Source organism: Myotis yumanensis, unplaced genomic scaffold (assembly GCF_028538775.1).
Source record: "Myotis yumanensis isolate MYYU_CA2020_CCGP unplaced genomic scaffold, mMyoYum1.0.hap1 SCAF_14, whole genome shotgun sequence".
NCBI lineage: Eukaryota > Metazoa > Chordata > Mammalia > Chiroptera > Vespertilionidae > Myotis > Myotis yumanensis.
The window spans coordinates 817,130-885,250 of record NW_027223765.1 but is presented as its reverse complement, the minus strand read 5'-3'; the positions used below and the strand labels follow the sequence as shown (position 1 = coordinate 885,250).

The window sequence follows — 68,121 nt, the reverse complement described above, 5'->3', positions numbered from 1 at the left end:
CCTTCTGGAAGGTGGCTGCATGCCCCCTGCTGGGCCTCACCCGGAGTCTGAGGCTGCAGGTCGGGGGGGGGGGGGGGGGGGCGGGCGGGGTGGGGGCCTTTCTAACAGGCTCCTGGGCAGGGACCCCACTCAGATCCAGGCCTGGGCTGAGGGAGGACAGGGAGGGGGATCCCTGGGCCCAGGACGCTCCAGGGCCACACCCATCGGCCCCCAGGTCTCAGAAGGGGCTGCTCACCTCCTCGCAGACAACGTCATTGTAGCCGGTGCCCTGGTCCAGGGTGACGGTCCCCGCGCACACCTTCACCAGCTGCAAGGGCGCAGGTCACACCTCCACCCGGAGCTGAGCCCTCCCAGCCGCCCCGTCCCTGGGAATGGGCCCCGACGCCTCCTGTCCAGCATCTCGGGGCGCCCCAGCCTCCAGCTCACCCCGTTCCTCTTGAAGGCACACTGCTCGGGGGGCTGCCGTGTCGTCCTGGGGCACACGGTCTCCTTCAGGGTGAAGCTCACGGGCTTCGGGGTGTCTGGGTTCAGGTCCTGGCCGGAGAGAAAGTGGGGAGACCAGGGCTGGGCCTCTGCTTGCTCCCCTGGTCTCACCCGCCCCGCCCCCTCCAAAGAGAACAGCCTTCAGCAGCCCCTGCCCTGTCCCTGGCGCTGGTTTGGTGCTGGGTGTGGGCAGGGGGAGAGGGCAGAGCCCGCCCAGCTCCAAGGGGACCCGGGGCGCAGGGCCTCCTGGGGCCTCCTGTGTGGGAGGCAGATGAGCACAGGACACTCAGAGCAGGGCCGTGTCCTGGTCCGTTTGGCTCAGGGCACCTTCAGTCCTGGGTTCAATTCCTGGTCAAGGGCACAGGCCCGGGTTGCTAGCTGGATCCCCAGGAGGGGGCTTGCAGGAGGCAGCCGATCAATGAATCTCATCATGTATGTTGCTATCTCCCTCCCTCTCCCTTCCTCCCTGAAATCAATAAAAGTCTATTTATCCCTGGCCGGGGTGGCTCAGTGGGTTTGCTCGTGCATGAGGCAACCATAGATGTGTCTCTCACATCGATATTTCTCTCCGTCTTTCCCTTTCTCTTCCACTGTCACTAAAAATCAATGGAGAAATATCCTCGGGTGAGGATTTTAAAGTAATAATAATAATAAAACTAAAAAATAGATTTTAAAAAATAAAAAAATAAATAAAGCAGGCAGCCACACCCCAGCCCCATGACCTGCTCTCCCCTGGGACCCCAGAAACCTGAAGCCTGAGTGGCGGGAGGACCTCATTGCTCAGAATAGATTGGCAGGCGGGAGCGGCCTCTGGGAGGGGACACAGCCCTGGGAGGTGCCCTGGAGGAGAGGGGACCCCTGGAGGGAGCAGCCTCCCTGAGGGCAGACAAGCAGAAGCCCAGGGAGTGGCAGGAGGCCAGAGCAGAGCCCCTCCCGCCCCCCACTCACGCCCTGGGGCTGCGGGTCCTGCTGCAGGAGGCGGTAGAGGCTGGCCTCCCGGGAGCGCTGGTTGAAGCCCTGCACAGCCAGGCGCACGGCCTCCTGGTAGCTCAGGGCCCGGGCGGCGGCCAGAGGCCAGGGCATGGCCAGGCCCAGCAGCAGCAGCAGCAGCGGCCAGCGCCCCCAGCACAGGCGGCTCCTCTGGGTCTCCATGTCTCCGAGTGGAGTCCCCCCAACACGCAGGGCCCCCTTTATGCAGCCCGGCCAGGCCCCCCCTGCCCGGGCCCCGGCTGCTGGGCTTGCCTCAGCTCCCTGTTGCCTCACAGGCTGCTGCTCGGTGGGCGAGGTCGCTCCTGGGCAACGTGAAGAAATGGTTTCCCCATGTCCCCACCTGCTCCTTCTTCCTCCTGGGACACTTCCCCCTTCTCCCCACACCATTCCCCGCCTGGTTCCTGCACCCGCTCCCTTGTTCCCCTCTGAATGCAGCCTCAACCTCCAGACACCACCGCCTCCAAGCTCCAAGCTGCCCCAGACCACAGTCGCCTTCCTCACCATCGTCACCATCCTCACCATCCTCACTATCCTCACCATCGTCACCATCCTCACCACCCTCACCATTGTCACCATCGTCACCATCCTCACCATCCTCACCATCCTCACCACCCTCACCGTCTTCACCGTCCTCACCACCCTCACCATCCTCACCACCCTCACCATCCTCACCATCCTCACCACCCTCACCACCCTCACCCTCCTCACCATCCTCACCATCCTCACCACCCTCACCCTCCTCACCATCCTCACCACCCTCACCATCCTCACCATCCTCACCATCCTCATCACCCTCACCACCCTCACCATCTTCACCATCATCACCATCCTCACCGTCCTCACCATTCTCACTATCCTCACCATCCTCACTATCCTCACCATCCTCACCATCCTCATCATCATCACCATCCTCACCATCATCACCATCCTCACCATCCTCACCATCCTCACCATGGTTACCATTGTCATGGGGCTTCTTTGGCTGCTGATGACCCATTTCACACACACACCCCCGCCATCAGGAGCCCCCCTACTCTCCGCTGGCATCAGGACCTGGAATCTTTTTTTTTTTATTATTGATTTCAGAGAGGAAGGGTGAGGAGAGAGAGAAACATCAGTGATGAGAGAGAATCATGGATAGGCTGCCTCCTGCACGCCTCACTCTGGGGATCGAGGCCTGAACTTGGGCATGTGCCCTGACCAGGAATGGAACTGTGACCTCCTGGTTCATAGGTCAACGCTCAACCACCGAGCAACACCAGCCAGGCATGGGCTGGAGTCTCCTTGCTCCCATTGCCCTCCCCCAGCCCTGCAGGCCCGAGGCGCCAGACTGCCCCATACACCCCTTCACTCGGCATGGACCCTCCTGCTCCCTCCCCTCTGCCTGACATGCCCGGCCACCAACCAACCCTCCCTGACCTCCAGCCGGACGGGGCCACCGTCTCCTCTTTGCTCCCAGCCTTCGGGACGTCTCTTCCCATTTGATCCCAGATGAGCCCGGTCAGTGCTCTAGTGGAGACAGGCCCGGGCGGCTGCAGGGAGAGAGCACCTGGGAGAGGAGAGGCCAGCGTGCCAGGGGCCCAGCGGCAGCATGGACATGCAGGCCAGCTCCCCTGGAGTGGCCGTGCGGCCAGGAGGCCCGGGGTCGCTGCTGGCCTCTCGGCCTGGGGGCCTCTTGGGTTTGGACATCTGGGGTGCAGGGTGCTGTTGCGCACTCGGCCTGGGGAGAAGGAAGGAGAAATGGGCTTGTGTGCAACCTGGTTTCACAGCCGGGATTGCCCCAGGGGCTCTGGACCAGCCGGGCCTGCACACGGGCCCTGGAGAGAGGCCGGGAGGAAGTCAGCCCAGGACACCGGCCCCTCAGCTCTCTCCTGGATCCCTCAGCTTTAGTTCTGGCTTCCGGTTCCCCAAGGAGCCAAACCAGGAGCGGAGAAGGCATCAGTGCTGGGCCTTAGCCCAGGGCAGGGCCCGCCCAGGCCTGCCTCCTCTAGGGCAGACCCCACCCCTCAGAGCGCCTTTCCCACTGGCCACAGGGACCTCTGCCTGGGCCAGCCCCGCACACGCCTCCCGCTCAGAATCAGCAGAGCCAGGGGCTTCCCCAGGTTCTCCAACGCCTGCAAGTCAGGATGGGGTCCGGGGGTGCCGTCCCGCTCTGGGCCACAGCACAGGGTCCAGGCTTCCCAGCCTCCAGGGCTGAGCCCCAGCCAGGCCGGTGGGTGCGGGTGGGCGTCCACCACACAGGAGGGAGGCTGACCAGACCCTCAGAAGCCATGGCCGCCCTCTCTCCTGGGGAGCGAGGGGCTCTCCCCAGCCTGCCTTTTTCATAAGTTCTCTCTCGTGAACCAGGTGATCAGAAGATTCCAGAGGAGACCAGCCAGTGTGGCTCAGGGGTTGAGCATGGACTTATGAACCAGGAGGTCAGGGTTCGATTCCCACTCAGAACACATGCACGAGTTGTGGGCTCCATCCGTGTGGGGCCTGCAGGGGGCAGCCGATCAATGATTCTCTCTCATCACTGATGTTTCTGGGGAGAGCGGCTACAGCGTTTGGACAGGTTCAAGCCTCGGACTAATGAGAGGGCTCGGTCCTCTCGTGGCAAAGCCCTCCCAGCACCATGACAGCCAAAGGCTATGGTTGTGAGCTTGGCCTGATGGTCTGAGCCTGTGGCCACGTGGCTGAGTGATGTGGGCTGCGGGAGGTGCAGTAACAAAGCTTGATCAGGTGCCTGTAACTGAGTGGAATCGAATCCCGTGAGAACGTTGTCACCACGCCCTTACTTTGCCTCGTGGAATCTGCGATAAAATAAGGACTCGGCGCTGAAACCGGTTTGGCTCGGTGGATAGAGCGTCGGCCTGCGGACTGAAAGGTCCCAGGTTCGATTCCGGTCAAGGGCATGTACCTGGGTTGTGGGCACATCCCCTGTAGGAGATGTGCAGGAGGCAGCTGATTGATGTTTCTCTCTCATTGATGTTTCTAACTCTCTATCCCTCTCCCCTCCTCTCTGTAAAAAAATCAATAAAATATATTTTAAAAAAATAATAATAAGGACTCGGCTTGCAGGCCGTGGCGCTGTCGCTAGCTCTCCATCAGAGAGGACAGCGTCCCACCCAGACCCAGCTTTCTTCTCTTGTCTGTCTTTTCTCCATCCTTCACCGCCCCCTCTCAGGCTCCTGAACCTGGCTGAGCTGCTGGGCACAGTTTCTATCTCCCTCTCCCTTCCTCTCTGAAATCAATAAAAAAATTTTTTTAAAGAAGATTCTAGGGGAGTCCAGATCAAAAAGGGGAAAATCCCTCAGCTCCCAGGAAGCTTTAACAGCGGTTCTCAAAGTGAGGGCCCCAGACCATTAGTGTCACAGCTCCTGGGAACTTGTTGGAAATGGAAATTCAACAGACACTCACACACACTCACACACACACACACACACACACTCACACACTCACACACACACACACTCACACACACACACACACACACACACACACTCACACACACACCCTTTTCATCAACCCAGAATCACACCCTGCGCCCATGAAGTCATCTCTCCCTTCCTCCCTCCTTCCATCCCCTGTGAACACTGATCTGCTTTCTCTTTCTAAGGATCTGTCTGTTCTGGATCTAGCTTCTCAGAGGAATCAAGCCCAGCTGGAGAGGCTCAGGGGTTGAGCATTGACCTGTGAACCAGGAGGTCATGGTTGGGTTCCCAGCAGGGCACGTGCCTGAGTTGCTGGCTCCATCCCCAGTGTGGGGCCTGCAGGAGGCAGCTGATCCATAATTCTCTCTCATCACTGAAGTTTGTCTCTCTCTCTCTGTCCTTCTCCCATTGTGCTGGGCTGCATGTCTGGCGCTCGGCCAGGCGGGGCTCGCTGTCCTAGAACACATAGATCGGATGGTACTGACATCAGGCCCGGCCTCGAGATATGGGCTCATGGCCCCTTCCCAGCTCGCAGGCCTTCTTTCTCAGAAGGCCCGGAAGTCTCATTCCAAATTTGGGAGACAAAGGACTGGAAAAGGTATAAATAAAGAGAGTTTCCTCCATATTGGGGGCCCAGAATTTGAAAGACCCTTTTTTCTCTGGGCCTCCACAGAATTTAATAATAAAATGTAACTCCTGTAGTGGGCACTGCAGTTCAGCCTCTGCTCCGGCTGGATGCTGTAACTGTAGTCGCTGGACAGCTTAATAAAGGCTCCTAAATTTTGATCTGAGTCCCTGGTGGTCGTCTCCGTGGGTCACCCCATTACACCATCCTCTCTGAAATCAATTTAAAAAAATATATTTAAGAAATAAAAGGAATCAGCCCTGTCCAGTTTGGCTCAGTGGAGAGAGCGTCGGCCTGCGACTGAAGGGTCCCGGGTTCTTTTTCGGTCAAGGGCATGTACCCTGGTTGCAGGCACATCCCCAGTTGAGAGTGTGCAGAAGGCAGCTGATCGATGTTTCTCTTTCATCGATGTTTCTAAATCTCTATGCCTGTCCCTTCCTCTCTGTAAAAAATCAATAAATTTTTTTTTAAAAAAAGAAATAAAAGGAATCGAGGTGTGACTTTGGTGTTAGTCGGTTGAGAGGGACTGGTTGACAATCAATGAAATGTGTGACACGAATAGGACGTTCCTGAGAGGCAGGAGGCACTAGGAGCTCAGGAAACAGGAGCGGAAAGACCCTGAGGATGAAACGGGGAAGGGAAAGCCGACCCAACAGTGGGTGCAGCGCTGGTCCCCGGGGACACCTGGCCCAGCCTGGAGGCCACGGGCTGGGCCTTGGCCTGCTGGACTCCACCGCCCAGTGTCCGCCTTCCAGGGAGCCCACTCCTGGGCGGGTCCACATTTGCCTTTGGCTGCAGGGCTTCCTGCTCTTGTCAGGAGGGCTCCTGGGAGGAGCCTGGAGGAAAGGAATCCTGATGCTCTCTCCTCCCCGCTGGTCGCAGCCACCCCGAGGGGGGACCTGGGGTCTGACAGTGTCCAAGGCTGCCCTCCCTCCGGTCATGCTTGGGGGGCACATGCTCTGCATGGAGCTCAGCACGTCGATCACAGAGCCAGGGACTGGCTCAGCCACAGCCTCTATCCAGGACTCAACATCCGCCCCGGCCGGTGTGGCTCAGTGGATACAGTGTCGGCCTCCAGACCAGAGGGTCCCGGGTTCTGTTCCTTCAAGGGCACATGCCTGGTTGCAGGCTCCTGCGTGGCCCAGGCCCTGGTTGGGGCTCGTGCAGGAGACAACCAATCAGTGTGTTTCTTTGACATCGATGTTTCTGTCTTTCCCTCTCTCTGCCACTCTCTCTAAAAATCAATGGGGAAAATAAATAAATAAAATAATATAAAGAGAGCGAGAGAGAGAGAAGAGAAAAATCAATGGAAAAATATCCTTGGATGAGGATTAAAAAACAAACAAACAAACAAAAGACTCAAGCACAGTATTGGGGAGAAACTCATTCTGCCTGAACTAGACCCGAGGCTATAATGGATTCTTTTTTATTTTAGGAAGAGTTATTTTATTTTTTAATATATTTATTGATTTCAGAGAGGAAGGGAGAGGAAGAGTAACATCAGTGAAGAGAGAATCATTGATTGGCTGCCTCCTGCACGCCCCCTACTGGGCATCGAGTCTGCAACCTGGGCATGTGCCCTTGACTGGTTTCGAATCTGGGCTTCTTCAGTCCGCAGGCTGACGCTCTAGCCACTGAGCCAAACCAGCCAGGGCTTGATTCTTTTTTTAAATAAATCCTTTATTATTGAAAGTTACCTATGTCTCCTTCCCCATCGACCTGTCCCAGCCCCTGCGGTCTGTGTCCACTGGTTCTGCCCATGTGCAGGCACACAGTCCTTGGGTTGCTCTCTGCAATGGATTCTCAGCTCCATCCTTTACCGATTCCAACCCCTTCCCCAGGAGCAGCCCCTGCAGGTCTAAGAGGCTCCCCTGCTGGGGCTGCGCAGCCCCTTCCCTCTCAGCACCGGGCTCTGGTGCTCCCTGGGCCCTGGTGCTCCCTGGGCACTGGTGCTCCCTGGGCTCTGGTGCTCCCTGGGCCCTGGTGCTCCCTGGGCTCTGGTGCTCCCTGGGCACTGGTGCTCCCTGGGCCCTGGTGCTCCCTGGGCTCTGGTGCTCCCTGCGCTCTGGTGCTCCCTGGGCTCTGGTGCTCCCTGCGCTCTGGTGCTCCCTGCGCTCTGGTGCTCCCTGGGCACTGGTGCTCCCTGGGCCCTGGTGCTCCCTGGGCTCTGGTGCTCCCTGCGCTCTGGTGCTCCCTGGGCACTCATGGTCCCTGGGCACTGGTGCTCCCTGGGCTCTGGTGCTCCCTGGGCACTGGTGGTCCCTGGGCTCTGGTGCTCCCTGGGCACTGGTGGTCCCTGGGCTCTGGTGCTCCCTGGGCTCTGGTGCTCCCTGGGCACTGGTGCTCCCTGGGCTCTGGTGCTCCCTGGGCACTGGTGGTCCCTGGGCTCTGGTGGTCCCTGGGCACTGGTGCTCCCTGGGCCCTGGTGCTCCCTGGGCCCTGGTGCTCCCTGGGCTCTGGTGCTCCCTGTGCTCTGGTGCTCCCTGGGCACTGGTGCTCCCTGGGCTCTGGTGCTCCCTGCGCTCTGGTGCTCCCTGGGCTCTGGTGCTCCCTGGGCTCTGGTGCTCCCTGGGCACTGGTGCTCCCTGGGCACTGGTGGTCCCTGGGCTCTGGTGCTCCCTGGGCTCTGGTGCTCCCTGGGCACTGGTGGTCCCTGGGCTCTGGTGCTCCCTGGGCTCTGGTGCTCCCTGCGCTCTGGTGGTCCCTGGGCTCTGGTGCTCCCTGCGCTCTGGTGGTCCCTGGGCCCTGGTGCTCCCTGGGCTCTGGTGCTCCCTGTGCTCTGGTGCTCCCTGGGCACTGGTGCTCCCTGGGCTCTGGTGCTCCCTGGGCTCTGGTGCTCCCTGCGCTCTGGTGGTCCCTGGGCTCTGGTGCTCCCTGGGCACTGGTGCTCCCTGGGCTCTGGTGCTCCCTGGGCTCTGGTGGTCCCTGGGCTCTGGTGCTCCCTGGGCTCTGGTGCTCCCTGGGCACTGGTGCTCCCTGGGCTCTGGTGCTCCCTGCGCTCTGGTGGTCCCTGGGCTCTGGTGCTCCCTGGGCACTGGTGCTCCCTGGGCTCTGGTGCTCCCTGGGCTCTGGTGGTCCCTGGGCTCTGGTGCTCCCTGGGCTCTGGTGCTCCCTGGGCACTGGTGCTCCCTGGGCTCTGGTGCTCCCTGGGCACTGGTGCTCCCTGGGCACTGGTGGTCCCTGGGCACTGGTGGTCCCTGGGCTCTGGTGCTCCCTGGGCTCTGGTGGTCCCTGGGCTCTGGTGGTCCCTGGGCTCTGGTGCTCCCTGGGCTCTGGTGGTCCGTGGGCTCTGGTGGTCCCTGGGCTCTGCTGCTCCCTGGGCTCTGGTGGTCCGTGGGCTCTGGTGCTCCCTGGGCTCTGGTGGTCCCTGGGCTCTGGTGGTCCGTGAGGCCGGAAGGCGGGCGCCCTCGGGACTCAGCGGTGTGGCCCTGGGCCGCTCCTCCCGGGGAGGCTGGTTGCTGAGCACAGGTTGCAGGTGATCCGCGTGGGATGCCCTGAGGGCTCTCCCTGGTGGGGGGCGCGGCACGGAGTCCCCGGTTCAGGGTGTCCCCCCTGCTCCTCAGGGAGCAGCGATGTCAGCGCCTCCCGGTCGTGGGCCGGAGGGCCTGCGGGAGTCTGATGGCTCCTCCCTGGCGGTTCCCCATCGTGAGAAGCCCCACAGGCCCCTTAGCGGGTGCTTCTGGGTTGCCCCCTGCACTCCTTCATCCCCCCTCTCCCATACCCCCCCCCCCCACACACATGAGTAACAGGAACCTCAGCAGAAGGGACTCTCTAGGCCGGGAAGCCAGGCTCGGGTGGGACCTGGTTCTGCAGGATGGTCTCCTAGAGGCGCCCAGAGGCGGATGGGGGCGGTGGGGTGGGAGCTCCATGGGAGCCGCCGGGTTTCATCCTCACATGAGGAGATGTGCTTATTGCTTTTATTTATTTGTTCTAATATATTTGTATTGATTTCAGAGAGAAGGAGGGAGAGAGATAGAAACATCAGTGATGAGGGAATCATTGATCGGCTGCCTCCTGCACGCCCCCCACTGGGGATCGAGCCCACCACCCGGGCCTGTGCCCTGAGCAGGAATCCAACGGCCACCTCCTGGTTCACAGGTTAGTGCTCAACCACTGAGCCACCGCGGCCTTAACCCTCACCCAGGAATTTCTTGTTTTTATTCATTTTGAGAGAGAGAGAGAGAGAGAGGAATATCAATGATCGCGAGAAACATTGACCAGTTGCCTCCCAAATGCTCCCCAACCAGGGATGGGGCCTGAGAGCAGGGACGTGCCTGACGGGGAAGGAACCGAACCCTTTGGGTCCAGGACGATGCTCCAATCACCTGAGCCACCGCCCAAGGCTCCCCTCCCCCCCCACCCCCCACCCCTCCCATTCTCCCCCCCCCCCCCCCCCCGGCCAATTTACTGATTTTCAGGAAAAGAGAGACAGGCGCATGGACTCACGGCGGTGAGCGAGACAAGGTGACACAAGTGACAGTGATGCCTGAGGAGGTGGCTTTCCCAGATTTTATTGGTCAGAGCGCAGAGGCCGGGGCCAGGGCCAAACAGAACTCAGGGCTCTTCTTAAGGCGAGAGGTTCTCGAAAACGTCCCTGGGTCTCCTGATTCGATTCCTGATCCTATCCCAAAGGCGCCCTAAGGCGCCCGGAGGCCTCACCCCCCAGGGGTTCAATAGAACGTCCTTGATCTGTGCACGGGGAGAAAACGGGCTCCATGTGGCGCTGGGCCAGGGTCAGGAGCCCCCGCCTGCACCCCCTTCCCGGGCCATTGAGGCGCCTTGGGGCCCGGCTCCCCCTCTGCCTGTGACCTTGGAGCCTGTGGTGGAGCCCCCACCCCTTAAACAGATGGGGAAACTGAGGCCCAGAGATGGCTAGTGGCTTCCCCAGGTCCCAGGGCCCATCCAGCAAAGCCGAGGGGAGCCGGGCTGAAAGCTCATCAGCACAGTGAGCAGCCCCCCAGCCTCAGCAGGAACCTTCTGGAAGGTGGCTGCATGCCCCCTGCTGGGCCTCATCCGGACTCTGAGGCTGCAGGTTGGTGGGGGGGGGGGGGGGGGGGCGGGGGGGGGGGAGCTGGGAGGGGGCCTTTCTAACAGGCTCCTGGGCAGGGACCCCACTCAGATCCAGGCTGGGGCTGGGGGAGGAGGGGGAGGGGGATCCCTGGGCCCAGGACGCTCCAGGGCCACACCCATCAGCCCCCAGGTCTCAGAAGGGGCCGCTCACCTCCTCGCAGACGACGTCATTGTAGCCGGTGTCCTGGTCCAGGGTGACGGTCCCCGCGCACTCCTTCACCAGCTGCAAGGGCGCAGGTCACACCTCCACCCGGAGCTGAGCCCTCCCGGCCGCCCCGTCCCTGGGAATGGGCCCCGACGCCTCCTGTCCAGCATCTGGGGCGCCCCAGCCCCCAGCTCACCCCGTTCTCCTTGAAGTCACACTCCTCGGGGGGCTGCTGCGTCGTCCTGGGGCACACAGTCTCCTTCAGGGTGAAGCTCACGGGCTTCGGGGTGTCTGGGTTCAGGTCCTGGCCGGAGAGAAAGTGGGGAGACCAGGGCTGGGCCTCTGCTTGCTCCCCTGGTCTCACCCGCCCCGCCCCCTCCAAAGAGAACAGCCTTCAGCAGCCCCTGCCCTGTCCCTGGCGCTGGTTTGGTGCTGGGTGTGGGCAGGGGGAGAGGGCAGAGCCTGCCCAGCTCCAAGGGGACCCGGGGCGCAGGGCCTCCTGGGGCCTCCTGTGTGGGAGGCAGATGAGCACAGGACACTGGTCCGTTTGGCTCAGGGCACCTTCAGTCCTGGGTTCAATTCCTGGTCAAGGGCACAGGCCCGGGTTGCTAGCTGGATCCCCAGGAGGGGGCTTGCAGGAGGCAGCTGATCCATGAATCTCATCATGGATGTTTCTCTGTCTCCCTCCCTCTCCCTTCCTCCCTGAAATCAATAAAAGTCTATTTCAGCCTTGGCCGGGGTGGCTCAGTGGGTTTGCTCGTGCATGAGGCAACCATAGATGTGTCTCTCACATCGATATTTCTCTCCGTCTTTCCCTCTCTCTTCCACTGTCACTAAAAATCAATGGAGAAATATCCTTGGGTGAGGATTTTAAAGTAATAATAATAATAAAACTAAAAAATAGATTTAAAAAAATAAATAAATAAATAAAGCAGGCAGCCACACCCCAGCCCCATGACCTGCTCTCCCCTGGGACCCCAGAAGCCTGAAGCCTGAGTGGCGGGGGGACCTCATTGCTCAGAATAGATTGGCAGGCGGGAGCGGCCTCTGGGAGGGGACACAGCCCTGGAGGAGGGGGGACCCCTGGAGGGAGCAGCCTCCCTGAGGGCGGCCAGGCAGAAGCCAAGGGAGTGGCCAGAGGCCAGAGCAGAGCCCCTCCCGCCCCCCCACTCACGCCCTGGGGCTGCGGGTCCTGCTGCAGGAGGCGGTAGAGGCTGGCCTCCCGGGAGCGCTGGTTGAAGCCCTGCACAGCCAGGCGCAGGGCCTCCTCGTAGCTCAGGGCCCGGGCGGCGGCCAGAGGCCAGGGCATGGCCAGGCCCAGCAGCAGCAGCAGCAGCGGCCAGCGCCCCCAGCACAGGCGGCTCCTCTGGGTCTCCATGTCTCCGAGTGGAGTCCCCCCAACACGCAGGGCCCCCTTTATGCAGCCCGGCCAGGCCCCCCCTGCCCGGGCCCCGGCTGCTGGGCTTGCCTCAGCTCCCTGTTGCCTCACAGGCTGCTGCTCGGTGGGCGAGGTCGTTCCAGGGCAACGTGAAGAAATGGTTTCCCCATCTCCCACCTGCTCCTTCTTCCTCCTGGGACACTTCCCCTCTCCCCACCCCATCCCCCCCCCCCTCGCTCCTGCACCCCCTCCCTTCCTCCCCTCTGAATGCAGCCTCAACCTCCAGACACCACCGCCTCCAGGCTCCAGGCTGCCCCAGACCACAGTCACCTTCCTCACCATCCTCACCACCCTCACCATCCTCACCATCCTCACCACCCTCACCATCGTCACCATCCTCACCACCCTCACCATCCTCACCATCCTCACCATCCTCATCACCCTCACCACCCTCACCATCTTCACCATCATCACCATCCTCACCGTCCTCACCATTCTCACTATCCTCACCATCCTCACTATCCTCACCATCCTCACCATCCTCATCATCATCACCATCCTCACCATCATCACCATCCTCACCATCCTCACTATCCTCACCATCCTCACCATCGTCACCATGGTTACCATTGTCATGGGGCTTCTTTGGCTGCTGATGACCCATTTCACACACACACACCCCCGCCATCAGGAGCCCCCCTACCCTCCGCTGGCATCAGGACCTGGAATCTTTTTTTTTTTATTATTGATTTCAGAGAGGAAGGGTGAGGAGAGAGAGAAACATCAGTGATGAGAGAGAATCATGGATAGGCTGCCTCCTGCACGCCTCACTCTGGGGATCGAGGCCTGAACCTGGGCATGTGCCCTGACCAGGAATGGAACTGTGACCTCCTGGTTCATAGGTCAACTCTCAACCACCGAGCAACACCAGCCAGGCATGGGCTGGAGTCTCCTTGCTCCCATTGCCCTCCCCCAGCAGTGCAGGCCCGAGGCGCCAGACTGCCCCATACACCCCTTCACTCGGCATGGACCCTCCTGCTCCCTCCCCTCTGCCTGACACGCCCGGCCACCAACCAACCCTCCCTGACCTCCAGCCGGACGGGGCCACCGTCTCCTCTTTGCTCCCAGCCTTCGGGACGTCTCTTCCCATTTGATCCCAGATGAGCCCGGTCAGTGCTCTAGTGGAGACAGGCCCGGGCGGCTGCAGGGAGAGAGCACCTGGGAGAGGAGAGGCCAGCGTGCCAGGGGCCCAGCGGCAGCATGGACATGCAGGCCAGCTCCCCTGGGAGTGGCCGTGCGGCCAGGAGGCCCGGGGTCGCTGCTGGCCTCTCGGCCTGGGGGCCTCTTGGGTTTGGACATCTGGGGTGGAGGGTGCTGTTGCGCACTCGGCCTGGGGAGAAGGAAGGAGAAATGGGCTTGTGTGCAACCTGGTTTCACAGCCGGGATTGCCCCAGGGGCTCTGGACCAGCCGGGCCTGCACACGGGCCCTGGAGAGAGGCCGGGAGGAAGTCAGCCCAGGACACCGGCCCCTCAGCTCTCTCCTGGGTCCCTCAGCTTTAGTTCTGGCTTCAGGGTCCCCAAGGAGCCAAACCAGGAGAGGACAAGGCATCAGTGCTGGGCCTTAGCCCAGGGCAGGGCCCGCCCAGGCCTGCCTCCTCTAGGGCAGACCCCAGCCCTCAGAGCGCCTTTCCCACTGGCCACAGGGACCTCTGCCTGGGCCAGCCCCGCACACGCCTCCGGCTCAGACTCAGCAGAGCCAGGGGCTTCCCCAGGTCCTCCGACGCCTGCGAGTCAGGACGGGGCCTGGGAGTCGCCTTCCCGCTCTGGGCCACAGCACAGGGTCCAGGCTTCCCAGCCTCCAGGGCTGAGCCCCAGCCAGGCCGGTGGGTGCGGGTGGGCGTCCACCACACAGGAGGGAGGCTGACCAGACCCTCAGAAGCCATGGCCGCCCTCTCTCCCGGGGAGCGAGGGGCTCTCCCCAGCCTGCCTTTTTCATAAGTTCTCTCTCGTGAACCAGGTGATCAGAAGATTCCAGAGGAGCCCAGCCGGCGTGGCTCAGGGGTTGAGCATGGACTTATGAACCAGGAGGTCAGGGTTCGATTCCCACTCAGAACACAAGCCCAGGTTGTGGGCTCCATCCGTGTGGGGCCTGCAGGGGGCAGCCGATCAATGATTCTCTCTCATCACTGATGTTTCTGGGGAGAGCGGCTACAGCGTTTGGACAGGTTCAAGCCTCGGACTAATGAGAGGGCTCGGTCCTCTCGTGGCAAAGCCCTCCCAGCACCATGACAGCCAAAGGCTATGGTTGTGAGCTTGGCCTGATGGTCCTAGCCCGTGGGCCACGTGGCTGAGTGATGTGGGCTGCGGGAGGGGCAGTAACAAAGCTTGATCAGGTGCCTGTAACTGAGTGGAATCGAATCCCGTGAGAACGTTATAACCACGCCCTTACTTTGCCTCGTGGAATCCGCGATAAAATAAGGACTCGGCTTGCAGGCCGTGGCGCTGTCGCTAGCTCTCCATCAGAGAGGACAGCGTCCCACCCAGACCCAGCTTTCTTCTCTTGTCCGTCTTTTCTCCATCCTTCACCGCCCCCTCTCAGGCTCCAGAACCTGGCTGAGCTGCTTGGCACAGTTTCTATCTCCCTCTCCCTTCCTCTCTGAAATTAATATAAAAAAAATTTTTAAAGAAGATTCTAGGGGAGTCCGGATCAAAAAGGGGAAAATCCCTCAGCTCCCAGGAAGCTTTAACACAGCGGTTCTTAACGTGAGGGCCCCAGACCATTAGCGTCACAGCTCCTGGGAACTTGTTGGAAATGGAAATTCAAAACACACAGACACTCACACTCACACACACACTCACACTCACACATACACATACACACACAGCAACAACAACCAAGAGAAATGGAGTCCTTGCCGGGTGGGTCAGTGGTTAGAGCGTCGGCCTGTGGACCAAAGTGTTGTGGGTGCGATTTCAGGCCAAGGACACATACCTCACCTGCAGGGTCCCCAGCCCTGGTCGGGGCAGGTGGGTGCAGGAGGCAACCAATCGATGTGTCTATCTCACGTCAATGCTCCTCTCTCTCTCTCTCTCCCCCTCTCTCTCCTGTCTCTCCCTCCCTTCCACTCTCTCTAGAAAACAATGGAAAAAATGTCCTCCGATGGAGATTAAGAAGGAAAGAAAGAAGCGGAAATTCTGGGGCCTCACTCCAGACCTTCTGAGTCAGGCGCTCTGGGGGCCCAGGTCCTGGTGGAGGAGCCCTGCCCGCAGGGGAGGCAGATGCACAGTGAAGGGTGAGCCCCCAGGCCGAGGCCTCGGGACGGGGAAGCCCCGGAGCTGCAGGCCGCCAGCCAGCAGAGCAAGGGCAGGCTCCGAGGGCCCCACGGCTCAGGCCACCTGGAGAGACCGCGCCCGGCTGGCGTGCCCAGCGGCTGAGCGTCGCCCCCCCCCCCCCCGGAGCCAGGAGGTTCGATTCCTGCAGGGCACCTGCCGGGTCAGGGGCTCAACTCCCCGGTAGGGGCGGGCAGGAGGCGGCCGGTCCATGGTTCTCATCATTATCCTTTCTATTATTTTTAATTATTTGGTTTTTAAATTTACCTTCACTGTGGAAAGCATTGCAGAGGTCCCCCTGTTCCCCTCTGACCCCTCTAGCCGGACGCAGCCCCCACTCCAGCCTGCACCACACCGGTCTGTGTCCATGGGCTTCGCAGATACACACTTAGGTTCTTGGGTTAACCTCTTACCACCACCCCCACCCTCCCTCTGAGATTGTTTTCATCGTTACTGTCTCTCTCTCCCTCTCCGCTCCTCTCTGAAATCAATAACATTATTATATTTAAAGGAATAAAAGGCGCCAGGAAGTCTGACACCCAGGGGCTGGCTGGCCGGGGCTGAGAGCGTTCCTCGCACAGACACGCGCACGGGCGTGTGCGTAGCGGCTCCGTGTGCAGCAGTCACAGCCCATTGGCTCAGCCCCGCGGCCGCAGGCCCGCTCCCGCGAGCTCCTCAGCCAGGAGGGGGTGGCTGTCGGCATCGCGGCTCCAGGCTCGCACACACCAGGCCCAGGGCCAGCAGCCAGGTGCCCAGCAGCAGGACGGTGGGGTTCTGTCCTGTGAGGTCTGCAGAGAAGGCAGGGCCGGGAGGGAAGGGGACCTGGGCTGGGAAGGGGTTCACTGCAAAGGGCCAAAGTTTTGCGTAATGAACGCATCCTACACTCGGTGGTGGTGGTGGTTACACAACTGCCTGCACCTGTCACAACGCACATAATGACACCGAAAATGGTGACTTTTATGGTGGAGAAAATGCCTGTTTTTGCCCTGGCTGGTTTTGGTCAGTGGATAGAGCGTCAGCCTGTGAACTGAAAGGTCCCGGGTTCGATTCCGGTCAAGGGCACAGGCCCGGGTTGTGGGCTGGATCCCCAGTGGGGGGCGTGCAGGAGGCAGCCGATCCATGATTCTCTCTCATCAGTGATGTTTCTCTCTCCCTCTCCCTTCCTCTCTGAAATTAAAAATATATATATTTTTTAAAATGCCTGTTTTCAAGGTTGCAGAGCGAGGAGCTAAGCGTGGAACATGTCGGCACACCTTTCCCTAACTCTGCCCTGGCAGAGCTCAGCTAAACTGAGCAGGGCCACGGGGTCACGGGGTCTCGGGGGCGGAAAAATAAATCGTGAGGAGGTGAGGAGGTGAGGGGAGGAGGAGGCCTGTGGCTGCGGCCTCCCAGCCCACGGGGTGCGGGGGGGGGGGGGGCGGCGCTCTGAGTGCGCCCAGGGAAGGGAGCCCCCCAACCTGGACCGGGCCAAGCCCTTCTGTCCTGTTTCCCGTCTGTGAAGAGTGTGGGGCTTCACTGGGTTAAGTGGGGGCCCTCTCAGACGTGCCTCTCTCCACAGAACACACGGGCACCCGAAGGCCGGGCTTGCCTGCCAGTCTGGGTTTCAGGCGGGAAGGATGGATGGGTCCAGCCCCAACACCCTCGAGGGCAGGGCTCCCCCCGCCCCCTGCCCCGGCATCTTGCCTAATGGGGGCCTTTGTCAACCCGCTAGCAGCCGCTGGTGCAAGAGGCTATAACTCAACCCCAGGAACAAGGTTACCTCCCAGAGGCCCGGATGGAGGAAGCTGGACGCGCCAGGACACCACAGGCCCCCCTGCTGGTCTCCAGCCCCTCCCAGCCCCGCACAGGTTCCCTGTCCGCCCAGGACCTTCTGTGGGGGGCCCAGCACCAGTGCAAGTGGTAAGGAGGCGCAGCTGCTGTCCAGGACCTCCGACCTCCAGAGGGAGCACCCCAAGAAACCTCACAGGAAAAGGTGGCCTTTTGGAATGCAACCTGCGCCCCGCTCCGGAACCTGCTGTGGCTCCCCGTTGCTCCACAACCTACAGTGGTTCCCCGTTGCTCCAGTGGCTGCCCTGCCCAGCCCGGCCCCGCCCTGCCCTCTGCCTCTGCCCTAATTGAGCCCCATCACCTCCACCTGCTGGGGAGTCACCTCTCCCAGAATGCCCAGCACGGCCCTCCCTCGCTGTAGAGCACAGGGGGCAGTGTGACCCCGCAACCGTCACAGCACCGCAGGCCCAGGGTGAGGGCCGTTTCTCTGCTTCGTTTCAAACTTCCAGAAAGTATCCACCCTGCATGCTCGGTTCTCTCCGCCGATGCCTCCGGGTGGTCCTTCCTCCCATTTCCTTGAGGGTAAGACTGAGAGCAAGTGTGGCCAAGAAGCCGACAGGCAAGATCCGGGCCAGCGAGGGAGATTAGCAACAGGGCTTTGGGGCCCGGCCCTGAGCACGGCCCACCCGAAGGCTCTGGAAACAGGTCCCGACACAGGGGTCCATTCCGTTTTTCCTTTTTAAAAAGATATTTTGTAAAGTTGATTTCAGAGAGGAAGGGAGAGGAAGAGAGAGAGAAACATCCCTGATGAGAATCAGGGATCGGCCGCCTCCTGCACTCCCCACACTGGGGATGGAGCCTGCAAATCGGGCCTGTGCCCTGACCGGGAGTCGAACTGGGACCTCCTGGCTCACAGGTGGATGCTCATCGACGGAGCCCCGCCGGCCGGCTAGGTTTTCATTACAGTTGACGGACATTATATTCATTTCAGGGGCACACAGTTGAGCAGACATTCGTATGCCTCACGCCGTGACCCCCCAGCATTGCAGGCCCGGCTGACGCCTCACAGAGCCCGGAGGTCACTGAGGATGAAGGCTGTGGAGTCGGGCTGTCCCCTCTGCTGCCTTCACATCGCTGCCCTGCGCTCAGGCTCCCACGTGCACTTCGCTCCCCGCCGGTCCCTCTGCACAGCTGGCTCTCCTCCCACAAACCTCCTTCCAGACGAATATTCTGCAGGGGAGCAGTGCCCTCTGGCGGCGGCCTCGCTGCTACGCCAGTGCCCGCGGGGGCGGGGGGCAGGGCGGGGGAGTGGCAGGAAAGGCCTGGACTTACTAGTATTGTTTTGTAATGTATTTCTTTATTGATTTCGGAGAGGAAGGGCGGGGGAGAGAAACATCAATGATGAGAGAGAATCATGGATCGGCTGCCTCCTGCACGCCCCCCACTGGGGATCATCGAGCCCACAGCCCGGGCATGTGCCCTTGACCGGAATCGAACCCGGGACCCTTCGGTCCACAGGCCACGTCTTCAACTTTTTCAGAAGAGAAAAGGGGCCTGGTTGGTGTGGGTCAGTGGATAGAGCCTCGGCCTGCGGACTGAAGGGTCCCGGGTTCGATTCCCGTCAAGGGCACGTATCTCGGTTGCGGGCTCCCCCTGGCCCAGGCCCCGGTCAGGGATCCTGCAGGCGCCAACCCGTCGAGGTGTTTCTCTCACATCGATGTGTCCCTCCGTCTTTCCCTCTCTTACAGAAAAGGGGACCCAGGCCGTAAGTCCGTCTGCCATGGGGCAGGGGGGAGGGGGAGGATGGCCTCTGACCTCAGATAACCTGCCAACGCTTAGTCCTCAGTCTCTCCACAGCCTCCTTCTCATCCCTAGCGCCAGCTCCGTGCTGTGCGGGGAGCCAGAGGCCCGAGGTGTCCTCCCTTCTTCCCCGTCCTCACCCTCGGGGGCCGCATGGCTTCCCCTGGGGCCCCGCCGGGAGCAGCTGGAGAGGGTCGTCTGGGTCTGGAGGAGGGAGCCCTGAGGCCAAGCACAGCTGCTCTTTCTAGACGGAGTGAGCGCCTGCGGCAGGGGCATCCGGCTGGCTGCCGGGATCCCGCAAAACGAAGTCCCTGGAGAACTTGCCGAAGCCGGTTGCTGTGGAGCAGGGAGTGGGGTGTCTGATTGGATTGGGTTCGGGAGAAAAATGGAAGGAGAGAGATTAGAGTCGACTTCTTTAGAGTTTTACTGGGAAGCGAAGGAATATCGCCAGAGAATAAAGTGGGTCAGGGAAGGTTGTTTAAACGTTTCGTTGAGCCCAGCTGGCACGGCTCAGGGGTTGAGCGTCGACCTATGAACCAGGAGGTCACAGTTCCATCGATTCCCGGTCAGGGCACAGGCCTGATCCCCAGTGGGGGGCGTGCAGGAGGCAGCCGATCCATGATTCCCTCTCATCATTGATGTTTCTCTCTCTCTTTCCCTCTCCCTTCCTCTCTGCAATCAATAAAAATATATCTAAAATAAGAAATTAAAATAAATACACATTTCATTGAAATGTACATTAAGACAGAAGAGCGAACACCATGAGCGCAGAGCGCAGTGGGTTTCCACCAGGAGACCCGTCATGAAACCAGCGCCCGGATCATAAAACAGCACAACCGGCTCCCCCAGCCTCCCCGGGCCCTTCCCAGCCACCCCCCAAAGACAACAGCACCGACTCCATCGCCAACAATTTAAAAGCAGGCCTTTTCCTTTTTTAGAATTTAAATTTTATTTTTTTAAGAAATCTCTTATTATTTATTTGTTGTTAATCCTCACCCGAGGATAGGCTTCCATTCATGTTAGGAAGAGTGGAAGGGGCTGGGAGAGACCCAGCGAAACAGCCGGACCAGCCTGCCTCGAGGCAGGCACGTGCCCCGACCGGAATCGAACCCGGGACCCTTCAGTCCGAGGGCCGACGCTCCATCCGCTGAGCCAAACCAGCCAGAGCTAAAAGCAGGACTTTTCGTTTTTTTAAAAAATGTTCGTCAGCATTTGCTTTATTTTTTTATTTTTTAATCCTCACTCGAGGATCCCCCCCATTGATTTTTAGAGAGAGTGGAAGGGAGAGGAAGAGGCAGAGAGAAGCACCTATGTGAGAGACACATCAACTGGCCGCCTGCCGCCTGCCCCGCCAGGGCCGGGAGCCTGCAGCGAAGGTCCGTGCCCTTGACCAGAATCGAACCCGGGACCCTTCAGTCTGCGGGTCGATGCTCTAGCCGCTGGACCACACCGGCCAGGGCAGGACTTTTCACTTTTTAAAACTGGACGCCCAGGGGATGGAGTGGCATGTGCCTTTCTGTGCTGGCTGATGTGCAGCACCAGCTGTGACAGCCACCCCCAGTGCTCTGCTCCCAGCGCTGCCTGAAGGACCCCCAGGGAACCCTCTGCCCCCGAGCGGAGGGGTGTTCTGCGTGGGGTCGAGTGAACACTCAGAGGCGCTGTGGGGCACGGGTGGACCAGCTGTGCCTTCCGGGCCCCCAGAGCCTGCGTGTGGCCACTGCCTCACCTCTGACCGCTTCCCCGCCACCTTCAGGGGCTCCCTTCCGTGGGAGTGGGAACCTCCGGCTGGCCACTCCCCTCCTGCCCCTTCCCCAGACCACCCCCTGGGCCTCTGCTACACCCAGGCTCCGTGCTGACGCCCCCAGACCCCAGAAACAGTGCACACCGTCATGGACATTCCCACCCTCGGCTAAGGAACCCCGACTCTCTCTCCCAGTAGCAAGCACAAAGCTGAGCTCCTTAAAGCCCTTCAGGAACGCGGCCGATTGCTGACAGGTGCTTAAGTCCTCACCTAGGAATCCTTCCAGGCTCCCTCCGCCCCAGCCTCGCCTCTCAGCTCCGCACTGAAAGCAGGTGAACTCTGCAGTCACCCGACAGCCCAGGGGTCGGGCTGCGGTCACCACTCCGGCCGGTGAAGCAGAGACAGGGCTGAAGCAGATGTTCCGATCTGCAGAGGGAGCAGCAGGTCACCCACAAACATCTGCCCCTATCGCTGCCCCCGCCCGCCCCCCATCTCTCCCTTCCTTCGGTGGTTCCCCCAGCCCCCCACTGTTTGCACAACCCCCCTCAGGCTTCCCCACTCCCCCCACCTCTGCCTGGAGGCAATTCTGATCCCATTACCACACCCTCTCCACACCCTTCACTAAGGGATGAGGCCAAGCCCTTGGGGAAGTTCTAAATCCGTCTAGAACTGACCCTGCCCCCCCCAGATGCTCCCTCTCCCAGGTGCTCCCTCTCCCAGGTGCCCCCTGCTCCCTCTCCCAGGTGCCCCCTGCTCCCCCCCCCGTGCCCCCTGCTCCCCCCCAGGTGCCCCCTGCCCCCTCTCCCAGGTGCCCCCTGCTCCCCCCCCAGGTGCCCCCTGCTCCCCCCCCCAGGTGCCCCCTGCTCCCTCTCCCAGGTGCCCCCTGCTCCCCCCCCAGGTGCCCCCTGCTCCCCCCCCAGGTGCCCCCTGCTCCCTCTCCCAGGTGCCCCCTGCTCCCCCCCCGTGCCCCCTGCTCCCCCCCAGGTGCCCCCTGCCCCCTCTCCCAGGTGCCCCCTGCTCCCCCCCAGGTGCCCCCTGCTCCCCCCCCAGGTGCCCCCTGCCCCCTCTCCCAGGTGCCCAGGACTCAGAAGTAGCTCCCAGGAAGCGCTGGTCTCCCTCCCTGGCCTCCTGGGGCTCTTTCCTCTCCTTACAAAGCACCCCACCTCTTTCAAACAAACAAAGGAAAATGAAGAACAAAAAAGACAGACAGACAAGCACCCCAGCCCCACCCGAATTCCCCTTCCCAGCAACCTCGGCCCGGAGCTTCAGCAGCTTTAATCCCCTTTTGAAAATCCCCCCACCCCCCCACCCCTGCAGCCTTCCTGGTCTCTATCTCCCGCCTCTCCTCCAGGTCCCAGCCACCCTGCAGGCGGCCGGGCAATGACTGTCCATTAAAGGAACGTTCCTGAGATGGCCTTCGGCAGAGGTGAGCCCCTGAGGGTGGCAATTGTGGGGTTTTGGTCCAGCACTTGGGTTTGCTGTGAGCAACGAAGAAGCATTTGTTGAATGAATGCCTGCAAGAGCAGGGATGTTGCGTCCAGTATTAAACGACCGCCCAGGCCCTGGCCGGTTTGGCTCAGGGGATAGTGTCAGCCCGAGGACTGAAGGGTCCCGGGTTCGATTCCTGTCAAGGGCACGCACCTCGACCTCCGGGCCTAGTCGGGGAGAGTGCAGGAGGCAACCAAATACTGTGTCTCTCTCACATCAATGTTTCTCTCTGTGTCTCACCCCCTCCCTTCCACTCACTCTGAAAGTCAATGGACGTATCCTGAGGTGAGGATTAACAGAAATAAGAATAAAATGAACTACCGGCCAAAAAGGAGAGGGGAAATTTACAGTCAAACCTCGGCTCAAGGCCATCTGCCATCTCGAACAATTCGGTTCTCAGCTGTCTTCACAGAAAAATGTCTCGGTTGTCGACCAAAACTTCAGTTTTCCATCTGGCAACCCTCTCAGGCTGATACCTCAGCAACAATCCGAGGAGAGAATGCTTTTGTTGCTGACGATTTTAAACCATCAAGAGGCCATCAAGAGTGCTCATGTCGCTAAGGATGTGAAAGTGCTCACAAAACAGCAATCACGGGGTATTGATGAGGTAGAAAAATTGATTGGATAAAGGAAAAGCAGTTAGCAGTGATCCCATCTCAGAGGCAGCGATAATTCCTTTAAGGCTAGGAGGGGCGGTTTGGTAAATCTAAGCAACGTTTATTTGTGAATCAAACAGCACATTAGCCATGTACTGCATATGAGAAAGGTTAAAGCAGGGCATCACCTGGGGGTCATTAATTCAATTGACATGATTTCTAATGGGAAAAGGGATTCTGTTTTCGAACAAATCGCTTCTCGAATTATGTTTGAGAAATGAGGGTCCACTGTCTGTAGGTATGTTACTTACTTGTTTATTTTTGCTTTTGTTTTTAACGAGAGGAATCCCTTCTCCAAACAAAAGATACAGGGCACTGCAGAGCGTAATGCAGGTAACAGCCGCGTTTGGTTTTTGCGGCCGAGGCGTGGCGGGGAGGCGGGCGGGGACCTCACTGAGAAGCACAGAGGAGTCTCGCTCTCTCACCCCCACAGCTGGGACGTGAGGCCTCCTTTTCTCCCCTGCACCACCCTCCCTCGTTCACGGCAGGACCATGGGATGCCCTCCAAAGGGACCCCCCAGCTCTACCCATTGCTGCTCTCCACTCTGGAGTCAGGGTTATCTTTTAAAATGTAAATACCAGCCTTGCCACGGTTCCCAGTGCCCTTGAGAAAGTTCCAGTTCCAGGGTGTGGTCTGCCAGGCCCTGGGGAGTCTGGGCCCTCCCCACGCTCCTCCCCTCCGCCGGGCTTTCTGCCACAACTGGGGCTCCTAGACTCCGAGCCTCAACAGTCCCCCCCCCCCCCCCAGGGTTTAACCCCGACGCTTCCTCAGGAATTCCTGACATTCCAGGCCAGACCCGCTTCCCCTCTTAAACACTCTCAGGGCGCTCCACCTTTTCTTTGCAGCAAGCATTCAGTCTCCGTGTCCTGCGGGGCCCCCTGACCCAGGCAGGCACTGGGGTGGCACTGCAGTCGAGAAAAGGAGAGGCAGGGTCCCTACCCTTTTGGGTTTACAGTCATTGGGGTGAACCCACCCGGTGGCACCTGGGAGGTAGACGGTAACGGGGAATGTGTCAGTCCCGGTGTCCGAGCACAGCGATCTGGGCAGCTCAGGGGTGTGGGCAGGGGCTCGAGGGGTTCCTCCAGCATTTCCCAAAGGTCCAGGCTGCCTGGGTCTAGCACAGGGGGAGGCTCTCGGTAGACACCGGATGAAAAAGCAAACAGACCCTGACCCGCCCCAAAGCAGAATCGACTAACTCAGTGGTTCTCAACCCTCTGGCCCTTTGAACACAGTTCCTCATGTTGTGACCCAACCATAACATTATTTTCGTGGCTACTTCATAACTGTAATGCTGCTACTGTTATGAATCGTAATGTAAATATCTGATATGCAGGAGGGTCTTAGGCGACCCCTGTGAAAGGGTCGCTCGACCGCCAAAGGGGTCGCGACCCACAGGTTGAGAACCGCTGGCTAACTCGCACCTCCCCTTGCACAGCGCAAGGCCCTTCCCTCCCCTCCTGCTGCTCCAGGGCCTGGGCGAGCAGACCTGCACGAATGGGGCAGGACGTGGCCAAATGATGCTTTTCCTTTCGCTCCCGGTCACAGCTGAAGACGGCCCTCACATCGTAAAAATCACCCTCAATGCTTGAGTCAGCCTTTAAAGAGAAAAAAGGAACAATAATACAGATAACGCACCGGGAAGTTGCCCGGCCCGCTCGCACCGTGTGTGTGAGCCACGACCACAGCGATGGCGTTGCTAGGAGCTCCCAACCGGGGAGGCAAGGCTGGGCGAGAAGGAGGGGGTTCGCAGGAAATGCAGGCCGAGCTGGAAGGGCGGTGAGCGAAGGCCCCCGCCCCCGCCTTCGTGCAGGGCCAGCTGAGCCGCAGGGTCTCTCCCGAGAGGAGCCTTAGCTCTTGGGCCCTGGGCCCGGGGTTGGGAGGGCAGCGCCCAGTCCAGGGGTCATTCGGTTCCCTCCCTCCTTATCAAACATAGACTCGGGGCGTGGAGACCCGTGCGGAAGGGAGGGGCCCGCAGGACTGCAAGGCGGGGCTCAGCCTGGCCCCCTCCAGCCTCCTCCCGCTCAGGCGGTGGGGTGCAGAGCCTGCGGCGAAGCATCTGTAGCCCAACCCGGGGCAGGGAGCAACGGGACGGCCGCGCGGGCTGGGAACTACGCTCCCCAGCATGCAACGGGCCAAGAGCCGCTATTGCGCCCCGACCGCGCCTCGCAGGAGCTGCTGGGAGTTTTCATTGACCTCCGAGCTCGCTCCCGTTCGGCTCCGCTCGGGTCCGCTCGGGTCTCCCCAAGGCCCCGCCCCTTTCGGCGAGCACGTGACCTCGCTGGTCCCGCGAGCGGCGTCCTCGGCCCCCTCTTCGTGGTTCGGCCCGGCTGCCAATCGGGAGCCTGGGGGCAGGGCTGCCCCCTGATTGGCGGGCTCCGTTTGGCGCCAACTAGGAAAGGGGGGCGGGGCGGGAGGGGGCGGGGCCTCGGGGCAGCTATTAGCGCGAAAGGGCGGTGCGCCGCCACAGTCCACGAGAGCGGAGGCCGGTCGCTGCGGGTCCGGGCGGGCGAGGGGCTGCGAAGGACGCGAGGACCGGGTAGGCCCGGGCCGGGGCCTCTCGGCTGCGGCCGCTCTCCCTCCCCGACCCGCCGCGTTTGTTTGGATTTGACCTTCAGGTGGCCGCCGCCCGCCCGCGGGCCTCGCGGGGTGAGCGGGAAGCACCCGTGCGTGTGGGTGGCGCCTGCGGGGGCCGCACGCCCGTCCGCGCCGCTTCCTCCGCGGCCGCCGCGTCCCGGAACCGCGGGGTCGTGTTTGTGTTTGAGCCGCGGGCTCCGGCGGCGGGGCGCGCGGCCCAGGCCAGTGCCGGCGGGGCGGACGGGCGCCGCGGAGGCAGAGGGAGCCGGAGTCCCCCCGGGCGGCCGGGCGCGACCATGGAACTGGGCCCGGAGCCCCCGCACCGCCGCCGCCTGCTCTTCGCCTGCAGCCCCCCGCCCGCGCCGCCGCCCGTCGTGAAGGCGCTCTTCGGCGGCGAGCCGGCCGCCGGGGGCCTGTCGCCCGTCACCGCCCTGACGGCCACCATGGACCAGCTGCAGGGCCTGGGCAGGTACGGGGGCGGCGGGGGCCCCGCAGGCCTCTGGCCTCGCAGGCGGCGCTCGGGGTGGTCGGGCCGGGAACGGGCGGGGGCCCGCCATGTGCACCCTCCCCCCGGGCGGGATGTGGGCGGGGGAGGCCGCTCGGGCCCGGCAGGGTGTGGGGGGGCCCGGCCCCCGACCTTCGCCCTTCGGGTTGCGGGTTGCCCTGCCTTGCCCGCTTCTGTCCCGGCCCCAGGAGGCTGTTTGGGGGCGCCCCCCCTTCCCGGGGGTAAAGACAGGCCCCCCGGGAACCCGCTTGCACCCGGGGTCGCACCGTCTTGCAGGATCCTCGTCCTGTGAGCCTCGTTCCTCTCCACAAAGCCTGGCGTTCCCTCGGGGTTTTGTGCGGCACCTGGGAGCCCTGCTCCCCGCACGTTCCCGATGTCCCCCGCGTGGTGCCCGGAGCCGGGCCTTTCACTCCGCTTCCCGGCCGCAGGGTTCTCTGGGCTTCTCGGAGCAAAAAATAACATTTGAAAAAGCCGTGCATTTCCTACGGAGGCACATGCCTTAGGCTTGCCTTCCTGTTGGTGTTTCCTGGCTGCTCCTGGCTCCCACTTCCGGAAACAAGCCAGCATCCATCCTGGTCCTGCCCTGCACCCCCCCCCCCCCCGCCCCCCCGCCTTTCTGCCCCACCGAGGGCTGGGGTGCTGGTACCGAGGGCTGGGGCGCTGGTCCCGAGCTGTGGCCTGAGGCTGCTCATCGCTCACGCTGCCCCTGGAAGGGACCCCGTAGCCGTGGCCCAGAAACACTCAGGTTCTCTCTCGGTTTCAGTGTGGGTGAGCAGCCGCCCGAGGCGAAGAACAGTCTCCAGAGAATGGGCTCCTCCGAGTCAACAGATTCAGGTACCCGGCCCTCGCCGTTCGTTCATCCTGTGCCCGTCCGTGTGTGGGGAGCAGTCAGCTGAAACCTGCGCTTTCGCGGGGAGACCGCCTGGCAGCGTGGCGAGGGAGAGCACCCGTCAGGCGGCAGGCGCTGGCCCGGCTGCCTGGGGGTCACCTGGTGCCACCCACCTGTCCATGCCTTCAGTGCTTGCTTCCCCCTGACTGGGATCCGACCCAGCACCCAACGGGTGCATAGAGAAGTGGGGCAACAAACCCATCTCCCGCTCTCTAAAGTCGATACATAATAAATCCGCACCCAAGGATACATCTAGAGAGAGGAAAGGTGTGCTAGGAGGCTGCTGATCGGGGCCATGCTGGGCAGGGGTTCCACCTGCCGCCTTTGGGGAGATGGGCACCTCTCTGGTGCCTGACTTTGTCATATGACATCGTTGTATTTCCCAAACCCCCGAGTCACGCATAAGATCTGACAAGGTAAGATATTTGAAATCAAAACCATGCTAGGCCACTGGTGCTGGACCATCCTCTCCGGGGCTGGAACTCAGTAGCCACGAAGGGATGAGAAGGTTCGGGTTAATGCACTCCCTCCTCACGTCCCGTCTTCCTTGGTGGTGTTTGCAGACAGGCCAGGGGGGTTAGTAGATACACCATGAAAAGAGGAAGTTTCTGACAATCACATAAAGACTCGATTTTATTTTTGGCATAAAGTCCAGGCCGGCTTTGTGGACTGGCCTAAAGAAACAGCACTAGGGAGTCGTACTTATTTTAATGACAAAGTGGTGCTTCGCGTACTCTTTCCTAAAAGATACATTTTTTTATTTCCCACAGGCTTCTCTCTGGATTCTCCTGGGCCCTTGGACAGTAAAGAAAAGTATGTATTCACTGTTCTTAAATGTTTGTGCTTAGAGAAAACTTCTCCTAAGTTTTTGGTGAAATTGGTCATGCTCTGGATTTAGCTGTCCCTAGTAAGACTCCTGGATCCTATAAACAGTCTGGTATCTTGCCATTATTATTATTACTATTATTTTTTAAATCCTCACCCAGTGCCCTGGCGGGGTAGCTCAGTTGGTTAGAGCATTTTCCCGATACACCAAGGTTGCTGGTTCAATCCTGGGTCCTGGTGAAGCAACCAATGAATGCATAAGTAAGTGGAACAACAAGTCGATCTCTCTCTAAAATAAGTAAATTAATAGTCAATAAACCGTCACCCAAGGATATGTCCATAGAGAGGGAAGGAGGGGAAGAGAGAGAAAGAAACATGGATGTGAAAGAGAAACATCTGTCTTGTGCCCCAATCCAGCCACAGCCTAGGTACGTGCCCTGCCTGGGAATCCAACCCTTGACCTTTCTGGTATATGGGACGACGCTCCACCCGAGCCACCCAGCTAGGCCAATAGTCTGATACTTTATTTCTTATTTATTAATATTGTTTTATTGATTTCAGAGAGGAAGGAAGAGAGAGAGATAGAAACATCAATGAGAATCGTTGACCGGCTGCCTCCTGCACGCCCCACACTGGGGATCGAGCCCGAAACCTGGGCATGTGCCTTTGATCAGAATCGAACCCAGGACCCTTCAGTCCCCAGTCCGAAGCTCTATCTACTGAGCCAAACCAGCTAGGCCAACAGCCTGATATCTTAAAGAGAATGAGTTGTTTGTGTCAGCAGTTTTCAGAACTTCCTTTATTTTAGCTGTAATTTGGTATTTTATTTGAGTCTTACCCAGGCCTTGCCCTGTCCTCTGGCTTCATAGCCTTAAGAGCATGTGTGTATGTTAGGAAGTGACCTTGGGCCTGCTTTTTTAACCTTGAAGCCCAGTGTTGGGTGCTTGTGAAAACAGGACAGCTTCAGAGATCTATTCTTCCAACCTGCCTGAAAGGGGGGTGTTGGGCCACCCCTCGAGCTAGTTGGGACACTTGTCTACTGATATGCCTGCCTCTCATGATTTACCTCCCGGTCTCATTGCAGCCGTGAAAATCCCATGAGGAGAATAAATTCCCTGCCTGTAAGTTAGTTCTCTAGTATATTTCGAACTAATGCCTGTTTTCTCCCCCTTAGCTGCCTGTGTGATCGTAATAGCAGACATGAATTTAGACAGCGAAGGCTGCTTTTCCCTAGTTTCAAAAGCATTCAAACATTCCTGAAAGCAACTTCAAATCTGCCTCTTTCCCCACCTCCTCTAATTACCAGAGCTTTATCCACCGGGAGGGGCTCCTTTTGTGTGAATGATGTTGGGAAGGGGTGATTGTCAACCCTAAATCCCTGCTGAGAGGGCTGTCGGCCTTTAGGGAGTAAATGAAGAGCCATGTAGCGGGAACTCGAGTTCTGGCCGGTGGGGCCGTGGCCACATGGCTGCAGTGAGAGGGGGGTGCCCACGCATCTCTTTTTTTCTTGTGAGAGCTGAGTTGCCGCTGCGTTTCCATTCACGTCCCTTACCTCCTTTCTCACGTTGACAGCTGAAGCTTCTGGGATGTAGTCCAGCTCTGAAGAGGAGCCACTCCGATTCCATGGACCGTGATGCCTTTCAGCTGATGGACCAGGAGGAGAATAAGGAGAACGTGAGTGTCGCTCCATGTGCTGCCTTAGAGCAGGAGAGCCCAGCGCCTGTGGCTTAGGGACGGGGCTGGGCTGCTCTCGGGGAGAAGACACTTGACCACAGTCACGGTGGGCTTGGGAGGCAGGCACGTGGGCTTGTCCTGCTGCTGCTGAGCTCCGTGCCCTTGGCGGCTCGTTTCTTCCTTTAGGTCTTCTCTTTGTGAGCAGGAAATGCAGTGTCCTGTGGGGCTGTGGGAATTCAGTGAGGTGACACAGGCGTTTCAGTGGTTCCGGAAAGCAGGCGTGCCTGCCGGGAGCTCCTAGGTCCACGAAGAGCTTGCCCGGGAGGGTCGGCCCAGGACTCCCTTTCCTCCGTGCGTGCTGGCCCTGGCATGGCTGTAGGCAGCCTTTGGACACGTGCTTGACCGCATGTGGAAGAACAGAGCGGCCAGTCACTGGACCGGCAGCCGAGAGGCTGAGCTGTGGTTGCCATGCAGAAGCCCAGTCCTCTCGCTGTATTTCCACAGCTCTTCCCCCCTCTCCATTCCCTGCCCGTTCCTCACCCTTATAGCCTCACAGGCAGGGGTCCTCAAACTACGGCCCGCGGGCCACATGCAAATACAAATATTGTATTTGTTCCCGTTTTGTTTTTTTACTTCAAAATAAGAGATGTGCAGTGTGCATAGGAATTTGTTCATAGTTTTTTAAACTATAGTCCGGCCCTCCAACGGTCTGAGGGACAGTGAACTGGCCCCCTGTTTAAAAAGTTTGAGGACCCCTGCTCACAGGCTTAGCGTGAAACCTCCTGCTTCCCATGGAGGAGCTGGTGAGAGAGCCGGGAAGAGAAGGAGTTCCTGCCTCCAGGGCCTGCCAGGCTGAGCCTCTGGGCAGTGGCTTTCTACCTGTACAGGTGCAGACCTGGACCAGGCCTGGTGTGTCCGGGTCCCCTCTCCCTCCCAGCCGTGGCTTCTCCCAGGGTGGCCTGCTTGGGGCTTTGTTCTAGAAGGGAAACAGCATAGGTTAGAGTCGTCCTGACTGGCTATGGAGCCGGATTTCAGGCACATCGTAGCCTGTGAGGTTTCGTCCAGTTGCAGGGGGACGATTGGGTTGTAGTTGATGGTTAATGAGCTGATGCACAGACAGCACTTGGTCCTGTGCTGGCACAGGAGGCCTCAGGTATGAGCTGTCACTGCTCCGAGCACAGGAACAGGCCCTGAAGTGGGTGCTTAGGAAGGGGTATGAGCGCTTTAGACTCGGAGGGAAAGGAACCGTGCAGTGTGTGTCCTACCGCTGCTCACTTCTCTCGCTCAGCCTTTTGTGAGATTTGTCCCGTTTGGTTTCCCCCAATGCTTTTAGTGTGGAATGCAAGGATCTTAATTTTAAATGTGTTTTTATTGATCTTAGAGAGGGAGAGAAACATGGGTCAGCTGCCCTCTGCATGCCCCCTAATGGGGATCAGGCCTCCACCCGGGCATGTGCCTCAACCGGGAATTGATGCTCAACCAACTGAGCCACTCTGTCCAGGGCTGGAGTCCAGTAATCTTACGCAGGGAAGACATTGCCGTGGGAGGAAGAAGGTGGGAGATACAAAGCTCCAACAAATGCACCGGGAGAAGCGTTGGCTCCCATCTGCAGGCATGTTGACTTGGCTTTAGATTTTCAAATTGTTGCCTTAGCTTATAACTCAGTGTTTTGTGTACTTGGCAGTGAAGTGCTTGCTAGGAAGTTCAGCCAGGTGAGAAAAACATGCTGTATTAGAAGTCAGCTGTTGACAGCCTTCGAAATTCTTAGTTACACAGACCCAGTGTTGGTGTTAGATCAGAAATGTGCAAATCCTTAGTTTGGAGACATGTACAAAAGTGACCAGTGCCCACTCCCTTGTCCGTCTCACCCGAGTTCCAGCGGAGGCCCTAGAGCTGGTGCCATAGACCGTGGCAGATGTCTCGACTGTACTGTCTTGCAGGAGGCCTTTGAGTTTAAGAAGCCAATAAGACCCGCGTCCCGTGGCTGCCTGCGCCGTGCGGAGGGTGGAGATCTCACCCAGAGGCAGAGCTCTGCCCCAGCCCGGATGGTACGTGCTCTGGCTCGTAGGGAAGTTTCTGACGGGAAGAGAATTCACGCTCCTTTAACTGGAATGGAAGACACCAGTAGCTCTTGATGTCTTTACTTTGACCTTGTCTTTTGAAACTAGTTGGTCACATTTTTTGGTGTTTTTGCTGTGTCTGGAGAGGAGACAGGCAGAAGCTGAGTGAGAGATGGTCTGTTTGAAATATTGGACTCAAGCAAAGAGTATTTGACCTGGTTCGTTCTGGAAAGACAGTCTGCAGGCTTCCTGGTCGTTCTCTGTGGTGGGATTACATGTCTCACGTAAACTTGCTCTTTCCCAGTGCGTCCTGGGTGCTAAGAGTGCCGACTGCTGCTTGGAGGGAAGACCTTAGCTTCCTGCAAAGTGTTGTGGATTTCAGGGAACCGCTGCCTCTGGGCTGCTGGCAGTAAGTGGGGCCGCTGGCCCCGGGGCACTCATTGGCCAGGCAGAAACTGTCATCACTTCCGGAGTTTTCTCCGGGTGGTCTGACCGCTGTGGACGAGAGAGGCCCAACTTAAACAAAATGCTCACATTTGGTTTCCAGGTTTTGCTGGGAACATGCATCTGAAAATACAACTCTCCGGACTGGCTTGAGGTCTAAGGAATGTGTTCAGCCAGTATTGCTATGTCTAGCATTAGCACCAAGCATTTTTTAAAAATGTTTTTATTGATTTGAGAGAGAGGAAGGGGAAGGAGAGAGAGAAACATTGATCGGCTGCCTCCTTCACACCCCTTACTGGGGATCGAGCCCACAACCCGGACATGTGCCCTGACCAGGAATCGAACTGGTGATCTCTCAACTGTGCCACACGGGCCAGGACAGCACAGAGCACTTTTATGTTTTGTTTGTTTGTTTTTTCAAATTATAAGAGGAAGTTTACTTGAAAGTTACAGAGGTGGTAGCAGTGAGCCAGTTGGGCTGTGGAGGCTCAGGAAACAAGTTACAGAACCGAAGGGCCCCTGGGGCGTGAGGGGAGGGACAGGCAGGGGCACCTGCGGGGGAGAAGGGGCCGTTTTCTTACCTTTCACCTCAAGTCTGCGGAGTAGCTGGACTCGCCATGGCACACATTGGGAGAGAGTGGTCAGGGCGCTCAGGTGATTTGCCAAGGGACACGGTAACCCCTGAGAGCTGGGCACCCAAACTGAACACGCCTCGTGTGCGCGCTTGAAGCCAGCATTTCCTGTGACGCCCTGGCTGCCCCTGGCTGCAGCCCCTGCGGGGTAAGCAGAAGGAAAGGCAGAGCCGATCTCACGGGTGGGTTTGCTCGTGTCAGAGGTGTGTCCTTTGTGTCGTTTTAGTCTGCAGCACCTCTGCTTCCCTCAGGGGTGGAGGAACCGGGGAGGAAGCGTGCTCGGTCCGGGGACTGGTGTGTCATTTTCTGTGGCACATCTGCTCCTGGGGAGTCAAGAACTAGGTCGCAGAGACGGGTGCCCTGCCCCAGTGTGAGCATCACAGGGTGTGGTCCTGCTGGGTGAGACACTGCGTGTGCCCAGAACAGCGGGCTGCTGCAGAGGATGCTGGGAGTGATCTGCCCAGGGCCACTGAGGGTCACGTACTCGTGCCCCCGAGGGATGTGGATATTAACCCTTTGAGTGCCAACCAACATCCTAGGAACTCTGCTAAAATTGCCAAGGCATTTTTGCTGATTTTACAGCAGTTTAGGAAAAAAATTATGAATCACAAGTAAATGAAGTTACATATCTAATAAAAGCAGACTTAGAACTGGATGCCATTTCGAAGCTTTGATAGCGCTCCCGGCATTTTTGGCGAAAGACAGGAGGAGTGCGATTGTGCTCCCTGCACTCAAGGGGTTAAAGATGCTTGTAGGGCTGATGTGGGGACCACCTTGTTCCTGTGGAGGAAAAATGTGTCTCTGAACTTTTCCCCTGGCTTTGGAAAGCACGTAGAAAAGGAGTAATAAAGTGTTCGTAATGCTTGTATCCGCGTTGGTGGGTCATGAGCGGTTTAGATTTCCTGTATCAAATACATGGGGTTCCTGATGAGACCCCGTTTTCACTCCAAGAGTGATCTCTTTCCTCGGGAGGGTGTGGTGGGGAGAAAGCTTGGGCTTTGTCAAAACGGGTGAGCTGTGTGATCCTCAACCTGCATCAGCATTGCTCTTCTGACTTGTTGAAAGGAAAGGGTTACCACAGTGTGTTGGGAGACTGAAATGGGCACATGCATGTAGAGATTATATTACTTCCCTCTGCCATATCTGGAGTTACTCACATAAGCATTCTCTGGGCCCTTTTGTGGTCTTCATGAGACTTGCACCTTCTCGCCCTTCCTCACTTTGGCAGATTGTCATATTGTCACAGCCTCACGGTGATCTGTGTTCACTGACCACAGTCCGCCCATAAGCCTTGTCTTTCCCAAAAGACTAACCATGGGTCCTGCTGTCAGGGGAAGGGTTCTCTGTGAAGGCTACTTGGCCTCACTCTATTAGCACTGTATGTGGACGTCGAATCATTATTTTTATTTTTAAATATATTTTTATTGGTTTCAGAGAAGAAGAGAGAGAGAGAGAGAGAGAGAGAGAGAGAGAACATCAGTGATGAGAGAGAGTCATTGGTCGGCTGTCTCCTGCACACCCCCTACTAGGGATCGAGCCTGCCACCCAGGCATGTGCCTTGACAGGAATTGAACCCGAGACCCTTCAGTCCACAGGCTGATGCTCTATCCACTGAGCCACACCAGCTAGGCGACATCAAATTTATAACCTGGGGTTCATATTCCTTTGATTAGTAGGGCTAAAATTTTACTTAAAACAAATATACTGTGTTTTCCTCATAAGAACTAATGACCCATCCGAGGAGATCAGAGCTCGTCGTTTATTAACAGGCATGGATTCTGTCTCGTAGCTTTCCTCCAACGAAAGAGAGAGCAGCGACCCAGGGAACCTCATTCCACTCTTCATGCCCCAGTCACCCGTGGCTGCCACTTTGTCTGATGAAGATGATGGCTTCATGGACCTTCTTGATGGAGAGAATCTGAAGGTGCTGTGTGTGTGTGTTTCCCTGTCCATTCACTAACGACCCCGGGAGAACTCGTGAAAAAGTTCAGGGGGGAAAGGTACAGCGGTTCCCGGGGCTTGAATGAGCTGGTGTTTTGGTTTATTTGGTGAGAATGAAATGTCCTGCTAGATGAAATTCCGTACCTCCTCCTGTGTGGATAGGGCGCTGTGTGCAGATGACTGAGCTCTAAAATATGAGCCTCTTCTCGCTGTAAAATGCCGGGGAGTGGGGGAAGAACATTCGGTGATGCCCAGCCAGGCCTATCTGGTATTTGGGCAAAGTCATGCTAGCATTGAAACCAGTGCTCATCCCTGCGGGCCTTGTCACACGTTCTCTCTCCAGAATGATGAAGAGACCTCCTCCTGCATGGCAAGCCTCTGGACGGCCCCCCTCGTCATGAGAAGAACTGCAAACGTGGTGAGTGACCCCGGTGGGCCTGCGGGTCCCGAGTCTCTGGGCCCCTGACTGGCTGGACTGGAGTGAACAGGAAATGAACCCTTCGCTCACTTCACCACAGGAACCAAAAACTGCTTCGTTTGAGATTCTGTTCTGGGGTCCCTGGGCCTTGACTGGTCACTAGTATTTCTCGTGTTAATGCGCACTGCCTTTTATTTCCCTTCAAGGTTTTTGTCCTCATTAATGTGTGAGGGCGTATCACTAATGTATATGCTTGCAGTTCTTGTTTTTGTAATTCCTAGTTCATCCCAACCATTCTTGGTCAGCTAATACCCTTTCTGTACAACTCTGACCTCTGGGAACTCCGGTTTAAGATTACTGGGTGATATACCTGCTCAATCAGATTTAAGAAATAGCTGTTCTTCGACCCCGGTGAGGTTGAAACAGCCCCCGTGAGGTAGGAACGACCCCGGTCTGGTAGGGACAACCCCGGTCAGGTCGAAACGCCCCGGTGTGGTAGGGACAACCCCGGTCAGGTCGAAACGCCCCGGTGTGGTAGGGACAACCCCGGTCAGGTCGAAACGGCCCCGGTCTGGTAGGGACAACCCCGGTCAGGTCGAAACGGCCCCCGTGTGGTAGGGACAACCCCGGTCAGGTTGAAACGGCCCCGGTGTGGTAGGGACGACCCCGGTGAGGTTGAAACAGCCCCCGTGAGGTAGGGACGGCCCCGGTGAAGTTGAAACGGCCCTGGTGAGGTTGAGACTACTCCAGTGAGGTTGGGACAAATAAAGGGGACCAGTATGGACTGATGAACAGGGGTAGATACAGAAGCAGAGCAACATTGAACAGAATGTTAAACTACAGTGGGAAGCCTGGGGAGGGTTGCGGGGGGGGATTAAGAGACCAACTGAAGGACTTATATGCATGCGTATAAGATTAACCAATGGACACAAGACACGGGGCGGGGGGGGGCGGGGGGTAGGGGCCGGGGGAATGTCAAGGGGGGGAAAAAAGGAGACATATGTAATACTCTTTGTAATACTTTAAGAAATAAAAATTATTAAAATATTAAAAAAAAAGAAATAGCTGTTCTTAAACGGCGTAAGACGGTATTGGCTTAGATTTAAGTGAAAGCTTTCTGAGTGAGTAACTTGTCGGCAGCAAGAACAGAAAGACTCAGCACAGGCACCACCCATCCCCACCCACCCAGCCGTGAGCCGCAGCCGCCCTGTTTGATTCGGGCAGAGCGCACGTGTGGACGGCCACAGGCTTTCCTTTGCACAGGATGTGTAGAGACGAGAGCACATGCAGAGAACAGCCCGGAGAAGGAGACTCAGCCATGAGAGATGTGGTGGGCGGACTGGTGAAGAGTTGGGACAGAGGGCTTCACTGGGAGAGGAATGAGCCTTGTTCTTACTGCAGAACAGGAGCAGCTGGTGCTGGACCACAAGCCTTAGAGGTAGGAGCTGGCAGTTCGTTCCGAGCAGGAAGATGAGCTCTAAGGCATGAAGGCCAGGGGGTGCCTCACGTGTGGGGAGGGAGGCTGGTGTCACCCAGGAAGGAGTGCTGTAGAGGGGGACCAAGTGGCAGCTGAGGCTCCTCCCAGCGTCAGTGATCCGTGGCCCTCAGCACGAGGCTGTGGGTGCAGGTGTGGCCCTGAGGAGTGGCGTTCACGGGCGGTGGCCCTGTTAACCTCAAAGGCAGCTTTCCCCCAGGAGCACACCCCACGGGCGCTCTCGGCTCTCAGGGCCACTGCTTGTCTCTGTCCCGGGGTCTCTTGGACCTTTTTTTTTTAATCCTTATCCAAGGAGGGAAGATAGGTTTCCATTGACTTAGAGAGTGGAAAGGAGGGAGGAGAGGGAGAAAGAGAGACATTGATGTGAGAGGCACGTGGATTGGTTGCCTCCCACACACGTCCCAACCAGGGGCAGGCGTCGTACCTGAGACCCTCTGGTGTGTGGGCCAATGCTCTAACCATTGAGCAGCCAGCCAGGGCTCCTGGACTTTGTGTCCAGGTTTTTCAACATTTGCACAAAAAATCTGCCAAACATCTGGAACACGGTTTATCTCTGCTTTGTACTCAAATTCTGTTTGACTTCTGTATTCCCCACCTGGAGTTGAGCTAGGACAACTGTGGAGGTGAGGGTGCTGGGAGCATGGCCTGTGGTAATGGGGTTTTATATGTTTTCCCAAAGGGCAACCGATGCCAGCTGTTTGACTCCACTCCCACGGGCAGCCCCGCCCTGCGCTCGGTGCTGAAGAGACCTGACCGATCTCGAGAGCTGTCCCCCCCTGGAAACGCGAAGCGGAGGAAGAGCGCGCTCAGGGCCAGCCCCGGGGCCGCAGCCAGGCCCGAGGAGCCCCGGGAGGTGGGTGTGCAGGGAGAGGCGCTGTGTTTTCGGTTCTAGCGTCTCCACGGGCTCTCTGCTGAGGCTCGCCTTCTGCTTCCGGTTCTCTGAAGTGTGTGTGGAATTGCCTCTTGACGCGTTTGATGGTGGCGGCTTTCCAGTCTTAGGCGATCCCAGCATCTGCCATGGTGTTGGCTTCTGTTGATTTTTCAAGTTGAGATTTTTCTGGTTCTTGGTCTGACAAGTGGCTTTTCAATTGCATCTGTATATTTTGGGTTTTAGCCGGTCTCCTCTGACAGTGCGGGGAAGGTGGGGGTTGAAGTTCAGGTTCCCCAACGAGGCCTCTGGGCCTGGTATGTGGGGTGGAGGAAGCCTCGTTTTGCTGGGAGGAGTGGGGTTTAGGCTCCCTCTGGCCTCCACTGACACCATCCCAGTGGAGTAGAGATTAGGCCACTTCGTTACAGCTAGGCAAAGGTACAGCTCTAAGCTGTTCATCCTCACCCGAGGATATTTTCCCACTGATTTTTAAAGAGATTGGAAGGGAGAGGGAGAGACAGAGTGAGAGAGACACATCGATTGGTTGCCTCCCGCAGGCGCCCTGACCGGGGCCAGGGATCGAGCCTGCCACTGAGGTATGTGCCCTTGACCGGAATCAAACCCAGGACCCTTCAGTCTGCGGGCCGACATCCTGTCCCCTGAGTCAGACTGCCCAGGCTCGTCCTTTTGGTCCTTTTGACCACCTGTCGTATCTTTGGACAAGTGACCTGTCTTCAGAGAGTCATGGCTCTCTGGGCATTGAGGCCTCCGTTTCCTCCATGAGCTAAAGCCTTGGGAGCATGATTGTAGCCAGCTGGGAGCACTCCGTTTTTATCAGCTTGTTTATATATGTTGGTTTCATAGATTTCCTGGTTTTGAAGCTATTTTTCTTCCTGAGATGTCATGTTTGGCTTACTTCCAATTGCTTTGTTTATACATTTTCCCTGCATTGCACTGTCCTTATATCCGATTTTGGTATTAAGCATTAGAAAATAAACTGGAAAAGTGCCCATATTTTCTGTAGCATGAAGGTTTGAGTAAATATCCGTCATCTTAAAAGGTTGGCTAGATTGCAGCCATGGAAACATCTAGGCCTGGTGCCTTGTACTTTATAATCTACTCTAGGTGCCTAATACTTTATGAAACTGTTTTTTTCTACTTAAAAGCGGAATTCTAGGTTAAAGGGCAAGAAGGTTTGTGAAATTGTGTTGTATACATGTCAACAAATTGCCTTGTTTTTTCAAATCTGGGCCTAAAGGTCTGTACGTTGCAGTTGGTTGAGAGGCCTCTTATTTAGACCCAGCCTCACTTTTATTCCTGCTTGTGGGGAGGGGAAGGAAAACCGTTTCAGGGAAATTCAGGTAGACGCTGAAAAAAATAGACCTAGTTAGTGGGCCTTCTTTTCACTCAAGAGTCAATCAAATATGAAAAGTCTTCATTTGCTAAGTATAAACATTAACATTTTAGTCTCCTTATGACATGTTCCAGGTGAGTGTTCTCAAAAGTCCTGTTTAATACCCCAGCCTCACTTCCCACCTTTGGTTGTTACAGATTCTGTATCCGTCTCCAGCCTTGGTATCTCCCCCAAAGGGGACCATCGAGAATATTCTGGATAACGACCCCAGGGACCTCATAGGGGACTTCTCCAAGGTGAGGGCGCCCTCTAGCTACGTGATGCAGGTGGATGGGTTACACACACACACCCTGCCTTCCTCCCTCTCTGAGGCGGCTCCTGGGGTGTCCCCAAGGGGACACAGTTTGAAATGTTAAAGGTCTGTGGGACTGTAGACCTCAGGGTGCTGATCCGAGAGTTTAAGTAGGAAGCCATTCTCCAGCCCCAAGGCAGGCTCTCGGGGAACTGTGTTCCTTCCTATAAAGATAGAAATGCAGAAATCTATAGCCTCACTACAAATCTGTATCAAAAGATTTCTTCTCTTTAAGGGTTATCTCTTCCACACAGTCGCTGGGAAGCACCAGGACCTAAAGTACATCTCTCCAGAAATTGTAAGTCGTGCCTTTGGAACCTGCCTCACGTGCACATGAATCTAGTTCTTTCCAGCAGCCGACGCTGATCCTCCTGCCTTTCTCTCCGCAGATGGCATCTGTCTTGAATGGCAAGTTTGCCAACCTCATTAAAGAGTTCGTTATCATTGACTGCCGGTACCCATACGAATATGAGGGCGGCCACATCAAGGTAAGGGTTCCCGAGGCTGGGGGTGAGCCCCGCTGTCGGAGGCATAAAGGGGCCTCGGCAGCATCTGTGACTGTTTGAAAGGGGGTGGGGGCCCCCTGGCTGCTTGTGAGCTCACAGGCTGGTTAGAATTGAGAGGCTGCTGCGGAAAGGCACCTGCCTCCTGGGTGCCCGCGGGGTGTTCCTGGTCTGCACAGCTCGCCACCTCGTGCAGCAGATGCTCCCGTCACCCACACCGCATGTCTGGACGGTGCCTGCTCTCCGAGCCGGGCCTGGCACAGGGCTCAGTTAGGCCACCTGGTGGGAAGGGGTGTTGGGACACACTTTCCCGGAAAGAAAGTAACTGCTTGTGCATTTCAATCTTTTAACCAATAAAATAGTGTTGACATGTGGTACGGGGTACTTTACAGACGCTGTTAGGCTTGTCACTGTCTGTAGCTTTTGAAAGTCCCCAGTTCACAAACAGCACTCAGAAAGTGCGCACAGTCGTAGCATATTGAGGGGCCCGTGGAAGAGCCTGCGTGTGGATTGTCGCTCCGGGGAGGCGCGGGGCTGAGTCTGGTGTCTTGCAGGGCGCGGTGAACCTGCACATGGAGGACGAGGTGGAAGACTTCCTGCTCAAGAAGCCCATCTCCCCCGCCGACGGCAAGCGCGTCATCGTGGTGTTCCACTGCGAGTTCTCCTCCGAGCGGGGCCCCCGCATGTAAGTGGTGGCATGTGCTCGCCCACAGCCCCGGTGGCCGACCCGGGTCATCCCCAGGCCTTGGCCGGCACCCTGCCGTGGGAATGTGGTTTTGTGAGAGCACAGATCCCCGTGTGGTGGTCTCTGAAATTCTCTGCTTAGCAACCACTTGATGTCATGAGCAGCTTCCTCGCGTGGAGTGAGTGGGCTTGGCCTGACGGGTCCAGTGCAGGGGCTGGCGGGCTTCTGCCGTCCAGCTGCCTCTGCTGCCATTTCCCCCGGGGCCCTGACCTCTGCCGGCGCCCCCTCCTGGGTGAGTCCTTGCCGCTGTCCGGTGTGGCTCACTGTCCAGCTTCCTCGTGTGGAGTTCAGCTCCTGCCTTCCTGTGTCCCTGCTGTCCTTGGTTCTGCCTGTGGGACGACTGTCCCAGGTGACATCCTTCAAGTGCACTGTGGTGGCTCTTGGTTCAAATGCCAGGAAAGTGGGACGTCCTCACTCGAGACTTGATGTGCTTGAAACCCTGGTCCAGTCCGTGCTTGCAAAGGAGGGTTGTGTGCGCTCACGTTATTGCACATTGTGGAGGGGTAGGGGCGAAGTGCCCCAAACATCCCCCTCGTTAGCACAAACTTCGTTGGGGCTTTGGTGTCTAAGGCCCTGGTGTTACCAAAACATCTTTTATGCCAAAATAAGTGAAAGTGAGATTACAATAGAGCAACATTCACTTAAGGTTTGAAGTAATATTCCCATGCTCTCACAGCAGCCTCTGCACTCTCGCTAACGTAGCAGGGCTGGTGCTGGAAATGCCAGAGGTGGTGATATTGAAAAGCTGGGAGTGAGCATGGCAGTGAGCAAGTCTGACGGGGCCTGCTGCAGGGGGTCCCGGTAGGAAGACATTAGACGACAAGTGCTGACAGGTGGTCGGAGAGGTGGCAGGGGGAGTGCAGCTCAACTAGGGTCACCCACAGAGCTGGCGTCTGAGCAGACCTGGCCAGGCGCACCTCCGAGTGCGACTGCACTGCAGGTCCTGCTGTGCCCTCTCCCGGGCGCTGTTCAGGTGGGAGGCAGCAGTGGACAGGACAGCCCTGCCTTAAGGAGCCCACGTTTCAGGACAGTCAGGGGCCCGTCAGCATCCAATGTGTGCATGTGCCATGCTTAGGAAGTGCTTCTGGGGCAGCAGCGAGGGGGCCGCAGTGGCTGATGGGAGGGGAAGGGGGGTGAGGTAGAGGCCAGTGGCCGAGGCGGAGGCTGGGAGTGCTGGGGCTGTTTCACTCAGGGAAGGAAGTTTGGGAAGACGTGTCTGCCTTCCAGTGCAAAGCTGGCACTCACTGGCTGTGCACTCAGTGCCCACACGGTGGCCGGGGTCACAGTCAGCACTGTGAGTGCTGCGGCCCCGCCGGCTGTGCTGGGGAGTGGGCTCCTGATTCTCTGCTGGAAGCGCTGACCTGTGCCTTCTCCTTTGCAGGTGCCGCTACGTGCGAGAGAGAGATCGGCTCAGCAACGAATACCCCAGACTCCACTACCCTGAGCTGTACATCCTGAAGGGCGGGTACAAGGAGTTCTTCCTGAAATGCCAGGTGAGGGGCTCTCTGGGGAGCATGGCCGCCCCTTGCCAGGCGGGATGGTGGGGTCTCCCTGGTGGTCACGGCTGTTTGGCCGGGTGTCTGGAAATTTGCCTGGCGCAAGGGGGGCCTTAGAACCCGCTGGCCAGGTCTGCGCTGCTGCTCAGTCTCCCAGCACCTGGGAGGGAGGGAGCAGGGTGAGGAGAGAGACAGATGTGCTCTGACCTCACCCGCCTTGTCCCCTAGTCGCACTGTGAGCCCCCCAGCTACCGGCCCATGCACCACGAGGACTTTAAGGAAGACTTGAAGAAGTTTCGCACCAAGAGCCGGACCTGGGCCGGGGAAAAGAGCAAGAGGGAGATGTACAGCCGCCTGAAGAAGCTCTGAGGCAGCGGCCAGCGCCTGCTCCACCCGCTCCCCTCTTGGCTGCGTTTGGAGAGGGGCCTGGGCTTCCTCCGAACACCTTCCCGTCACACTCCCGAGGATGGATCCGAGCACCCGTCCCGCATCAGGACCGTCTCCCGAGGCTGTTGGGCCCGGTTCCGAGCACCACGTCAAGTCCAGTTCTGCCTCTTGGTCCCCACAGCTGGAGGAGCCGCTGGCCTTACTGGGCTCTTGGCCCCTCATGAGGGGAGGGCAGGAGGGGGAGTGGAGAGAAGTAAGACCACGGAAGCGCTGCTGGTCAAACTCCAAAGATGGCCTGGGAAGGGGTTACCCATGTCTTAATTTATTCATCAATCACTTTATTATTACTTTTAACTCCTGGAGACTTATTTAACTGCTTCTTTAAGTCACAATACTGCCATTTTATCATCCCAAGACTACCTCTGCTTTTAATTAAGAAAAAAAACGAGGAAGAAGAGGCAGCCATGAGTGCGGGACAGAACCAGCTCTGTCACCCAGGAGGCACTGCGGTCCTGGGCTGCTGCTATTTAAAGCCAAAGACTGAGATACGGTGGGAGTGGGCACTGGACTCAGCCTTGGCGACAGGGCATAAGCTAACCTGCTGGACCTACCTCAAAGGCCACAGATCTGCTTGGGGGTGGCCCTGCCCTGGCCCCAGTTCCCGTGACGTTGCCTGGTCTGGGAGTCAATCAGGAAAGCACTTCAGGCAGCCTCCACTGGGCACCCCCTGGCTCGTGTGGAACATGGAGCGAAAGTATCCCAAAGTGGGGGGCAGGGGTGGTGGGCTCTGGGATGGGGGAGTGCATACTGAGTGTCTTCCTTCGGGCACTCTGGTAGCTTTGAACTTTCTAAAAGAGTCATTTTATGAGTCAAGGAGAATCAAATCAGTGTTAGCTGGCCCACCCGAGGGGGGCAGCGGGCTGGGAGCCCCGGCATTGCGGAGGGCGTGGGTGCTGGCGTGTGGTGACTGGAATGTTCCTCGGGCAGCATGGTGGGTTGGAAGGTAAAACCTCCAAGTTTATCATGTTTTCACTGAGGGGCAGGGAGTGATGGGCCACATCACCAGCTGCCTCCTCACCCAGCCCCACAGAAGAGGGTCCTCCGAGGAGCTCGCCCATCCGGGGCTGGGACTCGATGGGTTCTGGACAGGCCCCTTCTGCTCCTGCTGGCCCCACCCTCAGACGCCAGCCCCTCAGCACCTCTGCTCCCTCGGGGCGCAGCCAAGTTTCTACACGAGTCAGCCCCCCTTGCCTGGCTGCCTATTGGGGTGGAGAGGGAACCAGTGATGCTGGAGATGACTGGTGTGTTCATGGGTTTGAGTTGCATTTGACTATAAAACAATCTTGTTAGAAAAGTATGGGGAGCAGGAGGGGAGACAGCCATTGGTCTCTGATCTTGTTCGTGGGGATTCTGTTGGTTGAGGGCCTGGAAGGAGGTGGGTGGCCTTCAGGTTGAACGGTGTGGCCAGCCCTGCTAACCAGCCATCACAGGCTCTAGAATAAACCAATCTTGAACCCATGCTCTGCTTCATGTTCTGCCTAATTGACTCAAAGGGGATTGTTCCCTTGAAGGTTCTGGGACGACCCGTGACTATAACCAGTGGCCGGGCCGCCACAGGGCTCTCCTGTGCCTTTGGGGGTGGCCACAGGGACCTCCAGTTACGCCCTAAGTCCAAAAAGAAACATGGAGATGGCACGGCCTGACAAAACGGACAGCAGGAGCTGAACCGCAGACGCTCCCGTACGAAACCCGTTCACGTGGAGGAAGCAGCAGGCCAACGAGGGCCCCAGAGAAGACTTCTCACCTTTTTATTGTTGACAGCGTTACAGGTCTCCCGTCTCTGACTTCTGCAAGGACCAGGGAGGATGTACAGGATGAACTAGGACAGATGGTAAGTCATGGGCCCCCATGTGAGCTGGGGGTGATTGCCAAGATGGATCAACGCTGGAGCAAAAGTTACAAAATAGTGACAGCTGCCTAGGATAGAAAAGAACTATTTTTAAATCTTACATAAATCTGGCAAGTGCTAAAATCTAAAGTATTTCACCCATGGGCCCACCTCAAGTCAGGCTTCACTGAGACTGCTCCCTTCTGATTTGTATCTATAATAGAAGCATTATTCCAGCCTTAAACAACACTGGGGCCTGGTGCACGGAATTCATGCACATTAAAAGGGAATTAATTAAAGGAAATATTTTAATATTGCTATTTGCCCTTTCTCTTTAATAGAATTGTCAGAGATTAAAGAAAATTAGTAAAATGTGTATGAAAATCCCTCCTGTCAGAGTCAGGGGCACACCGTGGAGTCAAGTCCCCGCCTACCCACACGCGCTTTGAAATTGCAGGAGACCCAGCCCTGGCCGGCCCCACCCCCATCAAGCCCCATTGGGCGGGGGCTGGGGGGAGGCTGCGGCCCGAGGTCCCCCGCCCCGTCCTGGGGCCATGCAGCCTCCGCTCCCTGCTGTGATGACCATTTGCATATTAGCCTTTAATTATGATGTAAGGGAAGGAAGTTCCCTGTAATACCAACCAATCTCCAGTGAGTGTCGCTGTTAACGAGTTTCTATGTTAGGAAGACGGAGGAGAGAACAAGGCCACAGAGTACCAACGGGACCAGCTGCCCCTCCCCTGGCACCATTTCCTCTCCCAGACGGCTTTCTAACTCAGGGACACCGCGTGGCTGAGCACCCTCACCCTGCTCTCCGCCCCATTCCTGTCACTAAGCTTGAAAGTGCAGAGACTGGTATAGAGATGGCTGAACTGCACACGACCATCTGGCCATCCAGGCCATGGTCCTGGTAAGCCAAGGTTGTGGGTTTGATCCCTGGTCAAACCCACATACAAGAATCAACCAGTGGCCCAGCTGGTGTTGCTCAGTGGATTGGGCATCCTCCCATGGACCAAGAGGTCTGCCAGGTTCGATTCCTGGTCAGGGCACATGCCCAGATTGTGGGCTCGATCCCCAGTAGGGGACATGCAGGAGGCAACCACTCCATGTGTTTCTCTCACATCAATGTTTGTCTCTCCCTCTCCCTTCCGTTCTCTCTAAAAATCAATGGAAAAATATCCTCGGGGCAGGATTAACAAAGTTTTAATTAATTTAACCATGAAAACTGTCTTATGGTGGAAATAGCCAAATATCTACTTATGATTAGTATCTGTACATATTTAAAAGCACATGTTAATTTAAATATGCTGCTTAAATCTGTCGTGTAAGTGTATGATTTCTATAAGCTCACTACTTTTTTTAATCACAGAGAATTTCAAACATTGTGGATGAAAAAGCAGTGCTGTGATCATAAATTCCTACGTGGGCAGGTCATGGTGGACAGCCACGCCCCGGCCTGTAATTTCTTCAGTGAAGGCTTTACTCAAGCCCGGTCCATTGTTCTTGCACATCTAGGTTAACACGCCTTTGAAATGCCGGCACTAAAACCTCTGGCAGGCATATCACATAATCTTAACATTTCTATAATCCAGGATTTTCAACCTTTTCCACCTCATGGCACACATAAACTAATCACTAAAGTTCTGCAGCCCACCAAAAGTATATTTATTTTTTGATATATATTTTTTTATTGATTTCAGTGAGGAAGGGAGAGGGAGTGATAGAAACATCAATGATGAGAGGAGCATTGATTGGCTGCCTCCTGCACGCACCCTACTGGGGATTGAGCCCTTGACCGGAATCGAACCCGGGACCCTTTAGTCTGTGGGCCAACCCTCTATCCACTGAGCCAAACCAGCCAGGGTGGCTGTTGTTATTTCTTAAATTTGACAATCTAAGGGAAAGAGATCGGTGCCCCTGACTAAATAGTCAGGTGTTGTGTGTTGTAAAGATCCCTGCCGCACACCGTCTGGAAATAGCTCCGTAATCCAGTCCCTGCCTTGCTGTCCCCCACCTGCACGCAGCCTCCCTGCGTTCCCTCCTGATCGCAGATGCATCAAGGACGCTGCAAAACTTACTCATCAGCGCGTCCGGGTTCTTGCTCTTCGTGTGTCATCACTTTGGAATTCTCTACAGGCTTGGACGTTTCTGGTTTTTTATTTTGTTTTTTCACTTTTAGAGAGGGAGAGGGAGAGAGAGAGGAACATCAATGATGAGAGAGAATCATTGATCGGCTGCCTCCTGCATGCCCCACACTGGGGATCGGGCCTGCAACCTGGGCCTGTGCCCCGACTGGGAATCCAACGGTGACCTGGTTCATAGGTCAATGCTCAACCACTGAGCCACACCGGCCGGGCGGCTTGGCCTTCCCTTATGTCGACATTATACTAGACAGAGAGAGGCTGGGAGACTGACTTAGGTTACAGGAGACGTAAGGCACGTGACAGCCAACGGGGAGTGGGGAAGGCCATGGGGGAAGAAGGGGACATGTGATACATTCACCAATAAAGATTAAAAAAGACACATGACAACTAAATGAAATGGGGTCCTAGAGCAAGACTGACAACAACAGCGCTATGAAGGACATTTTGTCTCAATGTTAAATTTTCTGAATTTGATAATTCCATAAAGCGAATAAAAACACCCTTATTCCCAGGAAACACACTGAAGCTAAGGTTAAGGATTATGTAACGTGTGTGCACATGCACATTCATGATGAGAGAACACTGACGGGAGGAAGCAAATGGAGTGAATGCTAAAGAATTAACGACTCTTGCCCTGGCCGGTTTGGCTCAATGGATTGATTGTTGGCCTGTGTACTGATGACGGGTCCCGGGTTTGATTCCCGGTCGGGGCACATGCCGGGGTTCTGGGCTCAATCCCCAGTAGGGGGCATGCAGGAGGCAGCCAATCAGTGATTCTTATCGGTGTTTCTCTCCCTCTCCCTTTCTGAAATAAAAAATTTTTTTTTTTAAAAAAAAAGAAAAGACAGTGTTCCTTAGTGAACAAGCTGCTGAATCTCATTCATTTAAAAGAATTAATGACACTTGGTCAAGGGCACAAGGGAGTTCTTTGTACTATTCTTGCAACTTTAAGTATGAAATTATCTCAACAGAAAACCATCGGAGAGGAGGCTGCTGCAGTGCTGAGCTACTGCAGGGGCGGGGGGGGGAGGCTGCGGATGCCTGGGGGCAGGGGGGACAGCAGGGGTGCTCGGAGGAACAGCCAGGCTGGTGGCAGCAGCCAGCTCCAAGACAGCTGTGGGCGAGAGGTCCTGGGTGGAGGCCGGGCAGGCGGGCAGGGCAGGCTGGACAGGGCGGGAGGGGGAGTGGAGCACAGGGAGGCGAGAGGAGGTGGAGGCCGCTGCCTGTGGCCGGAGGTCCCTGGCGACTGGTGAACAAAGGCTTCCCAAGCGGGCGGGCGGAGGAGGGACGGAGAGGGAGGCCCAGCGGGGCAGGGCGAGCCGGGTGGCCCGGCAGTTCTCAGCCCCTGTGGCTGACCGGCCGCAGGGTGGGCGTGGGGGTTACCTCGATGATCCAACGTGTTAAGGCCTGGGCCATTCTGGTTTCTAAGTGCTGACGCCTGAAGTCGTGCACAGCCCAGCCCGGGCTCCCAGCTGGCACCCTCCCAGAGGCAGCGCCTTCCAGGGATGCACAGAGCGGGTCAGCTCTTCCTCGGACGCCCAGCCTGGCCCCTGGCCACAGGCCTCCTTTGTTCTCAGCCGGGCGGGGCCGGGCGGGGCTGTGCCGGCTGCGGGGACCGCTGCCATTGCCGGGGCGCGCCACCAGGTGGCGATGGTGTCCCGGGTCAGTCTCCTCCAGCATTTGCCTTCCAGGAGCTGGGGCTGGAGCTGCAGGAGCCCCACGCCCCTGCCTCCCAGCGGCATCTCAGGGCACCCGCCTGCCCAAGAGACTGTCTCCTGTTCAGGCCTCGACCAAGCATGTGCTCCAGGTACCTTGACTGGAATCAAACCCAGGACCCTTCAGTCCACAGGCCGACGCTCTACCCACTGAGCAAACCGACTAGGGTGTCAGTGTGTGTTTTTCATAAATACATGGCCCAGCCGGCGGGGCTCAGTGGTTGAGCGTCAACCTATGAACCAGGAGGTCACAGTTCGATTCCTGGTCAGGGCACATGCCCGGGTTGCAGGCTCCATCCCCGATGGGGGGCGTGCAGGAGGCAGCCAATCAGTGCTTCTCATCATTGATGTTTCTCTCTCTCTCTCCCTCTCCCTTCCTCTCTGACACCAATAAAAATGCATTAAAACTTTATGTATGTATAGGAATGCCTGACAGCCCTGGCCGGTGTGACTCGGTTGGCTGGGTGTTGTCCCGAGAGCAACGAAAGGTTGCCGATCGGTTCCTGGTCCGGGCACAGGCCTGGGTTTCCAGCTCCATCCCGAGGGGCCCTAGTGGGCATGCAGGAGACAGCTGATTGGTGTTTCTCCCCCTCCCTTCCCCTCTCTCTAAAAACCAATTTAAAAATCTTTAAAAAAAGAAAGAAGAAGGAAAGAGAAAGCAGGCCTACTGAAAAGCTTGGATTCACAAAATCCGCAAAGACCCTTGAATCTTGAGCAAAGTAAACGACAGAAAGTCCTGGGGCACAGCACTCGGGAGACACAGGAGCTGGAGCAGGCTGAGCGGAGGGACCTCTCCCCCCTCAGCACAAAGCAGCCCCGGGGGGAGGGGGGAGGACAGAGGCTGGCGGAGGCTGACCCCCGAGGACCAGGACAGGCCACCCCTCTGGGCCTTCAGCCCTGGACCTGGACGTCAGGTGCGTGAGCCCAGCAGCCACCTCTGGGTGCTTGCGCCGTGGCTGACCCAGGAGACTTGCTGCCCCAAGTTGGTCCGGGAAGCTGCGTTCCCTCTCTTTCCCGGCTCCTGCTGGCTCCTGAGTGGGTGGTTCAGGAGCGGGGTTGGGACCTGATGGAGTTGGACGAGGGCGAGAAACTGTCCCTGGCTGCTCAGGTCCCAAGGATGCCTCGTCTCTCCCTGGGCACCGGGACACCACGGGCATCTCGCTCCCCGGAGCCCGTTCCAGGTGAGTGAGGCTCGGATCCGGCCGCAGGCCGGCCCCAGCACCTCCAAGCCGGGTGCCCCTCCCTCTCCCCCACTCCTGCCCCACGCCCACCCTGCACGGTGAGGGTGCGGCCGGTTGGGCCAGTGGAGGTGGCTTCTGCCAGCACCCGGACACCTGGGCGTGCAGGGGGCAGAAGGACAAGCCCTGGCCACGGCCAGCTCCCAGCGGGACTGGGAAGGTGGCCAGGCAGGCTGGGCTGAAGCAGGGTCCTGTCGGGTCTGCAGGCTTCACACCCGCCCAGACATCGGCTGCCTCGGAAGGCGGCGTGCTGACAGCTGTGGGCTGACCCCAGGCCCGGGGCTGAGCACTGGTGGCCACAGTGCTTGGCAGGCAGTGGAGCGGATGAGGGATGGGTGGGGACCCTCAGGCATTCCCTGCACGCTGCGGGAATAGCTGGGTGGTTTCAGAACGAGATGACATCAGCTGAGGGACTCGGTTCCGGTGAGAACTCAGCGATCCCAGGTATGACTCGCAGGAGTCCAGCCCGCAGGGAACAGCTTTTCCCTGTCGGGTCCATCTGTCTCCACGTCAGCACGAAAACAGCAAAATCACCAGCAACGAAGATCGGCTCCACCGAGTCCTCTGGAAGCCCGGTGAGGTAGCGGGTGAACGGGCACCGAGGGGCTGGCTCACCAGGAACAGTGCGCCGGCTGCCGGTGGCCACCTGGGGAGAGCGGCTACAGCGTTTGGACACGTTCAAGCCTCGGACTAATGAGAGGGCTTGGTCCTCTCGTGGCAAAGCCACGTGCAAGTCCCAGGTTGGAGGGCAAAGCCCCCCCCCCCTCCCCCAGCACCATTACAGCCAAAGGCTATATTTACAAGCTTGACCTGATGGTCCACACCTGTGGGCCACGTGGCTGAGTGATGTGGGCTGCGGGAGGTGCAGTAAACAAAGCTTGATCAGGTGCCTGTAACTGAGTGGATTTGAGACTCGTGAGAACGTTGTAACCACGCCCTTACTTTGCCTCGTGGAATCTGCTATAAAATAAGGACACGGCTTGCAGGCTGTGGTGCTGTCGCTAGCTCTCCATCAGAGAGGACAGCGTCCCACCCAGACCCAGCTTTCTTCTCTTGTCTGTCTTTTCTCCATCTTTCACCGCCCCCTCTCAGGCTCCAGAACCTGGCTGAGCTGCTGGGCACATATGGTGCCCAACCTGGGACTGAGTGTGCCATGGCCGTGCTGGCTCGCCACAGCTGCCCAGCGAGGACAGGCCGCCGCTGGCACAGGCTGAGCTGTTCCTTTCCTCCCTCCACCACCCGACACCCGCCCTCGGAGAAGCCTGCTGAGGCAGGTACGGTGCCTGCTTGCACAGACGGGAACAGCAGAGTGGCCTCCCCGGGGCCCGGGCCCTGTCACCGCCCACCCCCTGCTCCCCTTCGCCGCCCTCCTGGCTGGGGCCCCTGGGCGTCTCTCTCCAGGAAGCCTCCTTCCCCCTCGGCCTGGGGGGGAGGGCTCTGGAGAGGTGGCCGACCCAGACAGACTGGGCGTTGCTGCCGGAAGGTGTTGGCCCCAGCCAGGCGACACGGAGAGAAAGACCCACAGCGAAGTCCCCCGCAGCCATCACAGCGCCCTGCCAGGCTCCGGACCCCAGGCTCAGTCCGCAGGCGGCTCCCTCAGCGCTGGGTGTGGTCCCTGGTGCTGTGGTGCCTGAGAGGGCGCCCAGGCCTCAGATCTTCAGATCAGAAGAGAGAATGCATAAGAAGCTCCAACTGGTTCCCTCCCATGTGGGGGGCTCACCGCCCAGAGGCTGGCGTGGCTCTGGCAGCCCCTCCCGTCCCGCCCCTGCTCACGGTGCAGAACCATGGCAAACGGGCTGCGGGTCCTGCCGGCAACCTGCACATTGTGTGATGGCGAGAGAACGCCACTGGGCACGGCGTCGGCCCCCCACACGCAGCTTTATTTCTCGGCGCATGTGCTAATTTCCCTTTCTTTCCAAAGTTGATTTTAGAGAATGAGGAAGGGGGAGAGATTCTATTTTTTTTTTTTTTTTTAAAGAAAATGTGTGGGGGGTTGTATATTTCAGAGAGGAAGGGAGAGGGAGAGAGAAACATCAATGAGAGAGAATCGTGGATCGGCTGCCTCCTGCACGCCCCCCACTGAGGATCGAGCCCGCAGCCCGGCACCTGCCCCGGGGGGAATGGAGCCCTGACCTCCCAGCTCAGGGTGAGAGCCAGACCCACCAGGTGAGGATGATGCTTGTCTGCCCTGACGGGGTCAAGCCCACAGCCTGGTGCATTGGGACAAGGATCTAACCAACCGAGGCCCGGGCCAGGCTCTGTCCTTCCAAATGCACAGGCGCCCCTCCCTGTGGTCAGGTTCCTGGTGAAGGTCCCAGCAGGCCTGGCTCTGTCCTGGAGGCTGGTCCTTCAGGCCTGCTTCCTGCCCAGCAAACGTCTCTGCGTTTCTCAGCTACTTGCCTGCTGACCGCTGGGCCCCCTGGAGACACGGCTCCTCCCCGCACACGCCTGCCCTGCGCTCGCTCGTCCTCCTCCACAGCCACCTGGCACCGCTCCTGCCCCGCCCTCTGGCCTCTCGGGCTTGTTCCTGCGAGGACCCTGCATTGCCCTGGCCGCCGTTTCTCTTTCCCCGCTTCCCTGGCGCCCGTAGGCTCCTCTCTCGGCAGAGGTCACCGCGGAGAACCCGGGTGGTGGGGGACTCGGGTAGCACTCTTTTTTAAGAAGCTTATATCCAATCAACTTCATTTTGCTTTTTCTTAATCCTCACCCCAGGATAATTTTCCATTGATTTTAGAGGGAAAGACGGGGAGGAGCATCCACGTGAGAGAAACACGTCGATGGGCTGCCTCCTGCAGGAGCCCCGACCAGGGCCCGGGCTGGGGAGGAGCCTGCAACCCAGGGACGTGCCCTTGACCAGAATGGAACCCAGGACCCTTCGGTTCACAGGCTGAGGCTCCATCCACGGAGCCACACCAGCCGGGCAGAACCTCCATCTCAGCCTGGAAGGACCTGGAAGGGGGTGCGTGCGAAGGGCGTTGAGAATGGCCGAGCGCTTTAGAAGCCTCACTTTATTTCTTCTCCACGCATTTTGCAGACAGAGCTGGCACTTGACGTTTCCGTTGAGCGGATGAGCGAGCGGATGAACCAGCCGGCGACGAGCAAGGGCAGCAGGCGCCCAGGAGCTGCTTCCTGAGAAACAAGCCGCGAGCCTGGGTGCCGGGCCCCTCACCGAGGGCTTGGTGACCTTGTGAGGCGGTCCTGCTCCGTCCCAGGTGGGGCACCGAGGCGGGAGGCCAGGCCGCAGCGGGCAGCGGGCGGGAGGCTCCGCAGGCCCCACTCTCGCCCCTTCCTGTGCTGGGCGCGCAGGCCTTTTCCGTGAAGCGCGGCGTCACCCCCGCTCGGAGGCTCCTCTTACGCCCCATACAGGGCCCCTTCGTAAATTTGGGGAGCACGTCAAGGGTGGCAGCCAAGTTTCCACCCTCCCTGGGCTCTCTGAACCCCTCTGCCAGGGCCCACGTGGCCCCCCAGACAGGTGCACCCCCCATCTCTTCCTGTCCCCTCTGCTGCCCCTGAGGCAGGTGGATGGAAAGCATCACCCCTGTTGAAGGTAGAGTTCAAGGTCACGACTGCCCCCGGTTTGCACAGCCAGGGGTGAACCTGAGGGGTCGGGGTGAAGGATTAAAGAGAAGAAAGCTGGGGCTGGGTGGGACGCTGTCCTCTCTGATGGAGAGCTAGCGACAGCGCCACGGCCTGCAAGCCGAGTCCTTATTTTATCGCAGATTCCACGAGGCAAAGTAAGGGCGTGGTGACAACGTTCTCCTGGGTTTCTAATTCACTCAGTTACAGGCACCTGATCAAGCTTTGTTTACTGGCCCTCCCGCAGCCCACATCACTCAGCCACGTGGCCCACAGGTGTGGACCATCAGGTCAAGCTCACAACCACAGCCTTTGGCTGTCATGGTGCTGGGGGGGAGGGGGGGCGGGGCGGCTTTGCCCTCCAAGCTGGGACTTGCACGTGGCTTTGCCACGAGAGGACTGTGTTCCCTCATTAGTCCAAGATTTGAACCTGTCCATATGCTGTAGCCGCTCTCCACAGCCAGATCTCCTCACCGAGGCCTGGTCTAGGGTTTGAGCCCAGAACCTGCCGGGACACAGAGGGGTTCCCCTGGCCTGGTCAGGGCGAGGGGCCTCGGACTGTCGCCATGGCTGTCGCTGCCTGGGGTCCTTGCAGGGCCAGCGTCTGTCCCCTCCTGTGGCCGACGGCGGGCTCGGGAGTGGAGCGGGAGCCGTGGTCTCCTCTGCAGCAGCGGGGTGTCCCTGAGGTACACACACAGTCTGGGTGTCGAAGGCATAACGTCGGCCACACCGGGGAGCAGGCGAGCAGCCAAGAACCGGGGGCTTTGGGGGTGCAAGGCCGTGCAGTAGAGAGGATGCTACCTTTGGACCAGACGGTGCCGCCACGGGGACAGCCCAGGCCAGAGATGCCCAGAATGGATGAGGAACCCTGGGACTTAAAAATATATATATTTAAAAATTGATTTTTATTTATTTTTATTTTATTTTATTAAATATATTTTATTAATTTTTTTACAGAGTGGAAGGAAGAGGGATAGAGAATTAGAAACATCAAAGAGAGAGAAACCTCAATCAGCTGCCTCCTGCACACCCCCTACTGGGGATGTGCCCACAACCAAGGTACATGCCCTTGACGGGAATCGAACCTGGGACCCTTCTGTCCGCAGGCCGACGCTCTATCCACTGAGCCAAACCGGTTAGGGCTTAAAAATTGATTTTTAGAGAGAGGAGGGGAGAGGGAGAGAGAGGCACATTGAGGTGCGAGCCATACATTGATCAGCTGCCTCCTGCACGCCCACTACAGGGATGGAGCCTGCAACCCAAGCAGGTGCCCTGACGGGGACTCAAACCCGCAACCTTTTGGTGCGGGTGACGCCCCCGGAGCTGAGTCACAGCGTCCAGGGCGAGCCCAGGACTTTCAAGAAACCTGGGTCAATCCTGTCCTCATTCTCTTCCCTGCTGGCGGCTTTCAGCAGTTTAATCAAACTGCAAGGCAAAATCCTTCCACCACCAACTCTACATCAGGGAATGTTATTTGGGGCGATGGGAGGAGGGCAGGGGGTCAGCCGAGGCTGCGGGGTGACGGCCTGGGCAGAGGTCTGGACCTGATCTCAGGGGCTGGGACTGGTCAGCCTGGGAAGGGGTCTCCCTGCCCCTCTGACAGCAGCTGTGACACCTCAGGGCGGGGGGGGGGGGCGGGGGCGGTAGAAGGGGAGGGACTGGTAAGTTGGGGTTGACCTTTCACACCAGAATGTCAACGCAGCAGGTCCAGCCAGGGCTTGCAGGTGAGTGATCACAGCAGCAACAGCCCCAACTCCAGGGTCCATCCCCGGGGAGTGGTAAACCCCTGGTGACTCGCCCATCGATGGGCGTGAAGAGGCGTGAGCTCCTGGCACCTGTCCCAACATGGATGGACCGCAACATGCCATGCAGACTGCAGGAGCCAGACACAGCAGAGCATATTCTGGGTGAGTCATGTATATGAAGTTTCTAGAAAAAGCAAACCTAGTGCCCTAGCCGGTGTGGCTCAGTGGATAGAGCGTCAGCCTGCAGACCAAAGGGTCCCGGGTTCAATTCCCCATCAGGGCACAGGCCCGGGTTGCGGGCTCGATCCCCAGTAGGGGGCGTGCAGGAGGCAGCCAGTCAATGATTCTCTCTCATCATTGATGTTTCTCCCTCTCTCTCCCTCTCCCTTCCTCTCTGAAATTAATAAATAATAATTTAATAAGGGGGCAGAGCCGGGATCAAACACCCAAGTTTCTGATTTGAAACAGGCCTGCTCCAGTCCCCTGAACCTCGAACCTCGCGAATGTGAGCAGCACTGGGCGCCTGGCGCCCCGAGAGGGGCCAGGAGGCTCTGCCGGGAGCCTGTGGCCGTGAGCGGTGCGTCCACTGGGCCCCGGCTCCTCCAGGCCGGCAGCAGCGAATGGCCTTTGTTTAAGGTCATATTGTTCTCTCCCCAGGGATGGGGGGCGGGGGACGGCGGGGGAATGAGAAGGAGCTGTTTGGACAGCAGCCCGGGAGGTCCTGACTCAGTTCCTGGGGAGCCTGGAAGAGGAGGTTGGGGATACGGAGAGCGGAACTCGGGGAGCCTGGCCAGAGAGCCGGGAGCCTCCGGGGACCGGAGGGCGGGGCTGCGGTTTCCAGATGCAGGAATGACATCATGTCTGCCTGGCCACGACACCGCCTGCTGGAGTGGCCCTCCCGGGCCTCAGGGCCAGAGGCCGAGCCGGGCGGGGAGCTGCTGGCCGGGGTGGGCTGTGCGGGAGCCGCTAAGAAACTGCGGCCGAGCAGCCGGGGCCTCGGCGTAACCCAGCACCGCCAGCGCCCGGCTCGGGCCACCCGCGGGCAACCCGGTCACTGGGCACTGCTCGCCGCGGCCCTTCGGTTATGGCGCTCCCTCGAGGGGGGTCGCATCCCAGCGTCTCCCACCCGCTCACTGCCAACAGAGAAGAGGGCCCGGCCTGCATGGCTCAGGGGTTGAAGCCGACCTATGAACCAGGAGGTCACGGTTCCATCCCTGGTCAGGGGCACGCCCCACACTGGGGGTCGAGCCTACAGCCCAGGCATGTGCCCTTGACCAGAATCTCCCTTCCCCTCTGACATCAGTAAGAGCATTGTTCCTGTCCAGTCCGCAGGCCGACGCTCTACCCACTGAGCCACACCAGCAGGGCCCGAGCAGAGCAGCCTTGAACCTGGGAGGCAGCTCGGAGGACAAGCCGCCCAACACAACCCACTCATGAAGGAGGAGCGGGCGCAGGGCGGGCGGGAAGGCGAGGACAGCAGGTCTCGGACTCTGTTCTTCCCGAGGCCCCGCGGGCGCGCCCCATCCTCTGCGTCTCCCCTGCTTCAGGGAAGGAAGCCGAGGGCCCGGTCTCAGGTCTGGGACAGGCAGGTGCAGACGTGTGGCCGCGTGGTGCCTGGCGGATTTCGGCCGGGTCTCTGGTCAGGGCTCCTTTCCTGTAAATCCTCACCACGGCCCGGGCGGGGCTCTCACCTGGGCGCCCCGAGAGCCACCAGGCTGCACGTTCCTCTCTGTGGGCCGGTCGTGCCAGCTGCCTGGGATTCCCCGCTGACGTCAGTGCTGGGTGACGTGAGCCCCGAGAAATGCCCGGAGGGGTTTTCACCCACCGGCTGGCGCAGGGAGGGGAGGGGAGGGGCCGGTCTCGGCACAGGAGTCAGCTGTGTGTTCCTGGCGAGGGCCTCAGACTCCTGAGGTCATCTCTTCTGAATTACCTGCCCCCCTCCACACTTAAAAATATATATTTTTATTGATTTCCGAGAGGAAGAGAGAGGTAGAAACAGCAACGATGAGAGAGAATCATTGATGGGGATCGAGCCCAAACTGGGCCTGTGCCCTGACTGGGAATCCAGCCACTGACCACCTGGTTCTGGGGTCGATGCTCAACCCCTGAGCCACGCCCGGTTGGGCTTAAAAATATTTCTTAATCATTTTTCTTTAGTGGAATAACTTAATGTCTGACACTGTGTAAGTTTAAGGTGTACAGTGTGTTACTCTGGTGCTTTCACACACTGTGGTATGGTTGCTGGTGGGATGTTTATCACATCACAGATTGTAGCACAAGATTCTTGTTTGTGTTCATAGGGCTTATCTGCACCTTAGGGTGGGCTGTCCAGGCCCAGACAGTGCTGACCAAGGGCTACATCCCTTCTCGGGTCAGTGTGGCTGGAGAGCAGGGGCCCTAGAGAGAGGCCGTGGGCGGGATGACGCCTCATTTAGCCACTGCTGTGCAGCACGTTCCCCGGAGCTTAGAGGCCTCGTTCAACAGGAAAACTTCATTATCTCTCCCATCCCTACACGTCAGGGACTCGGAGGGGCTTGGCCGCGGGCGGGCGGGCTTGGTGTCGCAGGCACTGCAGTCACCGTTGGCCGGGCCGCAGTCTTCTGGCTGGGGGACCCCTTCCCCACGGCCCCTCACAGGCCTGACACACCGGCCGGCTTCCTGCCCGAGGCCTCCTCGCCAGGCCATCCAGGCCACCCCGGACGGGACTCCCCTGGGACTGAGCTGTGGGAGAGGGGTCAGGCGGGAGCGGTGACCGTGTCACCCTCGGCCTCTGGTCGTAGCATCGCTGCTGCCCACGGCCCGCATTCCAAGCGAGTCACCAAGTCCGCCCACACCCGAGGGCAGGGGATCCGACCCCACCGCCGAGAGGGAAGCGTGTCCAAGAGCTTTCAGACATATTTCATTTATTATTTTGGTTTGTTTGTTTTTTAATTCTCACCCGAGGATATTTTTCCATTGATATTTAGAGAGAGTGGAAGGAGGGGGAGAGACAGAGAGAAACATCGATGTGAGAGAGACACATGGATTGGTTGCCTCCCCCATGTGCCCAGAACAGGGCCGGGGATGGAGCCCACGACCACGGTATGTGCCTTTGGCTGGAATCGAACCCGGGACCCTTCAGTCTGTGGGCCGATGCTCTATCCACTGAGCCAGACCAGGTAGAGCTTTTTTAAAAATATATATATATATTTTTTATTGATTTCAGAGAGAAAGGGAGAGGGAGAGAGCGAACAATTGATTGATTGTCTCCTGCACGCCCCCCACTGGGGATGGAGCCTAATACCTGGGCACGTGCCCTGACCAGGAATCCAGCCGTGACCTCCTGGTTCATCGGTCGATGCTCCACCCCTGAGCCACGCCGGCCGGGCTTCAGAAATATCTTAAATCACCACAGATACTGAGGGGGGAAGGTGGGTCTGCTCAGAGCTCTGGGGCTCCCAGGGACCCAGCCCTGGCAGCGGGCAAGGCCCATGAAAGAACAGCCACGTGGATGAAGACATGCCGCACACCCCAGAGGGCTCCGCAGGCAGACCGAGGCAGGAGGCTCTCGCCATCTGGTGCGCACGCTGCCCGAGGACACGGTCCCCTCCCCCAGGAGGCGGAGGGCCTGGCGGGCTTGGCATCTGAGCCGCATTCTTCTGAAGCCCATACTGAGCCCACACGTGAGGAGCTGGGTATCCACAGGGCCTGCCGGCTCAGGGAGCCTGGGAGCCACGCCCAGAGCCAGCCCTGGAGGGACCGTCCCCCCCACAGCAGCAGCACTGTCTCCACCCACACCTGGGAGCCCTTATTTTCATTCATTCATTCATTCATTCATTCATTCTTTATTGTTGAAAGTATTCCATTTGACTCCTTTCCGCCCATTGTGGTCTCCCAGCCTGCCCCCGCCCCCGCCCAGTCCTCGCCCACACACGCCTCCCCCGTTGGCTGTGTCCATTGGTTATGCTGCTATGCATACAACTTCTTTGATTGATCTCTTACCCCCCCACCGCTGCCCCTCCCCTGCCTTCCCTTTGAGGTTTGATGTCTATTTGATGATTCTATGTCTCTGTTATTTTTAAATTTATTTTAAAATTTAAAATATATTTTTTATTGATTTCAGAGAGATAGGGGGAGAGAGAAACATCAGTGAGAGAATCATTGATCAACTGCCCCCTGCACCACCCCCCCCAACACACACACACACTGGGGATCGAGTCTGCAACCGGGCAGGTGCCCTGACCCAGAACTGAACTGTGACCTCTAGGCCCATAGGCCGGCCGGGCCTGGTGGAAGCTTTGGCTGCTGCTCCTGGAGGCACACGGCTCTTCGATGGCCACGGATCCTCCACCAGGAAACCGTGAGCTCCCCCGGCGGTCTCGGTGCCGTGGAGAGTGTGGTCAGGCTGCTTGGGCCCGTTCCCCATCAGGGGCCTCCCCTCTGGGAGACCCTCTGCCTCTCCCCTCTGAGAGCGGGGCCTGCGCCCGTCTCTCTCTGTCCCCGTCTCTCTCTGTCCCCGTCTCTCTCTGCCCGTCTCTCTCTGCCCCCGTCTCTCTCTGTCCCCGTCTCTCTCTGCCCCCGTTTCTCTCTGCCCCCGTCTCTCTCTGCCCGTCTCTGCCCCCGTCTCTCTCTGCCCCCGTCTCTCTCTGCCCGTCTCTCTCTGCCCCCGTCTCTCTCTGCCCCCGTCTCTCTCTCTGCCCCCGTCTCTCTCTCTGCCCCGTCTCTCTCTGCCCCCGTCTCTCTCTGCCCCCGTCTCTCTCTGCCCCCGTCTCTCTCTGCCCGTCTCTCTCTGCCCCCGTCTCTCTCTCTGCCCCCGTCTCTCTCTCTGCCCCCGTCTCTCTCTCTGCCTGTCTCTCTCTGTCCCCGTCTCTCTCTGCCCGTCTCTCTCTGTCCCCGTCTCTCTCTGCCCGTCTCTCTCTGCCCCCGTCTCTCTCTGCCCCCGTCTCTCTCTGTCCCCGTCTCTCTCTGCCCCCGTCTCTCTCTGCCCCCGTCTCTCTCTGCCCCCGCAGCTGACTCTCAGGTGACGGTTCAGGACTTGCTCAGTGAATTGTTGCGTCTGGAGGACTCCTGTCCCCAGGAAGCAGCAGATGTCATCTTGGGCCTTTATTATTATTTTTTACAGAGAGGAAGGGAGAGGGATAGAGAGTTAGAAACATCGAAGAGAGAGAAACATCGACCAGCTGCCTCCTGCACTCCCCACTGGGGATGTGCCCGCAACCAAGGTACATGCCCTTGACCGGAATCGAACCTGGAACCTTCCAGTCCGCAGGCCAACGCTCTATTCACTGAACCAAACCGGTCAGGGCATCTCTGGGCCTTTTGCTGTCACAGACGGATGAGCAATGCCCCCCTGCGTGTCCCCCCCCCCCGCGCCCCCCCCCCACCTCCCCACACTCGCCCTTCTTCCCACGTGGGCGCCAGGACCCTTGGGCAGGCTCCTCCCCTTCTGATACGCCCGGGCTGTGAATTTCCTGGCTCTGGCTGTGTGACCTTGGACTAGCTGTACCGCCTCTGCCTCTTGGACCCTTATCTGTGAACGTGGGAACGGAGCCCAACCTCACCGGGCATCAAAGGAGATGGTGAGGGTAAAAGCGAGCTCTCCCTGAAACCCCGCGAGGGCTGGGCGCAGGGCGGTCTGTGCTCTCCCGGAAGGCCGGGTGAGGCCTGGCAGCAGGTGCTGAGGGTGCTGGCCAGGGAGGGCCGTGCCGACGCCGGTGCCCTTCCCGGAAGTCACGCCGCGTCCTCTGTGAAAGTTGGGAGGTGGAGGCCGACACCTGGGATGTGGAAGGCCCAGCTGGGCTCCACACATCATCTTGGTCTTGTCCTTCTCCACCCGGCGGCGGGCCGTGAGTCCTATCACATCTCCAGAGACTCCTGACTGGCCACAGGGCTTCTTGTTGTTAATCCTCACCCAAGGATACCTTTCCGTTGATTTGTTTTTTATTTATTTTTAAATATTTTTTTATGGGTTTTAGAGAGGAAGGGAGAAGGAGAGAGAGAGAGAAACATCAATGAGAGAGAATCATTGATCAGCTGCCTCCTGCACGGCCCCCCACTGGGGATCGAGCCTGAAACCTGGGCATATGTCCTTGACTGGGAATCGAACCCGGGACCCTTCAGTCCACAGGCCGACGCTCTTCCATCGAGCCACACCAGCGAGGGCCTGAGGGGAGCAGTCTTGAACCTGGGAGGCAACAGGAGGACCAGCAGCCCAACACAAGCCATTCACGGAGGAGGAGTCGGGCGCAGGGCGGGAAGGCGAGGACAGCAGGGCTGCGAGGGCTCCGGCTCTGTTCTTTCTGGAGGGCCCTGCGGGCGGGCAGGCGGGCGGGCGGGCGCCCTCCATTGTCTGGGCCGTGGCCGAGGGCCAGAGGGAGGTCAGTGGACAGCCCAGCGCCTCCAAGGGAACAGGAAGCCTTTAAGGATCAAAGTTCCCAGAGAGCTGGGAACTGGGACAAACCCAGTTCTCTTCCTGCTCTTGTAAAGCCCTCCCACCCTGGCTGGGTGCTCAGTTGATTAGAGCGTTGTCCTGATAAGCCGAGGTTGCGGGTTCGAATCCCGGTCAGGACACATGAAAGAAGCAACAGTGAATGCACAGATAAGTGGAACAGCTAATTGATCTCTCTCTCTCTCAAATCAATAAATTAAAAAACATTTAAAAACTTCTCACCTTCAGGAAGGTCATGTCTTGACCACATTCTGTCACAAAAATTGCCCTTGCTTTCAGCTTGCTAATAAAAGCAACAGAAAACTACCATAGCCTGGCTGTCCTCCCAACCCCCACTCCACTGTCCTCTATCCTGGCTGTCAGATCACACACACACACACACACGCAGCCATGCACACACATGCAGCCATGCACACATACACACGCACACACTTGCAGACATGCATGCACACACGCTCTGCACATGCATCCTGCTCAGTGGCTTCCCACTGCTGAGTCCACACCAGCTGCCCTTGTCCGTCTGTCAGGCTAAGGCGTCCTGGGCGCCGTGGGCTCATCAGCCTCCTCTCCCGCCATTCTCTGCTCACCTGCAGCTTCCGAAAAGGACCGGGAATTCCCGCTGCCTGTTTTCCCTCCTGGGGCGCCCTCCCCCACCCCCTCTGCCTTTAAAATCTCCTCTTTCAGGCCCATTTCTAGGACGCCTCCTCTCCGAGCTCTCCTTGACTCTGCTCCCTCCATTCCCCACTGAGCCACACCAGCCGGGTGTGGATGTATGTTTTCATTCCCTTGGGTAAATACTCAGGAGTGGAATTAACTGTCTTTTTCTTCCTCTGGACTGGGAGTTCTGTGAAGGCTCATTCATTTCATCTCTAGCTCCAAGCACAGGGCCGTGGTCCACGGTAGGTGTTTAGTAGATGCTTATTGAAATGAACCAATTCACCATAACAATGTCCCCGTGTTCTATATAACATGTACCTCTCCGCACACTACGGGCCCAGCAAGATAGGCGAATTGTTTCTTTTAACCTTCCCAATGGTCCTTTATTTATCTTTAAATTTTCCAAATTGTTGTTAGAACTCGGAATATAGGGCCTGATTTTTTAAAAAATATTTTTTATTGATTTCAGAGAGGAAGAGATAGGGAGAGAGGGATAGAAACATCAATGATGAGAGAGAATCATTGATCGGCTGGCTGGCTCCTGCAGGCCCCCCACTGGGGATCGAGTCCGAAACTCAGACATGTGCCCTCGACCTGGAATCGAACCGTGACCTTCTGGTTCCTAGGTCGACGCTCAACCACTGAGCCACGCCGGCGTGGTTCAGTGGTTGAGTGTCAACCTAGGAACCAGGAGGTCACGGTTCGATTCCCAGTCAGGGCACATGCCCGGATTGTGGGCTCGATCCCCAGTGTGGGGCGTGCAGGAGGCAGCCGATCAGTGATTCTCTCTCCTTCTCCAGTCCTCTCTGAAATCAATAAAAAAATATTTTTTTAAAAACTGCACCCCTCGAGAAGGGGGGTGAGGTATGGTTTCCGTCAAAATGCTTCGTGTCAACAGGCACATGTGGAGAGGGCGGTGGGATGGAGAACTGTCGCTGTGCAGCCATCACAGGAAGGCGTGGGGGCTATATTTAGGGAATGATTGGATGGAAGCCGGATATAAGCGTGTGTCAGGTTTCTCTCCACAGCTTGCCTATGAGCTGAAAGGGAAAAAATAGTAACAGCACCCGAGAGAAATCAGATGTGAATGAAAACGAACCTCCCCAGGGAGGGCCAGATGGGTGCCACATGCCTCCTGATAGGATGTGCTGAGGACACGCCATCACGCGTGCCGCACTGCAGACCGGGACGCGTCCTGAGTCTAACCATGAGAACCACCAGACACCCAAGTGGGACCCATTGTAATTGAAAAGGGGAGCCTTGGCCCGGCCCCGTGGCTTAGGGCTTGAGTGTCGGCCTAGGAACCAGGGAGTCACAGTTCCATTCCCGGTCAGGGCGCAGGCCCGGGTTGCGGGCTCGGTCCCCAGTGGGGGGCGTGCAGGAGGCAGCCGATCCATGATTCTCTCTCATCATCATTGATGTTTCTCTCTCTCTCTCCCCCTTTCCTTTCCTCTCTGAAATCAATAAAAAAATATATTAAAAATGAATAAATACATCAATAAATAAAAAAGAGGAGCTTTGTCCCGGTCGGGTGGCTCAGTTGGTCAGAGCGTCGTCCCATAGACCAAAAGGTTGGGGGTTCGATTCCCGGTCAGGACAAGTATCGGAGGCAACCGATGGATGTTTCTCTCCCACATCAGTGTTTCTCTCTCTCTCTCTCTTTTTTCCTCTCTCGCTAAAGTCAATAAAAAAACATCCTTGGGTGAGGATTTTTTAAAAAAGGGGGAGCTTTAGTCTTCAGAAATATTAATGTCATACAAACACACAGACACACACACAAAGGCTGTGAAAAGGCTCCACAGGAACGGAAATTAGAGAGACATGACGACTGAAGGTGACCTTTGATCCTGGACTAGATCCTGTTCTGAGGGAGGTTATTGGATCAATTGGCAAAACCGGACACAGACGGGAGGTTCGCTACAACTCCCGAGTCAATGCTAAACGTACTGAGGTTGACATCTGTGTGGATTATTGGAAATATCCTTATTATTGGGAACACACACTCAAGTGTTTAGGGGTAAAAAGCCGTAACGTATGGGACCCACACCACACTCAAATGGCTCCAAAAATATTTGTGGGTGGTGTGGGGGCAAAAGGTTTAAAAGCGGTAAATCCTGCTAAAGGGTATAGGAGAGTTCTATGTGCTGTTTTTATCCTTGCTACTTCTCATTGAGTTTGAAGTTATCTCCAAATAACAAGTTTAGAGAAAGCTCCTGCAGAGTCCCCTGCACCCTAATTCGGTCGGCGTGGGCCACGCCCACAGGGTGTCCATGAGCACATGCGGCTCTTCCCTAAATAGAAGCTCGTTTGTTCCAAGCTGCCAATGTTCGATTTCAAGCTAGGAGAAGGAGTGCGGGGAGCTAGGGCGGGCATCTTTGAAAAGATTCCCTTCTTTTTTTAAATCCTCACCCGAGGATATTTTCCATTGATTTTTAGAGAGAGTGGAAGAGAGAGGGAAAGCCGGAGAGAAACATCGATGTGAGACGGTCGCATCGATTGATTGCCTCCTGCATGAGCCTTGACCAGGGCCCCGGCCAGGGAGGAGCCTGCAACCGAGATATGTGCCCTTGACCAGAACCGAACCCGGGACCCTTCGGTCCGCAGGCCGACGCTCTATCCACTGAGCCGAAGCGGCCAGGGCCATCCCTTCCTGTTTGTCTTTTCTCCGATGTCTTTCCTAGAGCAGCTCTCACGAGACGAGAGGCTGTTGACGAGGCCAAAGCTCCAGCTTCTGAGTGACCCGAGGTCTGGGGTTCGGGTCTTGCCTCCCTCCCTCCTGCTAATGTGGGCTCCCTCCTCCGTGGGAAGGAGGGTTTGGATCAAAGCACCCCGAGAACCACCAGTCCACAGACGTGTTCGGCCTGCACAGTATTTTTTAAAATTCGTTGCCAACACTCAGCAGCCAGGATGCTGCACATAAAAGGTGGCCCATCGTCCCATCTCCTCCCGCCTCACGGCGCCCACATTCCAGCAACTGGGCGAGACCGGCTGGAGCTGGTGTGTGCTCTGCTGCTCCCCCTGCTCCTCACAGTCCCCTCCTCCTCTTTTTTTTTTAAGAATAGTTTATTTTTATTTTATTTTTTTAAATATATTTTATTGATTTTCTACAGAGAGGAAGGGAGAGGGATAGAGAGCTAGAAACATCGATGAGAGAGAAACACCGATCAGCTGCCTCCTGCAAATCTCCTACTGGGGATGTGCCCGCAACCCAGGTACATGCCCTTGACCGGAATCGAACCTGGGACCCTTGAGTCCGCAGACCGACGCTCTATCCACTGAGCCAAACTGGTTATGGCTTTATTTTATTTTTTTAAATATATTTTTATTGATTTCAGAGAGGAAGGGAAAGGGAGAGAGATAGTAACATCAATGGTGAGAGAGAATCATGGATCGGCTGCCTCCCGCACGCCCCACACTGGGGATTGAACGCACAACCTGGGCCTGTGCCCTGACCGGGAATTGAACCCTGACCTCCTGGTTGATGCTCAACCACTGAGTCATGCCAGCTGAGCATGGATAGTTTATTGACTTTTAGAGAGAGAGGGAGAAGAGAGAAACATCGATTCGACTGCCTCCCGCACGCCCCCTCCTGGGGATCGAGCCCACAACCCGGGCCTGTGCCCTGACTGGGACTAGAACTGTGGGAGCTCAACCACGGAGACACGCTGGCACGGTGAACCGGCAACCGGCACACAATGAGCCGAGCCACACTGGCCAGGGCCCCGCGTGTACAGTCCCTGCTTGGCCTGTGGACGGGGAGGTCTCGACGGGCCCTCCCGGTCACTGGCCATGGCCCTGACCAGGTCTCATCTCTTTAGGGACCTCGGACGCCGAACAAGAGGTTGGAGGAAGCGATGACAGAACCGAGACGAGGGTTGTGTCAGTCCGTTGGCCTACGAAGGCCCACGTTCTGATGTTGACGGAGCCCGGGAGCTCCAGACGGGACGGGGCGCTTGGCGTCAGGGTTGGAAAGAAGGTAGGGGGTTGGGTGGGGACTGAGGGTTCCGAATGGAGGATGGAAGGAGAACTGGGGGCGCCAGGTGTCTGCTGAGCCTGCCACGCACCCGGAGCGGAGGGCAGTGCGGTGAGCAGTTGAGATCACAGCTGAGAGAAGTTGTGACTTGTAGCCAGGAAGTGGGTCCAGGGGAGAAAGGAGAAAGGGGGAACCATCAGACGTCGTGGGGAGAGCCCTGGGCCAGGGACCCAGGGGTGTGGTTTCCAGCTCCAGAGCTTCCCCTCTCGGCCTGTGTGCTCTTGGGCACATCGCCCCGTGTCCCTGAACCTGTTTCGTCTCAGGATGCGGACGATGCCACCAGCCCCGCCGCCCCCAGGACGGAGAGGCCTCCCCTGCGGGACCAGGAGCAAAGCACCAGCAGGTGGGACCCATTCCCTCACCGAGAGGAGACTCAGGGTCACCGGGCTCCAAGGCCCGGGCTCGGCAGCAAGGATGGGCCTGAGGCCCCAAGAGGGGACACCGCACAGCGGGCTGAGGCAGCGGGCGCAGCGCCCCTTCGTTTTGGAGCAGACCCACGGCCTCCCCCTGAGGACATGAACGGGGAGAGAATAAGGACCCGCCGGGCTGTGTGCGGGGAGCACCAGGGTGGGCTGCCCAGGCCCTCAGAAGGGACAGGCCTCGTCCTGAGCCCCGAGGCCACAGGAGCAGGGAGGCACCAGCTCATTGGGAGCCGCGGCCGCATTTCGAGGGGAAGGAAGCCCCGCTCTGCACACGCGCCACCTGCACGCCCTCCGCCTGCACACGCACCGCCTGCACATGCACCGCCTGCACACGCACCGCCTGCACGCCCGCCGCCTGCACACGCACCGCCTGCACACGCACCGCCTGCACGCCCGCCGCCTGCACACGCACCGCCTGCACGCCCTCCGCCTGCACGCCCGCCACCTGCACACGCCCCACCTGCACACGCACCGCCTGCACACGCACCGCCTGCACACTCACCACCTGCGCGCCCTTCGCCTGCACACCCACCGCCTGCACGCCCGCCACCTGCACACGCGCCGCCTGCACACCCGCCGCCTGCACGCCCTCCGCCTGCACACGCACCACCTGCACACGCACCGCCTGCACGCCCGCCACCTGCACACGCGCCGCCTGCACACCCGCCGCCTGCACGCCCTCCGCCTGCACACGCACCACCTGCACACGCACCGCCTGCACGCCCTTCGCCTGCACACCCACCGCCTGCACGCCCGCCACCCGCCGCCTGCACGCCCTCTGCCTGCACACGCACCGCCTGCACGCCCGCCACCCGCCGCCTGCACGCCCTCTGCCTGCACACGCACCGCCTGCACGCCCGGCACCTGCACACGCACCGCCTGCACACTCACCGCCTGCGCGCCCTTCGCCTGCACACCCACCGCCTGCACGCCCGCCACCCGCCGCCTGCACGCCCTCCGCCTGCACACGCACCGCCTGCACGCCCGCCGCCTGCACACGCGCCGCCTGCACACCCGCCGCCTGCACGCCCGCCGCCTGCACACGCACCGCCTGCACGCCCTCCGCCTGCACACGCACCGCCTGCGCGCCCTTCGCCTGCACACGCACCGCCTGCACGCCCTCCGCCTGCACACGCACCGCCTGCGCGCCCTTCGCCTGCACGCCCGCCACCCGCCGCCTGCACGCCCTCCGCCTGCACACGCACCGCCTGCACGCCCGCCGCCTGCACACGCACCACCTGCACCACGAGGCCACAGGAGCCGGAGGCAAAGGGACCATCTCCTTTGACTTCCCCTGAAGGAGATGAGGGACCCGAGGCCCAGAGATGGAGACGGCTAACCCACGTGCAAGGCCACACGGCGCAGAGCTGGGGCGGCGATGGCAGTCCTCAGCGTTTACCCAGGAGCCAGGTGGGAGGCATTTCGCTGTAAATACCAAAGGAGGTTTGTTGACTAAGGATGGCGTGGGGTCGGGTTACTTTTCTCTCTTCGCAGTGCGCAGGGAAAGATAGGGTACTGCTGACGGATGTTAGGGACCTGGTCTCCCCCCCCCCCCCCCCCTCAGCTCACAGCTCTTGTCCTTATTGTCTTCAGATGGTTGTTCACACACCTGTAGGCACTGTGCCCCTATCCAGGCGGGAGGAAGAAATGAAGCTGAGTTTGTCTTTTTTAAAGGCTTACCTGAGCCCGGCCGGCGTGGCTCAGTGGTTGAGCGTCGACCTATGAACCAGCAGGCCACGGTTCGATTCCCAGTCAGGACACCTGCCCAGGTTGTGGGCTCGATTCCCAGTGCGGGGGCGTGCAGGAGGCAGCCGATCCATGATTCTCACTGATGCTTCTATCTCTCCCTCCCTCTCCCTTCCTCTCTGAAATCAATAACAAATATTAAAGAACAAAAAAGGAAAGACTTACTGAAAGCTCCATCCAGAGGCACGTCGCCCTCCCAACTGCAAAGGCGTCGGGCAGGTGGGTGCTTGGTGCTCAGGGGCCTCGAGTCGTCAGTCCATGCCTGCCACGTCCTGCACTGCACAGTTTCAAAGATGAGAGATGGGGTGGGTTCGACAGGCACCCCCCTGAGACTCAGAATACGAGGTCAAGTCTGGATTCTGCCACTTTAAAGAAATTATTATTATTTTAGAGAGAGAGAGGAGGGAGAGGGAGAGGGAGATAGAAACATCGCTGAGAGAGAACATCGATCAGCTGCCTCCTGCACGCCCCCACAGGGGAT

The 68,121-nt window shown here is 58.2% G+C and overlaps 3 protein-coding genes across 4 annotated transcripts in view; 1 reads left to right on the top strand and 2 right to left on the bottom strand.

Annotated features, from left to right (window-relative positions):
* Positions 1-1,635, bottom strand: part of LOC138992260 (cathelicidin-6-like) — a 2,106-nt gene extending 471 nt beyond the window's left edge. Inside the window, exons 1-3 of the mRNA XM_070390902.1 lie at positions 1,432-1,635; positions 427-534; positions 236-307 (exon numbers count right to left, since the gene is read on the bottom strand). Of these exons, the coding sequence (XP_070247003.1) occupies positions 236-307; positions 427-534; positions 1,432-1,635 (384 nt within the window). The remainder of the gene's footprint in view (positions 1-235; positions 308-426; positions 535-1,431) is intronic.
* Positions 1,636-10,003: 8,368 nt separating this feature from the next.
* On the bottom strand, positions 10,004-12,104 carry LOC138992261 (protegrin-2-like). The gene is made up of 4 exons (XM_070390903.1): positions 11,901-12,104; positions 10,923-11,030; positions 10,733-10,804; positions 10,004-10,200 (listed from the first exon to the last, which is right to left on the bottom strand). Exons 1-4 carry the CDS (start codon positions 12,102-12,104, stop codon positions 10,078-10,080), a joined length of 507 nt encoding a protein of 168 aa, XP_070247004.1. The 3' UTR covers positions 10,004-10,077.
* Positions 12,105-25,374: 13,270 nt separating this feature from the next.
* CDC25A (cell division cycle 25A) lies at positions 25,375-43,562 on the top strand. 2 transcript variants are annotated; one of them, XM_070391182.1, is made up of 15 exons: positions 25,375-25,930; positions 26,730-26,800; positions 27,626-27,668; positions 28,765-28,801; positions 29,253-29,354; positions 31,295-31,402; positions 34,280-34,414; positions 34,775-34,849; positions 37,024-37,197; positions 38,764-38,862; positions 39,154-39,216; positions 39,308-39,406; positions 39,976-40,106; positions 41,548-41,659; positions 41,891-43,562. In XM_070391182.1, the coding sequence occupies exons 1-15, from the start codon at positions 25,758-25,760 to the stop codon at positions 42,029-42,031; spliced, it is 1,563 nt and encodes a 520-aa protein (XP_070247283.1). In that variant the 5' UTR covers positions 25,375-25,757; the 3' UTR covers positions 42,032-43,562. The 2 variants fall into 2 exon arrangements, with proteins under 2 accessions (XP_070247283.1, XP_070247284.1); XM_070391183.1 differs by lacking the exon at positions 31,295-31,402.
* The last annotated feature ends 24,559 nt before the right edge of the window (positions 43,563-68,121 follow it).

Excerpts from the sequence above, each read along its gene's own strand:
- CDC25A (XM_070391182.1), top strand. The coding sequence starts at position 25,758 with ATGGAACTGGGCCCGGAGCCCCCGCACCGCCGCCGCCTGCTCTTCGCC. Across the intron at positions 29,355-31,294 it reads AGGAGGAGAATAAGGAGAAC|GAGGCCTTTGAGTTTAAGAA; the intron begins GTGAGTGTCGCT and ends ACTGTCTTGCAG. Across the intron at positions 39,407-39,975 it reads ATGAGGGCGGCCACATCAAG|GGCGCGGTGAACCTGCACAT; the intron begins GTAAGGGTTCCC and ends GGTGTCTTGCAG.
- LOC138992261 (XM_070390903.1), bottom strand. The coding sequence starts at position 12,104 with ATGGAGACCCAGAGGAGCCGCCTGTGCTGGGGGCGCTGGCCGCTGCTG. Across the intron at positions 10,805-10,922 it reads GTGACTTCAAGGAGAACGGG|CTGGTGAAGGAGTGCGCGGG; the intron begins GTGAGCTGGGGG and ends GCGCCCTTGCAG. Across the intron at positions 10,201-10,732 it reads ATGACGTCGTCTGCGAGGAG|ATCAAGGACGTTCTATTGAA; the intron begins GTGAGCGGCCCC and ends CCCCGTGCACAG.